The sequence below is a fragment of the Maylandia zebra genome, linkage group LG14 (assembly GCF_041146795.1).
Source record: "Maylandia zebra isolate NMK-2024a linkage group LG14, Mzebra_GT3a, whole genome shotgun sequence".
Classification (NCBI taxonomy): Eukaryota; Metazoa; Chordata; class Actinopteri; order Cichliformes; family Cichlidae; genus Maylandia; species Maylandia zebra.
In genome coordinates, this window is record NC_135180.1 from 20,284,598 (window position 1) to 20,356,686 (window position 72,089).

Below are 72,089 nucleotides of genomic sequence, written 5' to 3' on the forward strand. Positions count from 1 at the left end.
ATAGCAGTTGGGGTAGGTGTTCTGGAAAGTATATGAACAGAGTCAGCATTGGGATAACAGGAGGTGTTCCATTTTGTTTTTCTACTCCTTTAACTGACACTGCATGAAAATCCTTCTCACACCTCCCACCACACTGCTAGCTAACCGATATCCACAGCGTGAAACTATTGAGCGGACGAGAAGCAAACTGATATGAGCTCTTCATTAAACCTGTGCTAATGCCGCAAATATGTTTTGGCGTTATGACAATTCTCAAAGCAAAGTTGTTGCATGTGCTACGGCAATCAGTAGTTGTGATGTAACTTTTATTTTTTTTTATTTGTAATCATTGCTAATGGCTTTTCAGTAAAAACATTACTGCATTTAGAGGGAAATTTTAGACAAAAGTATGGTTGTGGAATACCATACTGAGTCACAAGGGTACAAAAATGCTCTTGTACCCTTATGTCATGTGTCCAAGTAAAATTACTGCTAAGCCACAAGCTTTTCTCCACATGTGTCTTTCTTCTGTCTAGCTGCATGTCTGGGCACATCACAGAAAGGCCTGACCCACCCAAGTCTGGATCTGACTGCCTACATGACTGCTTTCCTGAAGGGTGTGAAGGGGTAGAGAGGGGTTTGGGCTAATGGAGGGAAGAGGAGATGGAAGGCACAAGGGAGGGAGGGATCTGTGGAGGTAGGGAAAATGTGGGTCAACACAGTCAAAGCCCTTTCACATGTTCCAGTCAGCTGGAATCTCGCCTCCAGTCCAAACCAGAATGTTATGTAAGAGGTTATTGATCTGCGAGAGTGCATGTCGGAAAGCAGAGTGCCAGTCGGGGCTGAGGCAGCTCTTTGGTCTCTCCGCTGCAATGCTATGACATGGTGTCAGAGTATTGCTGGCACAAACTGATCCAGTGAATATCAGATTTGTAGCTAGTATGAAACAAGAGATTTGGCTGATATTTAACCTGCTCATGTGAAAGCGCAGGTCTTGTCACCGTGATACTGAGAAATAAAAAGTGCCTGAGAGCGGTCTGTCATCTCCAATAGCTACCACTCGTCGCTAACATGTCTTCACTCAAAGTCCCCCTTTCGGAGTGATGTCATCAGTTTCAGCAGCCACGGTTCTGCCAACCTGTCTCCATCTATTAGCTTCAGCAGTTCACATTTGGTCTTCTTTTTCTTTTTTTTAGAAAGCGAGGAGCGCCTTTTACTTACTATCATGGTTATTCATGCCAAGCATCAGATAAATAAGGCCGTTTGGAAAGAACAGAAGTTGGATCAGACTGTCTGAGGATAATGTGTTCCTTTTAAACCAGCAAGGCTAATCATATCAGTAAGTAGGCCTTGGCCCTGGATGTGGCAATCAAGATAAACCTTGTGGAAATGCTCTTCTCCAAGAATTCAGGCACGGCTGCACATTGCCATGGCTTTTTTGTCCTCACATGCAAAAGGATCAGAGTTCCCTGCATGCCGTGGGGAATAGTAGCTAATGAGTAGGAGAGTGACGTAACAAGTGACACATGGACCAACGTAACCTTTTACACTTAAAAAAAAAGTGTTATAATTGCTGCTGAGCGGTTACTGTCAGCTGTTATTGAGCATAAAAAAAATCCTCTGTGTAGTTTCCTGGTTGCAGTTACACGCATGAATGTGGCTGACATCACACCCTGAACCAGCTTATGAAACTGGAGGATGTGGATCACATGAATCAATAAGGAAACAGCTGATTCCTGTTTCTGGCTTGAGCTCCGAATAAAGTAGGTGATTCCGAAAAGGGTTCAGGGTTCAAGTGAGAACATTTCCTGGAACAAACAAGTTTAATGTGGAGAGGTGGAGAGGGCAGTGTTCACAGTACACTGACAGCACAGAGCACAACAACTAAAGATAGGGGTGCTCAAGGAACATGACACTTTGGTCCAATGTCTAATCTACTGGGAGAGGAATCGCTTTATCTACAGTTCTAATGATTTTAATGCAGAGACTGTATGTTCACCTGGTAGGATGAGTAAAAAATAAATATTCTGTGAATATAGGTATTACCCCTTTAGCATTACTTTAGCCTGCCCATTGTAAATCCACCAACCAACTATTTTGTGAGAAACAAAAAGCTATGACTTGCCTTTAGTGGGAATCACATTGTACTTATAAATATAGGATGACTGATGTGATTACTTCTTCCAACACACGGTCCTTCACACAGTCACTGAGATAGACATCACTGTTCTGCCTAATCACATTTTATGTATGTGACTAAAGACTGCCCACATACATAGCCAAGCGAACCCGTAGGTGTCATGTGCAATGGAGGCAAATTTTAATTCCTGTCTACAAGATATGACTCAAGAATGAAGTATCATATGTATGAAGAGCAGTCCTCTTCACCAAAGAACCGAAAAGGCATCTGATTAAAACTTCACCCTTTTCCTTCTCATCTCAAGCCTCATCTTCTGAACAGTTCTGTCTCTAATATACGAAAATATGTATAAACAGGCTGCCAACAGATTAGATATGCGACTCTCTCCTCTCTGGACAGCTCACAATGAGCCAGCTAAACAAAAGCAGCTGGTTATAAGCTAACCTTATGCCAGGTAATATTAACTTTCCCTGATAAACAGTTTGATTACATTCTTACATCCTATGAGAGTTTATTTGCTAAGTGTCCGCGTCCTACAGTTCAATTCAATTCAATTTTATTTATAAAACACCAAATCACAATAACAGTCGCCTCAAGGCACTTTATATTGTATGGTATACCCTACAATAATACATACAGAGAAAAACCCAAGAATCATATGACCCCCTGTTAGCAAGCACTTTGGTGACAGTGGGAAGGAAAAACTCCCTTTTAACAGGAAGAAACCTCCGGAAGAACCAGGCTCAGGGAGGGGTGGCCATCTGCCATGACCAGGGTGAGAGAAGAAAGACAGGAGAGAAGAGAGGCAGAGATTAATAACAAGTATGATTCAGTGCAGAGAAGTCTATTATCACACTTACAGTGTTAGAACATTTCATTAGCGCTGGGTAGTAGCAGCTAACAAAGGCTAACAATAGCAAACACAGCAGCTAACAGATGCAGCATAGCTTACTCGCAGAAAGGATATCCTCAATCCGCAACACCTAACCTCAGTAATGAGTTATCAGACAGAAGTGAACTTCACTCACTCATCATCTTGTGCTGGACTAATTTCACAAAAAATGTTGATCATACTGAATAAAAAATTTAGTCCGTTTTTAAAATCTTGGTTATACTTTGGTTCTAAACAGAGTATTATCTGGGTAAGAAACAGCGCATGATCACACTCCTCAGATAGGCTTTTTTTTTGCAACCAAACCGATGACCATTGAAATGTTCACCTCAAGACTTCAAAATGTTATTTTAGAAACCAATGAGTGATGTCACAGTATGCACCAACTTTTTACTATGAGTCACATCAAAAACAGCCATTCTGTCAGATGCTTCTGGAGCTGTAAGCACCAGCTGTCTTTTGGCAGCCTTTCCATGATGCACCTACTGCAATGGAAGGGTCGTCTTCTAAAGTTTCATTAGATGGATTTAATGCAAGTGGTGGTGGAGTGACAGCTGATTTAGACCTCTGCAGTGCCGTTTTGTAGAGCCCACAGCAAAACCTAACTGGCCAGTGCCATTACCAACATATTTGTCTCTAAAGTCTTTCTACTTCTTTATACATTCCCTCAAATTACCTACAGGAATTTACTGATTATTTTCTACAGTCAATGGTTTCACCTGGTAGAGCAGCGACATTGATCATTTTATTAAAGATGAAAGAATTTAGACAGTTTTTAATTCTCAGTGATGCTGCATTGTTTGTTTGGACCTGGAAATGGCTTAAAGACTTAAAGACCAGAATAGGTTTCAGAGGGGTTTGCAGTTACAGTCTACAGTGTAGATTTAACACAGAAGTATAAATTCCCTGTTAGTAAAAGGTTTGTCATCGTCACTTCTGTCCCATTTAAGAGTTTTGTGCTTTGAACTGCAAAAATGCTTTCTGATCTTAATTGTAATCTCTATCAGCAAAGGATTATGTCTCGTATTGTCAGAGTAAAACTATATAACATGAAGTTGTGAACTATGCCTTTTGCAGTTATAGCTGGGATACTGGAAGTAACTGCACTTACTGAATTACTGTTAGAAACTGTTCCACAGTTCACACATACACACACAAATATATATGAATTTGACCCCGTGTCTTGTCACTGAGGTGTGCCCTGCCACGACAACAAATACAGGCCTGATCAGAACAATACTCAGGAGTATTCTTCTCCTCTGGCCTAATGGAAGTTTCCACTCCTGCTCACTGATCTGAATACTGCACAATACTTCTCCCTGTTACAGAGCAGAGAGGAAGAAGGAACAGTGCCTGACTGAATCATAATGTGGGTCATTCAATCTATAACAGAGTTGAAAGAGCCAACTCATTATCAGCTGTGAATCTTTATGCGAGCGTGAGGATGACTTGCCTGGTCATATTTGAGGAAACAGATTATAGGGAAGCAGAGGGTGAATTAGATTCTTACTGCGGGAAATGAAAACCACCTTTAGAGAGTAATGCTCCAGAGAGTGACTTAAAATACAAACTAGGTCAAAACTAAATTAACAAATTTCATGACATGTGGTCCATTCGTAGGAATTATTGCTGCAAGTGTATCACACTGAAGATAGGTGAACAACAAGTTTATGCGCTAAAGTCTACTTCTTTATTCCTGCTTTAAAAGAAATACAACAATATAGATTTTTCTGACAATTTTTCAGACTGTTTACTTTTATAATTGATGACCATGTTATAGGTGCTGCCTTTTTAAAAAAAAAAAATCAAGGAATATTTGGTAATATATAAATCACATGTAAATATACAGTAGGCATTTTCCATAATTTAGTTTCATTAGTTGTGGATTCTGGTATTCGGTGCTTTTTCAGAAAGGTGGGTGTACGTCTCCAGTGCAATGTTTTTCTTTACTAACAACCTTGCAGAACAGCACGGGCCACATACTTTCAGGATCTGTACCAGAGGGAGTGAACACTTGGGCAGTATTTAAGTACATTTTTCACCTTCCTTTGGAGGGCCTGAAGTCTGCATGCTGGCCCTTTAAAGCACTGCAAAGTAACATCTCACACGCACCCAACTTTGCTGAGTCATTGGGTTCAGACTGCTTTTGTAACCTCCACCCAGCAGGGCTTCTCATTGGCTTCAGTCTCCACACGGCACTCCACGTGGTTGGCTGCCAGCACTACTAATCAGTTTCTTTTCGCCAGAAGCCTTTCTTAAAGCGGCAGAGGTACTCCCCTCGTTCCCCTGTGACTGATGCATAACTGACATCTGTTTGAGAGGAACAGATCCCAGAACTCCACAGTAATTTAGCTTTGGGAAGCTTGGGAAGAGGGAAGCTGTGTGGTAAAGATGAGGCATTAGGTGGTGAAGCACTGGGAGAAAAAAATCAGGGACTGGGGAGGAGTCAGCATCGCGGCATAAAGACAGATTAATACGTGACACCTTTGACATTTAACCAACCAACAGTGAGGTCAATGACCACTAAAATAGTTTTATTGAGTCATTATATATAATATAAAACTAAAAAAAAGGGATGCAACACCTGTAAAAGTGATACCTGGTGCTCCAGCTCTGCTGACACTTTGATTCAAAGAGTAAACTGTACTGCTGATATGGACGTGGAACAATTTTTTTTATAATTGTAACCAACTGATTTAAAATATGACAGTGTGTCACATTTTCATGACACCTTGCTGGCTCTAAGACAAATGATCTGTCAATGGGACCTTGAAAAGAGAAATGTACAGTAGGCCAGTGTAGTCATTTCTATGGGATTTAATGTGCAGAACATGCAAACCAACCTTTGAATCTACTGTCTACAACAGTATAACGACATGAGAAAGTATTAAACAAAGCCAAATGTATTAACAGTTAAACAGCATTTGGTTTGTTCACAACAGAACCTTTCACGTGCTAATGTTTGTACCGTATGCATGAAGAAATGCTGCCGTTTGGCAATACTGTAAAGCAGTAACCTCAAACTCAGCACTTAGGGCCCAGCTATACACACTCCAAGTTTTAAGTGGATCAAATGAATGGCTGACGAGACAGGTGAAGAACACAAAGGTACCATTTACCATTCTAACTCCATGTTCTCCACAGAGCGATACCTACTGATTACAGCAATCTCCTGTATTTTCATCTAGAGTCACTCTAATAGTGGTATTTTTGGTTTGCAACAGAGATCTGTTAGATCAGTTGCCATTAAATCGGTGGAGGAAATTCATGCTGGCCACATAAATTCTACCATATTTTAGCACCATCATCAAGTCACATATTTATTTGTACAAACCCAAAACCCAGCTAAGGTGATGCCATTTGCATTACATTTAGTTGCATGACTGAATGTTAGCATACTACCATGACTAGCACAGATGGCAAACATGGACAGCACTGTTCCTGCTAAAGGAACCGTCATTGTGACTTTAAAGTCTTCCATTGCAACTGACTTAAAGGATTTTAACATCAATCACACTATTATGTAACAACTGAGCAATAATACAAACACAAATCAGTGAAATAATAACATTATCATGCTATAGTTACCTGGATCATTCTGCTATATAACTGATGCACAGTTTTGTGAACAATAATGCTTTGATTCTGAATGAGAGCGATTGCTTGTTTCCCTGCAGTCTCTCTCTCTTTAAACCCTCTGACTCATAGATTCAGGCTCTCAATTTCATCTGGAAGACAGTCTTGCTCGCCCAAAGCAGAAAAGTCCCTCCCCTCCACCTGTTGATGTGAGTGACTATACGCAGTGTTCTGCTTTGAAAAGCTATTACTTGGCTTGAAGAGTCCCCAGATTGCCTCCTTGTCTGGCAGAGGTGCCTATTTCTTCTTGAAATCTGTTTAACACAGGTGTTTATGTACTTCCCTTGCAAGACCACAACTAAAGAAAAGAGGAGGCCGGTCAGAGACAGTAGACAGGAGGACGTAGATTATTCATATGAGAAAGGCGATAGCGTCACAGCAAATCACCGTAATGTTCTCACGTCTGTGCTGTGTGGTTCTGAGAAACAGGAAGTAGCAGCATTATTATTTTTTTCTTTTTTTGCTTAAAGACGTCAGAGGTTAGTCAGATGATGCAGGTCCTTCTTTCATTGTCACAAACAATGCTGATTCAGTCAAGCTCAAAATTCATAAAGTAACAGAGCATATGTTAGAGCTTGAGAGACAAATAGATTTTGTTTGTCATTGTTTGTCAAAAGTCATCAGAAAGAAATTACCTGGCTCAGAGTAGCGCAACAAAGGTACAGTATGTTGAGGTCATAAGAAATACAGAACACTGAATAAATAAGCAAGAAAAATATATGCAAATGTGTATAATTTATAAAAAATATAAGTTATAAAGTAGATAGACGACATTTATTTGATTTAGGTTACATGCAACAAGTTATTAAAGAATAGCAGGATGAAGGAAGGACATGACATAAAAATGACATAATGACATAAGTGTTCATATTCTTCTTCTTCTACTAATCACATAAAAGCACTTGCTTTTATGTGATTAGTATAAAGCTCAGCTCAGAAAAACAGTCATGATTGTTACCTGTGGTGTGGCTTTATGTGCAGTTCCGTGTTTACTTACCAGTAACGTTTTCACACCAGTTTCATGGCTTAGCAGCCAAGATGTGTTTGTGTGTCTGAATACAGACTCGAAGGCACAACCTGCCGTGATGGGTTTAAATAAACTGGCAAAATATGAAGAAAAGGCAAAAAGAAAAACTGTCAGTGTTTGCTACCAGAGGTAAGAGACACTTCACAGTGTGGACTGAGACCATGTGAAAAGACTGAGGGCAGGAAGGATTGGTTTCCTGAGTGATGTGTGGATGTGGAGCATTTCTGTCCAGCTTTGTGAATGCACCAACATAAATTCAGTCAAGGGATAAAAAGCTGTGTCACTGAAGCAGCACTGTGCTGCTCCACTGTTACAGCAAAAGGGTCGGCAGGTTGTTGCCTTCGATCTGTATAACCCCACTTCTCTGAGCCTCAGCACAAAGAAGATTTCTGACATGACTGTAAATGTGAGCATTCCTCTGTTTGTTCAGTGACAGGTAAAACCAGGTAAAGGCTCACTCCTAAAATCCATGATAACATAGAACGGGATGCCAGTGCAGCATGAGCACACAAGCCCCAGTGCATTAAAAAGTCAAGAGCGAATTCACTTAAGATTTGGTTCTTCTCATGCGTGCACTGCAGTGGCTTGAAAGACTTCAGGTATCTTCAATTATGCATGTCCACGGCTTGTTCGTATCAAAGACTCTCTATACCCTCTTTTGTATTTAAGGAACAAATAAGCCTTTCATACTGTACCCAGACAGTAGCTAAGGCTCTCAACAAACTTATGTAAATGACATCATCTGCATTTTAATTTCACCTTCAGCCCTCGAGAGAGAGAGTTGCTTCCACAGCTGCCACACAAATGTTTCTTTTTTTCTTTCTTTTTTTTTTTTATCCCATTTGAAGGGAAAATGTTGCACATTCCATTCTCTTTTCCAAATGTGGAATTGTGACTTCAACAAGCAAGCCTCCAATTGAGGTTTTTTGTCCACGAGAAGTGCAATCACTTATTTGGCAGTAGAGCCAGATTCCTGCTCAATTCAAAACCACAGGAATGCTGTGTTTGCTTAAAAAAAAGAGAACACTGGACAACATTTTCTTTGGAGGTTTCGTTTGTTTCAATGTCAGTTTTGCGTATTTTCTGTACAGAGACTTCTTATAGGACTGCCTGGATATGAAACATAAGGAAAGGGGTTGGGCAGTGGGGGGGGGGGGCGAGTACCATTTCACTGCCTCATTTATTTAAGGGACATTATATCAACACCGCAATAACTGCCAGAAGTTCAAGCCAATAAACTCAAGTGGTAATTCTGGTGTCTTATGGGAACACATAAAATAACACATTGCACAATAAAACCCCAAATCTAAAGGCATTTTAAATGCATATGCAAGTACAACGCTTTCAGTTGCAGAAACCAGCGTTAACTACATGGTGAAATTGTCATTCTCCACTCAAATCAGCTTGTCATTCTATAGTAATAAGTGTCTTCATGCAACAGACCTGATGCATGACCCTATTAACCTTGAATCGGACACGTGACAGCCTGAGAGTATGAGTATGCACATGTATATATACGAATAATGCTATATGATGGAAAGATATCTGACTTGTATAAACAACCGTGACTCTGGCACTTGGTGTGACACACATGCTGAAAATAACAGTAATTACCACTTGACTTTATGAAGTGCGGATTGGTAACCTGTCATCAGCTACAGTAAGAAGTAAGTGATAACATTTTGTTTCTCCGCTTGTCTATAATTTCAATTTCATCTATGGCTTAGTGGCGTAAAAAAAAGTTCCTCGCAGTTCACACATAATACTTACCAACACCTAATAGGTCCGAGGATAAAACGCCTCCCATGGGCGGCTGTAATGTCATTGGCCGCTGTCTCTAGCGCCCGCCTTAGTTCTCACAGAGATTTGTGTTGCTATTGGTCGAAGAGCCTGACCGTCATCGTACGTACACCGTGGTCATCAGAGGTGAGTTTTCCGGTTCTTGTCTGATTGGTCGCTGGCTGGTGTTGACGTCACGACCCTGCCAGCTGATCGGAGTGAGAAGCCGGTTTGAAGAACGGAGTTGGACCGGAGAGAGAGACCGGGGAGGAACCTCGAGGAGCAGCGAGAAGCATGGGGTGGGACCGGACAACCGGATACACAGATTGGATCGGGTTTTTGGTGTTTTATTTTTTTGTTACAGGTTTAAACGTTAACACAGGAGTGCAAAAAGCGACCGTTTTATCAGGTTAAAGTTGAGGGCTTTCGCGTCACGTCGAAACCTCTGGAAGTGTCACAAAATTGATTGAGAGTTAAGGTGTGGCTGATGGTTTCTGTAAGGCTTCTGCGCTGACAGAAAAGCAGAAAAACCGAGTGATTCCACTCGAGAGTACTCAGTCAGGAGGTGGGGAGGGCTGAGAGTACACATCTACCAGTCGTTTTCATTAAGGATTATATTACATAACAAATGTAATGCCATTTGATTTGCGCACCTTTTCGCTTAAATCTCCCACGGTGGCCGCGATTGATTTGAGACCGTTGCGCAGTTAAGGAGTTTTTTTGGAGGGTTTGGGTTTTTTTCCCCCGAGCGGGTCGTTCTGGTTTCATAAGTCTGAGAAACGTAACGGACGTGGCAACTTTACAGTAGCCAGCCCCGCTAAATGCCACAGGCGAACTGGGCGTGTGGGGAGGAGGATGAGGTGGAAGGGCGAGGAGGGGGTGAGGGAACAGTCCGAACAGAGTCTAATAATCCTCAAATCTCCCCCAAGCACGGCGCAAATTGCGCATATTTGTCACATTACCGCCACATTGACGCGCACCTCGGCGGAACCAGAGGATTGAGCTGAACTAAAGTAAGTGCGACTGTCAGATACGTTTTTTGCAAACTTTTTTTTTCAGGCGGAGGTGACATTTAGAGGCTACAACCATTAAAGGCATTTCATCGGGTTTCATTGTCTTGTCAGTAGGAAATGAAGACACGTAACCACGTAATTTCAAGCCACTGAAGGTGGTTTCTCGGTTGGTGACGCCTGTTTATATATATATATATATATATATATATATATATATATATATATATATATATATATATATATATATACACATATATACTGTAGTTGTTCGTGACACAGCCCAAGGATAGACTGCGATGGAGCGGGTGTGTCTTTGCCAAGCCTGACGTTTGTCCGCTGGATAGACAGATCTACTGCTGGAGAGGAGATGAAATATACGAGTTGCTCTTTATGTTACAGTAGTCTGTTTGACTTGTCAAAGACAACCGAGGAGTCATTCTTCGGTATTATAATGCGTTTATATCACAATAACGCGATCGTAATTGAGTGCACAGGCAGTCTGACCCCGTGTAGTCAAATTAAGATAAGCTTTAAGTCCAGGGGAAAGAGTGAATTCCTCAAGGCCCCACCCTTTGCAGCTCAACATGGATGTGAAGAGTAACCCCACCACCACCACCTCTCTCTCCCTCCCTCCTTCCCTGAGCGTCATTCATTTCCCCGTTCAAGCTTGTATTGTGCTGTTTTCCCCCCTCTTCAGTATCTCCAGGTGTCCACGGTAGATCTTCTTGTTTTAAATCGACTTTTTGAGCATCACGGTTGGTTCTTCTTCCAGGATTGTCCAGAGGTTTTAATAAATTGAGGTAAGACTGGACTGTTTGAGAGTCAACCTGTGGAATTCTCGAGTTTGTCATGAAGTCATGTAGCCTATCCATTGTGACATGTCTGGGCGTAAGGAGGTTTTTTATCTGTCAAGACTTTTTTCTTTCTTTCCTTCTTTCTTGTTGCTCGCTTCCCTTTTTTTCCTGGCATCTCTGACTCTCAACCTGTGACCATCAACCTGTTGCAAGTTTAGCCATTCTCTGTACTCTGACCTCCATTTTCAAAGAATTCTAGTGGCAGGGATTATGTAATCTTAAAGGCTGTCTTCACAGTCCTACTTTTGGTTAATCTAATCTCAAACATTTGAGCATTCAGGATGGCAGCGTGGTTAAAGAGCTGTCCTTTCAAACCTCATATTCTTCAGTGGAAAACTGTGGTGTCTGGTTATAATTTGATAAAGACTGGGTACTGAGCTGTAATCCATGAGCCAGTGGCTTTTTCCACCTGCATCCAATCTGTGCCGGCTACGCGACAGCTCAGACCTCGTCGTCCCTGATCTTTGCGAGGCTTAGAACTCCCGATGCATCACTTGACCTCGTGCAAATCACGGCCACTTCTGATGGCGGATGGCTTGCCTTTTTTTTTTTCGCTGCTTATGCTACACACAGCCTGCTCCAATGCTGACAACCTCATCTAGTCGAATTACATATTATAAGAATGTTATTCATCCAGTTATATACTGTGTCTTAGAGTAAATGTTTTTATCAGGGTGGAGATGCTCTGGAAATGCCTGTTAGTTGCGTCAGCCTGTCTTTTCCCCAGGAGTAGCCAGTCCTGCTGTAACTATCCTCCCTTTGCCTATGAACAGTGAATTATACATGAAGCTACAGGCAGGGCCAGAGTCCAGTGCCACTGGACACATCTTGATTTGAGGACGCAACCATTTGAATGCCAAGACTTGGGGCAAAATTTTACTTACTGTAATAGTTCCAGTGCATGTCGCACCCACACTTTGGGAAGGAAGTGCCGTGCTGGAACTAGTTTCACATATAGGAGCGTGATAATGTATTTACAAGGCCTCAATGACCTCAGTTACAATGACTCATTGTGAGTGTTTTTAACATTAGTACCCAAAAAGGATGTGAAAATGTTTTTATTGTTAGAAGAGTCACACTGAAGTCAGGAGACTGCATAAAGTATGGCCCAGACTCGAAGTTCACATGAAGTAGCTTACCTGACAGGCTCTGTAGTCAGTTAATAATCATTTTGGGGAATATTTGTGAAGAATTAAACTGTTGTTTCGATGACAACCTTGTTTTTTCTGCCCTCTTTCTCCCTTTTCTCCCCTTTGCCATCCTGTATGAATGTTTGCTTTGTCTGAGCTCTGATCGTTTAGCTGCTTTGGATTTACCTATGTCTGTGTGCCTTAGTGGTTAGCCAGCACAGTCATTATTTCCTAGATTTGATTAATACAGCCGTCCAGCCATGACGTCTGTTACTCCACTCCTCAGAAACGACACGTAACAGGGAGACAGACAGGATCTGATGTGTGTGCCAGTAATTTTTTTTTTTTTTTTTTTTTTACGATCTTTAATCTAGAGTCAAATGATAGGTCAATGTGAAAGTCAGTATTTTGGGCGCATATGAAAGCATTTATCTTTGCATATTTGTCATATTTTATGAAACTGTGTGTATGCTTGTGGTTTGGTAAACTGGGAGGGGTTTGCCTGACAAGCAGGCCTTTACTTTCCAAAATGCCCACAGACAGATCTATAAACGCTTTGCATCACCCGCGTTCTTGACGCGAAAACTAATAATAAAAAATGTTATTTGATGAGTCACTCGTCCTCTGCTTACTTATGAGTGACCGGCCCGTCAAGTGACTTGTGTAACTGGGCAGGTCTGACTTTTTTTGTCGCTGAAGGCCGATCAAAGAGGGGAGGATCTGCGGTGGACTTGTGGTAGCTGCAGTAAGGTTGCGCATTTTTATGGCCACGCCCAGACAACCTCAGCGGGCTAACTGTGACTAGCTCAGAGTAATTTATGACAGACCTTATGGTAAATGTCGCATATGCAATTTTAAGAGGGTAACAAGTGTAGAAATTGTAAGTGGGTTGAAAGAGTGAGTGTCTGGGGATGTTTAAGAGAACAGGTGTTGCCATGCTGTACGTAGGTGCGGATATGTATGGTCTGATTGAAGGACAGATGCACTCTCTTTCTCTGATTGCATGTGCACACATGCACTGCACCAGGATGTGTGGGTGTATGCAGCATGCTGAAGTCTGGCATAGAGTAGTTGATGATGCAGCTTTACCAGTATTCCAAACATGTCCCAGAATAATATTTTAACTGCCTCATATGGAGAGATGTCCACTGCTCTTCGGTGTGTGGTTTACCTGATGGGGCCTAGACTTACATGTACGACACAAACACAAGTACCTGCTCACTGGATCTCTACAAAATTCATAAAACTAGTAGTTTTGTCTGTGTGTGCAGAAATATGCGAACTTACTTTAGGTCACCTAGTAAGTTAGAAATACTAAGCTCAATCTTTTTAAGCTTAAGATGGATGCTCATCCATGATGTGTGTGTGTTTCTTCACATAGGGAATTCTTGCATAAATGGTTTCTAGATTCAGTTTGTCACTCTTTTCTGTAGGTGACCTAATTAAAGAATACGACCATTGTGCTATATAGCTTTAGCACACATAGAGGCGGATGTAGTAGCCCGAGGGATTAGATAAACTGCAAAAGAAACTACAGCCACCTTTGTGCAGAGAGCTAAACAAAACACCAGTGTGCGCTTGGGTTGGCCCATATATATCTCATATTTTGATTGAAGAGGTTTAATAAATTCCACCCTCATGCTAGCATAGGCTAGGCTAACCTAAAGCTGGGTTGAGATTATTTTAGGTTGAAGAAACGCAGTAGCACGCCTAGCTTTGGGCCCGTCTATGCAGGGCCAGCAATGAGGAGCAGTGGGCCTCTCAGCAGACCGGCTGGAATGTGAACCATATGTAAGAGGCATCCCAAGAATGTAACTCGGCCTCGCTGAACTGACCAACCTAAAGACGCTGTGGGAGCGCAGCAGGATAAGGAGGTAGAAAATGAGGAATGAGCAAGGAAAGCACGATAGAAATTGAAGCTCAGTAGATAGAAGATGAGAGGTGAAGGATGCGTAGAAGAAAAGCTTCAGGAAAAATGTGCTGCATGTTATTTATTAGACAAAAGGTTACTTTAAATCACATTCAATAAAAAAAAATTGGTGTGTATAAGATGGCACGGCAATGCATTTTAAAATTAGTCTACTTGCTGTGGTTGAAAAAAAAGAAGAAAACTAACTAGGAACAAACCATTTCTAAAGGTCATTATTTATTTTTTTGCCATTTTAGTTTATTTCTCAAATTTTGCATTTTGGTCAAACAAAACCATCTCAAGTTTTTGGATATGTAAATGGCTCTTTTGGCAATTTTGCTTTGCCTAATAACACATTTATCGACAGATAATTAATGAATATAGATTTTATTTATGTATAGAGTGTGACTATATTTAGAAATCTAATCACTTCTTTGCGTCTCAGTCACAGCCCATGTGTGCTGTCTTGTTTGTGGGGATTAAAGAAAACACTGTAAGGAACTTGTAACTTGTCAATTTTTGCTCTTTTTCATTTGAAATGTAGACAGGAGGAAGAATTGATAGGAGAGTCAGGGAGCTGGAAACGTAACAGTGTCTTGCTTATTAAATGCCTCAAAATGCCATGATGCATGTAACTTGGATAAAAACCAACCAGCCTGAAACTAAATGGTAGTTTTTGAGTAAATGTGTCAGTAATTACAGTCTAGCGAGGCAGCCTACCCCATTAGTAGAGGCCTCATTTAAGACTTAAAGCTGCTGAATACTAATGTCATGTCTAATGTCTGTAGTAAACACCTGTACAGAGCAATAGGGGATGGGTGACTCTTGCAAATGAAACGTGGATGGGTGTTATCATGCAGGTTCAGAGCTGTGGTTCCTTCTTTCTGTGGTGTCAGAGCACCGTGATCTTCCAGCTCACTAACCCAGGGTGAATGCTGCTTTCTAGTCTCTGTTAGCTTAGCACACTGTGCTCTTAGGCTATTTGGGTACAGCTGGGGCCAGAATGGCAGGAAACACACTCACACACAGATACACACACTTATACAAACATTCTCATTTTTTTGAGTCTGGCACACCCCGGTCATGCCCCCTCTCTCTCTCTCAAACACACACACACACTGTCACACATATGCACACACACCCTGCTTGATAGAGTGTGATGAGCTAGTAGTTAAATGGCTTTAATCTAATGGTTTTATCTATTTTCATCTAATGAAATATTAAAGTTATGATATCAGGACTTAGAGTTTTCCTTATGACATCTACCTTGTACAACATTAGTACTAAAACCCTTTGTTGCACTAATCTGTAGCTCAAGACAAAACATTAGACCGTTAGTACATTTTCATCTCTGCACAAATGCGAGCTGTAGGGTTAAAGGTCAAGCTATCATCACATGAGTGGCCAATCAAATTGACCCTGTGTCTTTTTAAAATGTATAAATGACTGAATAGAGAAGTGTCCACGTGAATGGCTTTTCCTTAATACTCCTTTAATAACCCTGTTGCACATCAACACATTAGAAACCATGTGAGCTAACGTAAAAAAAATCACGACATTAACGCCACTCGTTCCTTATGAGAATTAACAAATTAACGACAGGCTGCAAGCAATGCAGCTTGTTGGCATGGCTACTGCTAGCGGCGGTTAAGTCAACGCAGCACCCAGCAGTTCTGAATTAAACCACCCGGCCTGTCTTGGGAAATATCTGCAAGTAAATGATAACAAGAAGTCATTGCCAATCAGTAAGACAATGAGCCTCAAAAGTTACTAAAGTGCTGCTGTGTGTGACGGTACACAGCAATTCGTTTAGTTTATGAATCTGTGACAATTGATGATGGTAGGAGGATGTTCTCCTGAAAAAGAAAAGCTCCGAGCAGCATTTTTTTAAAAACACATGACAATTAAATGTAACCCAGTTCATTTTTAATTCTGTGAACCGATCTTACAGCTAACTACGGCAAATGTGAACTTGCACAAAACTTGGAAACCTTAGGTGGCAAGTCAGAAGCCCAGAACAGAAAGAATATCAGACTTACACCCAAAAGTTTACCATAAACAGTTCTCCAAATTAAAGCTACTGTCGCTCTATATTTAAATAATGATTTCCTTTTTCAGGCTACTTCATGTTTCAGAGTATAATCATGTGTAAATACTAATACCAGAACTTTATTTCCTTCTTTTCCTTATTTGTGTTCAACCCACCAATCTCCATGTTTGGTGCCTTTTACAACTTCAGCTTTTCATCTTCTTTTATCTTCTTAATAGATTATTTCTGCCTTTATTGTAAAGCTGCTGAAGAAGTGATCTTGAAATGTGAAACGTAAAAAAAAAAAAAGAGTCCCTCCTGCTCACAGCATTTTTGCCCATGTAGTTTAAACCCTATCCCCCTGAGCCATCGGGTCACCCCTGCTGTGTAGCTTCCTTATTAACTTGATGCAAGTTATAAATATCTTGTGATGCAAAGTTTTAGCTTGAAGGATGAAGCAATCACCTTGCATAAAAACCTAGTATTATAACACCGGTAAGTCTCGCAGGTTCAAGAGTGCAGGGTCACAGGTCTGACCATTTAATGTGACATTTTTGTAAGCTGCAGAGCGCCGTGTGTCTGCTTGTCAAAGTAAATCTCACAGAATCGTTACCGAGATGTTATATGGCATATTTCAGTCTTCCGAACCCTTTTCTGCTCCTCTTTAGAGAGGATGGTTGGGATGAAGCGATGATACTGAGGAGATTCTCTGGATTCACACCGCGCATGGGCAGCTGCCACTTCTTATTCATTTACCCGACAGGCATTTTCTGTCTTTCAGCATGCTAACTAAACTGCTAGTTAGAGGGGGAGGGTGATAAGGGATATATATGTATATACGGAGAGAGACACAGGGAAGGGGTGAATTCATGGGAACTACAGAGTAAAAGATGGGCACAAACCGAAACATAGGGAGAAACAATGTAGTCTTTGACATACTTCGTCCCAGTTGTAGGAAGCGAGATGACAGCCAGAGGAAGCACACAAATCTTTTCTTTATGTTGGCTGTCTTTGCCCAGTGTTCACACCCCGACTTCCACCCCTCTGTTTCTGTCTCACTGTGTGAGGATCTTTCACTCAACTCTGTGTCTCCCGTTCTATTTCTTTTTTTATTTATTTACTTTTTTCCCCCAAAGGGTGATTCGATTTGACCCTCGGTGTCCTTCACAGGGATCTTGCATCAGATGTGCGCACACAGATTTGAAGTCACGCTGCATCACCGTCTCTCCGCGCACGGTAGAGACGCCATATTCTGTGTATATATTCTGTGACGCATACCTCTGTTCTTGCTCGCAGACTGCCGTGTTCACATGCATTCCCGGCTCCAGATGCTCTCCATTAAACCCTGTAAGACACACAGCGGGACTTCACTGGAAGGGCTGCTTCCTCTTCCTCTTTCCCACCTGCGGACTTCCTGTCAGTTGACATCACCTCTTCCTTAAAAAAATACCATACTCCGTTTGGAGGAAGTCAGCGCATTTCCAAGCTGTGCTCACTGGATGAATGAGGGTGGCAAATTTTTACAGCCACGTGGATAATAACTGTGGTATAATTGCTGTCAGGTTGGTGAATCTGTGGGGTCTTTTTGGTCCTTTTAGTGTGTGTGTGTGTGTGTGCGTGCTTGTGCGTGTTACACCTATTGTTTCACGGGACATACTGTTAATGCTATGCAGCTGAACCAGATAGAACCTATGAGGAACATGTTAGCCTTTTATGGGGCTGTTTTCTACCAGCGGAAGGTGTTCCTCCACCCACAGCTGTAACTGGTTTCATTTTGAATCATTAATTCATATTCAGATAAACATCAGCCGTGGGCACAAAGAGTGATTACACAATATAGATCCACATGCACATGCAATTCACTCTCACACTGCAGTATCTAGTTGCATCTCATAATTTAAAGTCTGTGTGTGTTTCTGCACATAGGGAGAGTACTTCCATGGATCCCACCACACCCTCACCCACCTAGCCTCATGCATGTATTTGTTTACTTACTAAAATGCATTATACATATAAGTTATCCTCCTCCTGTACTCACCAAAGAAGATTCCAATCTTTCGTGGTGATTTTGATAACCCAGGAGCGCGAAGGAGAAAGGGCGCTAGTGTTAGCTTGCATCTCTTCCGGAATTACGCTTCAGTGGGATTTGTGTATGTGCGTGCTTGTTCATGGCTTTTGAAATTCTTTCCCCCTTCACTAATCCAATTCAGAGCTGTAGGAGGAAAGCACTGGCAAATATATTGATCCACTATTCACTTGAAAGCAATTTGTCATGGCCTTCAGAGAAGGATTAAGGGAGGTGGGGGTGCACATATGATCGAGTGCAGACCAGTCCAAACCGTGACAGTGATACAATAGGCCATCAGCGTGTGCACGTATAGGATGTTAGCGTGCACACTGGGGAATGCAAAATATCTTCAAACACCTTTTGTTCCTAATGGGTTGGCCTATTACCTTAAATGCACATTTTAAACTCTCAGATGACGGTTACAAACATGGACGTGTTTGAATGCCTGGGTGTAGTACGTGTGACTGACTGTATCTTACAAGAATGAGCTCAAGGTGGGCTGATTGAGAAATGCCAGACTGTGCATTACCTCTGCTGTTATTTATATGATAGATTATGAGGAAATTCTTCAACAGATACCAGTAAACACGTTTCAGATCATTTTTGTGGCCTACGCTGACATTTCCAATGTTTGCTGCAGTAGAAATGGTAACTTCTTCTTTCAAAGCAACCTGCAGAGCATTCCTCTCAAAACTATGGTTAATTGTAGAGGACTGGCTCCCTGTAATAAAGAGCACAAGCAGTATTGTGACTTTTTTTTCAAGTATTACATTGTTATTTGGAGAGGAAAAAAACTGGACTTGAATGTGTGCAATTGTTATACTGGCAATGAACTAATTGTTCTGGGGTGTGCCGTGAGTTTGCTGTAATAAAACTAGCATTAGGGTTTCTGCCAGGACTGCCGCTTTCAACAGAAAATATTTTGACTACGATACCAAAAAAGACGAGGGCTTGATCCTGCTTGTAAAATGGATATAGTTGATGCTTTTGGAGGACAGATAAGAGGCTTGCCAGAATCTGTTGCACAGCTGCTCATATCCTCAGCACAGGAAGCACCTGTATAAGATTCTCTTGCTTCATATAAAGAAAGCCTTCATGGTATACTTAGTTGTAGCATTAGGCTTCCACCTACATTGGACACAAAGTCTGCCTTAAATGCTTGTGTGGTGGTTTTTTGTATCCTATTTTAGCTTTTTTCTGTTTCGTCTTGCAGGAGAAACATTTAGCATCAATTCCCACTCGTACCCCTGACAGTAAAACTGTTCAAATACCACAATATGGACTGGATTCATTTTTTGCAATTCATTTTGGATAAGATATGGCATTTCTGGAATGATTCATGGGGCTTCCCATTCTTTGGTCTTGGCAGTATCATCATCCCGTATTGCCTTCTGGGATATGTTGTTGTTGGCTTGCTTTCATAGATTGAATCTAGTCTCTTTCCTCTTAGTCATACTTCCGCAATTAGATAGCATTCCAATTTACCAAAAAAAGACCATTATAGCCCAAACCATACCCACAGCCAAATCCAAATAAGTGGGATTGTCTGGAAACAAACGAGGGTGAGCGCACCCTTTAATATCAGGTCACTTTTGTAAGAGGATGTCTACTTGGCAGTCGGCTGTGAGTTATTTTTAAATGTTTTTACAGTGACTTTGCAATTTAAAGCGCGTTGGTTAATGTGTTACTTTTGTCGAGCCTCTGGACAGCTTCATATTTGCTCTAAGGCAAAGTTAACAATCGTGCCATCACTACTAAATACCCTTTTTGCCGAGTTTGTGTTCTCCATGGTTTTGTTTGCATTTTTAACCTAACAGGTATTTAGTCTGTCCATGTCTGTGCTGCCTCAGGAATAACCAAAAACACATGGGCTGGTTCGCTGCGCACGTCAACCTCAGAGTAATGTCACGATTTGGGGACAATGGGTCTTGATCTCAGAAGTTTAAGCTATCACTAGCTCACTGCCAACTCACTGCTTCTATCACTCGTGCACACATGCGCTGTGTGCCACTTGTGTGTATTTGCTTGTTTCTTCCTACACACTCCGAGGAGCCATTTTCACCCTGTTGCTTAGGCTTGCCGTAATTGTCCTGGGAATCGTCAGCTCTGGGTAATAAATCAGTCCTCTGGTACACTGTGTTCTCCACTCTGGTGTACGGGATGGCCTCTGCTTGCACGTGTAGTGCGCATACTTAGCATTTCATGAGTAGAGGGGAAAAAAACACAGCCGAGAAATAATGCGGTTTGAAAACTACACGAAGAACAAAGAAACTCCAGCTCTCTGTCACAACAGGCTCAACTTCATTTTCTTATTGCATGCAATTGATAAATAATGAGGATTTTTTTCTTCTCTTTCTTTTTTTGCACTTATTTTCTTCTTCCAGACTTCTTTCTTTCCTGTATGTTTCACATGTAGAAATATTAAACAGTGCTCTTTATCTTCCCCACTAAAGTGCTGCATTTAAAGCAAATGCTACAATTCTGGAAAAAAAAGTATTATTGCCATATATGCTTCTTTTGCACTTAATCCTTTGCACATTATGCTTATATCTGAACTGACAAGCTGCTAACGCCTAGTATATTGCCAGAGGGAGACTTGTTTCATTCTGTGTCACATCAGGGTTACTGCATGGTCACCAGTCTGATTTCTTGTAGCAGCGATGATCTCTGACCTTGTCGCCATTTGCTGCCATCTTTTCTCCATCCTGTTTTCATTATTTCATCTGTTTACATCTCCGTCCGTCCTTGCGTAAAACTCTAATCTTCTTACCAGTTCAAACACACTCCACAGGACACCAGGAGAAACTAATCTTCTCACTGTTAACAAAGTCCAGTGGTGGCATCAGGTGCCTTTTTGTAAATATGCTCACTGAGTACAAAAGAGGAAGCTTTTGCCCTGGATCTCATCTCCAATATTACGCACTCACAATGGATCCCTCTGGATTTAGTGCAAGTTCAAGGCCCACAGCAGATTCAGAATTCTCTCTCGATCTAGTCTCGGTGGAAGAGGACAATCTGGTCACACGGAGTGAGTGTGTGTGTTTTGTGTGTGAAGTCCAGAGCTTTCCAGTGTTGCTCAGAGCAGCGTGGGGTTCGCTGAGTTTCTATGGGTTGCTGGGTTCGCAGTGCCGCTGAGGGCTAGTTTGCCCAAAGTCCTGTCCTTGAACTGTGAAAGAATATGCTGCTAGGGAAAGGCTTTTCAGACTGACTGACTGCAATAGTTGAAGTCAGGCCAGCTGAATGGAAGCCAGGCAAGACAAATCCTGGGCTACTCCTAAGTATTACACTGTCGCCGGCTGAATGTGGATGTTTAAAGGGGAACATCCCATAAATGGTTTTCCTGTCACTTTAAATCTCTAACACTCAATAAAGTTTAACTTTAAAAAAATTACTTCATAGCAAAAACAAATAAAGGGGGGGGGAAGCCGGTTCAAATCAGCGCTGTGCAGTCAATTCATTCAATCCTAAACTCACGTTTTTGGATGAAAATTTGTGGGGAGATCTTAAGGTGAAATAACAACATACTTGACATGTTGGTGAAGCAGTCACACACCCAGGGGAGTAGAATTGCCTGAACTGCGAGGAAAAATTCCTTCGCTCAGCCCTGTACGGCTGCTGTAAACTGAACTGCCCCACAGGACGAGAGCTGTTTTCTATCAGGAGTTCCAGGCTGTAACCAGAGGCCGAGCTATCTAGCTAGCAAAGACTTCTGTACTCAATTATAGCAAAAAGCAGAGAGAAGGCTAAAACAGTAGGCTGGTACTCCTGATGCAGGATAGCTTCGGGCACTTACACACACAGCGCTGTCGTTTACGTGCGCATGGACATTTTAACTCACCGCACCGCAATATTCACCAAAAAACGAAGAAAACATGCCTTTTTTCTACTTCTTCTTCTTTCTCTCTGGCATCTTTCTCTCTACCTCTTCACCTTTCTCCCACAAGATCCTCTTGAAGCCAGCACAGAAAGAAGCAGTTGTGTGGTGGTGTGCCAAGCAGCAACCACCACGACTGAAAGCTAAAGCCAGCGTGGATGGGCCTTAAGATGGAGTACAAATAGAGGTTACTAGATGCAGGCACCTAAAAAAAAACCCTCTAAAAACAAAGTCATTATTGCATCTGGTTGACTGAGAGGTATTTCATACTGTTAGCCTTATTTTCTCTAAGTTGGCAGAAGATTGACAATAAGTGAAATTATTTTAGCTATTTTTTTAAAATTTAGGACAAGTCAAAGGCTTAAAATGTCTTTCAGAAGGAACTATAGCTGACTTCACTGATGCTCTGCATATATTTCCCTTCAGGTTATGCTGTGTATCCGAATGTTGGATATAAGGTGCTCACTGGCTGACCTACAGCAGTTCTTCACTGGCAAGCTTTATGTCCTCATGTACCAGCTAAAGCTGCCAGCTGAAGAACTGTTGTGGTTGGCTATTCCCTGCACCGAAGACACTTCCACCCCCCCTCCTAGGAGTGACATGAAGATAACGAGACTAAAAATCCAGGCTCTGACCATCATACACATTTTAAAAAAAAAAACAGGATAGTCACTCAGGGTCTGAAAATCCTGTTACTTATGCAGCACGTTCATGTGACTGGATTCACACCGTGACACCTGCTGTATCATGTAACAATAATATTGCATCATGGAAGTCATCTGTCACTCAGGGTTAGTCTTCGTGATGGCTCTGCAGCTCAGCGTTTGTTTTTAATGACATGTTATTGTAAAGTTGTTGTACAGTATTGGCACAGCTGTAAGTTTCTCCTGGCTTGCATCAGCCCAAAGACACATTTTAGACGAGTCATTTTCTTCCACTTATTTCAGTTTAACTTTGAGAGTTTAAACAAACTCCCGTGTGAAAAGCTCAGCAGCTGATGCTAATAAGACTGAAGGCTTGAGTATAATAAGCATTTACGCATCCTACTTTATGTCTTTGTATTGATATTGTAGTAAAAAATAATAATTTATTGATTTATTGATTAGCATTCAAATATATCAGTGAATACAGAACAAAGATTACCACAAAGAATTAGTTTGTAGTAGGCTAGTGAGAGGAAAACGGAAACTGCCAACACTAAAATGTATTAAAAAAGTGTGACAGCTAAAGTTTGCTGCTGTTAAGTGTTTCCTCTCTAACAGCCGTAAGTGTCGAGAAAAGAACCCACATTTAAACCGGCAGCCCGACATCTTGCCTGTGACCTTCAGCAGCGATAAATCAAACTACAAGAGAAAGGGCAATGCCCAGAGCAGGATGTAAGACCAAATGTGTCCCTTTAAAAGCTGCCAGCCGGAGTCGAACAGAGGAAAGGAATGTTCTGGGGCCTTAGCAGAACCAGATGCCCGAGCTTGCTCTCCCTTGCACACATGCTCAGTGCTGCCTTCTCTCACTCCTCGAGCTCTTAGTTAACACCACAGATGGAACCACGAGCTGGCCAGACTCATTCGTCAGCCTGTCTGAAGTGCATCTTCATCTCTATCAAATACCTTTAGAGTAGTCGGGCTTGTTCTTCCCAGTCTGTGCCCCAATCTCCTTATCTTCTTGTCCTTGTTCTTGGCAGACATTTTCTTCATCCCCACCACCCCCACAATCCTCCTTCACTTAAGTGACAGACACAAACCCAGGAAACACTAACACGGGATTATTCCACTCTCCCTTCTGTACATCCTCTTCAGGTAACACTGTCATTATCCTGCGTCATAACTCTGCCTATAAGAGCCACACCTTGACCTTCCGTGCTGTCTAGGTTTCTTTCAGGTCAACGGCCGCTTGAGCCACGCCCGGGAAATTGTCCTTTGAGTGCGTTATCACGTAATGGAGGAACAGCTGCTCTAAGATGAATCCACCTCGCCCATACAGGGTGTGACTTTATGCTATCTGGTACGGGTTTGATACTTGTACGTGTGTGAATCTTCCTCCTTCCTCTCTCCTTCTAATTCAGATGAATCTTAGCTGTGTCACAAGACTTGGGTGGCCTGGTACCTGAGCCAGCTGTTTTGCCAGCTGTGCAGGTCGAGAAAGCAGAAAAGCATTGCACAAAGAGATGAACAGACAGCTGCTGCAAACAGAGACATGGAAGAACATCATCCAAAGAGAACTGAATCAGTGCGGACAACATCAATAATATTATTTTATTAGCTCATAGTCATTTACAGCATGTAAGCCATTATGTTCTAAGTGAATTAAGGTTGTATAATTTGTGCACTGCAGGAAACCTGAGTGCAGAATTTGTGTGTCTTGTGTTTATCTGTGTTCAGGTTCAGAAAACCTTATTTATTCCACAGTGGGTAATTCAGTTTGACAGTCCACCATCATTATAAACAAAAAAAATAGAAACTCAAGTAAATAAATACTTTGCAAATCTAACATACCACATTCAGCTCGTCAGTGAGCAGCTCAGCGTTAAGGACCCCAAACGTGGAGTTTAACATAATCAGATGAAGATAGAGCAAACTGCTGCCCCTGACATTTAGCATTTTGCAGTTTGATTAAAGAACGTATGAAGGAATTCTGCTTGTTGTTTGTTTTTCTCAAGGATGCATAATAGTACAAATCTGAGGGAAATAAAAAAACAAAGCTCAAGTCGACAAGTAATACCACAAAAAGTAGTAGTTAAAAAAACCATCCACTAACACCCATTATTGACATTAAGGTTCTGGGTCTAACAATTCCCTGAAAAGTATCTTACAAGCTTCTCACTAAGATTTCTAACATTAAACTTTAATATTGTGTAAGTGCTTTGTTTTAACTTTATCTCTCACAAAGCCCGGGAGCCAGATTCACATGTTGGGAGCTGAACCACAGGACATTAGTGTTCCCGTCTCCAAGCTTATGGACTTAGCTAGCAGACTTCCTGCTGTAGACATACATTATACTGCCAGAGGGAACATAAACAATAATCTTCTTAAGGTGTGAGCTGCTCCATGAGCAGTAAAAGCAAGCCCTTACTCAAGCAATTTACTGTATCCGAGGACTGACTATCAATATAGCATAGTGTGGTCTCACAGTAGTGAAAAATGCTCAGTCAGCTGGCGCACGAGCTAAAATCAACAATAATTTGGTTCGGATTTCATTCTTTTGTCCACACCTGCACAGATTCCTCCACAGTACTGTCACTTAACTTCAACAGCATAAAGCAAGCTTAGCTTACTTTGACTGATAATATAGAAGAGCAGAAATGAAACTAATAGCATTAACACTGGCTTGATTTGATGTCACAGTGAGTTGAGTATCGATGATACCACACAATCTATTCAATCGACACCTCCACTGAATACAGCTAGAATTAATGTTATTGATCACATCTTTTTACTGGCCTCCAACTGACAGCGTAATCCATCTAAAACTACATTTTCATATATTTTATCTTACCATGTAATTACATTGTAATTATATTTACTTACAAATACTTAAATTAAATACACCAGAATAAAGGGCTAATAATTCAAGTTTTTAAAGGAACAAAGAAACATTTTAAGTAACTTCAGGTATTTTACAGGAAACGAGTCGCAAATTATACTGTAAGTAGTTTTAAATAGTGGGTAATCGCTTGTTATTTTAGCATAAAAACAAACAAAATTACATCTTGGATCGTAAAAACCCTGTACTTTTAGGAGAACAGGTCATATTATGTAGTGCCTTAACCTTTTTATTATGAGTTATGTGGGATGTTCCGCTAATCAGTTGTACTCTTGTTTTATATTATATGTACGGTAATTATGTTTAAACCCAAAACGGAATGTGACAGAATTAATGATAAATGGTTTATTAATACTTTTAATTTCTCTGTTTTGTGATGAATATGAAGGTGGAGTTTACGGTTTATTGGCTGTGAGGTTCCTCTTGTCTTACCCCTGTGTTACACACTACGTGAGTGTGTTGTGTCATTTGTGTTTATGTCTCCCTCACCTTCTGTGTGTCATAGTCCTGTCCTTGTGTTTCATTCTATGTTTTCTCAGTCATGTCTGTGTTTGGTCTCCCTCCGCGTCTCATCTCCTTTTAACTGTCCCCACGTTCCTGTTTGTCCCCATGTCTGTTTCTTTCTTCTGGCTCCCGTGTCAAGCCATGTGTCTTAGTCTGCATCTTAGCATGTTTCCTGTTTTATTTTGACAATCTCTCGTCCCGAGTTCAGTGTGTTTGGTTTTGCTTCCCCTGTGTCTTTTTGTCTATTCGCCTCAGATGTGTTTCCATGTGTTTCCTCTCTCCCCAGTCACCCTCGTGTGTTTATATTGTGTGAGTTTCCCTTTGTTCCTTCCCAGGTTTGTGCTCATCTTGTGCCATAGACCAGGTATTTATGTTCAGATTTTTCCTTTTCAAGTATTTCATGTCTGGGTCTGCGTTTAGTTTTTATTTTCCCAGTTTAATTTATTGTTAGCTCTGTCTTAGTTCCCTTCTGCCCTTTGTTTTGTATGTTTTTATTAGCCTCAAATAAATTACTTGCTTTACGTTAAGTCCTTTCTTGCCTCGAGCGTTTGCTTTTCGGTTCACACCATGCACTAGCCGCTCGGCCATGACAGTTTTGCTGTATAACCAGTGAATTTTGCTCCTTAGGCCTCAGTCATTAAGGCCTAGAAATTGACCGTGTCCTCCTGGCAACCTCCTGGTCTTGAGAACTTAGACTCAGGTGGAGCCTGATTTATCTAGTGAAAGGGGCTACATTGCAAACTCTTCTTCCATGTAAACCTGAAACAGCTCACACAAATACAATGTGTAGAAGATTACAAAACATTATTTACTGTCACATCCCAGCCATCACTGCTTCAGTGAAGATGCTGTTCCTATGCCATGTGCGTAAATCCATGAATCTCTTGGTTTTTTCTGCAGTGTGAAACTAAATTGGAATAATAGACTGGGTCTTTGCCTCACACCATACAGTTAAAAAGCCTTGCTGTAAGGGCGTCTCTGAAGAAATAATCCACACACGCTTTGCTGGCTTTGCAGCTGATGGTGCAGCATCTGTGATGGACTGATGGAGAGGAACAGCACCAGCCCTGACTGAAAAACTCAACCAGAACCTGACTGTCATTCATTGCATAACTCACAAAACCTGTCCATGATGCTGTAAAACACTTTACAGAGCCAAATCATTTTCACATATTTTCAACTCTTAGCACTAGCATGCCTCCTTCACTGTACAGATAATCACTATTTTTCATTATTTGATGGAGCAAATCAGAGTGACTGCAGTCAACCTGAGTCCAGTTAGGACAAGTTTCTTTCCACCAGGCGACCTGTGTAATTGCGTTGTGTGCATGAAAACAGAGGACTTCCTGAAATGTTTTGTTTTTCCTTCAAGCATGAAGGTAGCCCTGCACTTTGAGAGATGTATCCTTTTTGCAGAGCATGTATAGACTTCAGGGCATTGACTTTCACCCCTGGCTGTTTGCAGATTAACGTCAGTTCATCTGCTGCTAACAGAAAAGGTCACAGAAAATTCCGGAAACTGAAGAGTTCTCCGGGGATCAAATCTGATTCTGCTCTCTATCTTTTTGTAGAGATATCGCCTCTCAGGACATCTCTGTAAAATCTGATCTCTGTTCCTTATCACTTCTCATTGTAATGATGCCAGTGTAATGGCTAATGGAACGATGTGTTTTAGCAGACCTATATATAAAGTCTGGGTAAAAAGCATTAACAGAAAAGATGCTCATATGGATTCTTTTAGGTAAGTGAAGATAAGTCCCTGAAGTCCACGTGTATAAATTACAAATGAGCCAAGTATTTTTTACACTAAGTACTCTGTTGTAGTGTCTGCTGTGCAGTCTTGGATCACCTCTTAAGTCAAAGCAGGAAGAAGATCCAAGGCCAGGTCTGAAGAGGTTTACAAACCTCTCCTAAATTCTTCCCTGTGGGTGAAATCATATGAAAGCTGCTTAGGCAGATTATCCCTGCCTCGATGGCAGCTGGCAGTGAGATCCTTGGGAGTACACCTGACTCAATACTCGTGGTGACGCAACCACAGCCTGTGGCGCAGCGAGTTCCAACAATCCCCCATGACCTTTAGCCCCAAGGGAGAATCGTATCTTGTGGCAGAAAGCAGACTAATGCCATAATCAGCACACAAGTCATCTGATTATACAAAATCTAGCCATATTTAATCTGCCCCAAATAAAACAGGTCAATAATTTAATTTGATTGTATAGGAATATGCTCTAAGCAACTAGATTGCATGATTAGTAAAAAGAAGAAAAGGGGTTGAAATCTTGTCATCGAGTGGTGCCATGTAAAACATTTAACTTATATTAACTTAATATAAATGGTCAGGGATAGAATTCAAATTGTCTGGACTTTGAGTGAGCAGTAAAAACAGAAAAGTGCCATAAAAATGTCAGTCCAGTGCACCAGATGTTCTTCCAATCCAATTTTTTATGGAAATGAAGAAAGGCATTCATTTTCTGGCAAAAACCCAGTAACAGTTACAAGTATTCTATAAAGAAATTTTATTTTTTTAGCCGCTCTCATAAATCAGTCATGGTCAATACTCAGCAGGGTTCCCCGCTGATAAATGGCCCATTTGGTGTGTTTGGTGTTTTTGGTGTGGTTAGTTCAGATTGCAGGTGCACATTCACAAAGTCAGCAGTAACTACTGACTACTACATTAAACTTTAATATTACAACAACAAATGTTGTTGTCTTCTTAGTCACATTCAGTTGAGACTATGTAAATATGTATTATTAACAGAATATAATAGTCTTCAGCTCTGACAGTTTCTGTCACTTAATTTTTGATGCTGGCCATTGTTGTACAGCAAGACAGCAATACCCTATATTTAGTCTATAATGTTGGTATATGAAAACTTTTGATTGAGTTGGTATCTGCTTAAAGAGTGAAGCTTGTCTTGTGTGCTTATGTTTGTCAGGTACTGGAAAGTCATTTTTCTAAATTAGGTCTAGTAGAAGAATGGTCTCCCTCCAAGTATATTTTAATGAGGTCCCAGGTGCGCTGTCACCTCCTGCAAACACAATGCTCCAATAAAATCCACATCCTATCACACTCAGCCACCAAGGCAACTTTCGTTAACAGTGAAGGGACTTCAGTTTCTTGAGCTTCACACAGAAGCCTTTGTCTGGTTGAAGGCAACACAATGTCCAGCGGCAGAGCAATGCTAAACTGGAAAACACATTTTCGCTTTCAGCTGATTCAGAGGTAAACCATGGAGCTTGAAGCTGCTGAAATACTTTTAATTCTTGAAAAACGACAATTTCAGGGTCGATTACACAACCCGCAGCTAAATATACCATCAGGCTGTCTAGACCACAGCTGTAGTTTATGATTTGAAAACAAAAATATAGATTTTCTGCAGGGAATCACATAAAAGCGAAGAAATGGGAAGTCACTGGTTCATTCCTGCCAGATGAGATGATGGACAATAAAAAACACATCGTCATATCGTCTTTCCTTAAGATCACATTTTCAAATTTATAGTTTTAGATGTCAGCTGTACAAGTTCTCTGTATAGCGCTGTAAAGCATAACAATGCCTCAAGGCACTTTATATTCTAAGGCAATGACCCTACAACAATACAGAGAAATCCACAATATTCAGATAACCCTGTATGTGCTAACACTTGGCAACAGTGGGAAGGAAAAACTCCTATTCAATAGGAAGAAACCTCCAGCAGAACCAAGCTCAGGGTAGCGGCAGCAATCTACCACAAAACAGTTGGGGGTGAGGGAGGAAGACACTCAGTGGTGGGGTCAATTCTCAAGAAACGTATTAGATATCACTCGTTATTTTAAGTAATGAGGTAGGTTATGATATGACCTCATATGACCTCCGGTTCATCCAATAAATCCAGGTCCACATTGTTTTATGTCAACTATTTTTTAGATACCGAGATCCGTATTCTTACATCCAGCTAGCATACCGTACATGTTCATTACACATTTTTCTGATGCTGAGTATTTCAAAATAAAGGTCCCATATAAGGTAGTGACATTACAGGTTACTTAATAACTACCCTGGAGAAAGTAATTTGTTGTTGTACTTGCTGAATTACTTTGATGACCTGAAACACCTTGTCATATAATTACCAGTTAACAATATAAACCTTAGGCTATAGTCCCACAAAACAACACAAATCCCTATGCTAATGAGGATGCTCGTATATTTATGATTTTTATTTTATTAGTCCCCCAAAAAAGCAGATGAAAACCAGCCCCAGGAGACTGCCAAAGTGATTCTGCTGTAGAAACATCAACCAGTAGAAACCAAGGCTACAAGCCTGACTGCTCATCTCTGTTTTTTTAACCTGTTGAAGATCAGGCTCTGACTTCTGGGGTGGGGTCCAAATACAATTAGCTTTAAAATCATTCTGGGTTCTTTACTAGCTTTGCATTAGCATGCTGTCTGTGCAGAGGCTTGCAAAGAGCTGAAGTTAGCAGTATATTGCAGTTGTTCCTTTCCTGGATCCAGTTTGCACATTATCATTGTGCTTTTGTCCTTTTGTGCAATAAAAATAAAAGTCATGCCCCTGCTTCCACTCCTGTATTGCTGCATCGCTGTTTCTTTGATGTTTGTGGAACTGGGTCAGACATTAATAAATTACTCATTATTAACATTAAATATGAAATATGTGTGAAAGGACCTTGATTTTTTTTTGACACGGGTGGATTGCTCCCCATTTTTTTGCGTAATTTAATATGTAACATTTGCATGAAGTGATAACCACAGACTCTAGATCACAGGCTATATACTGCTAATAAAATGATAATTTTTAAAGTGTCAGTTGTCTACTTTAAAGCTATAAATTTATACTACTGATCATGCTCCAGAAATTACCTAATGTATCTGGGAGAAAATGCAGATATGAAATTACCACACTGTTTAAAAGATTTTCTAAACTGAGTCATGAAATTTTGGGTGAAATTTGTGATGTGTGCATAAACTGTCAGCCAAACACTGAAGAATTATTGTAGAAATGGCAGCAGCTGAAATGTGGCGAGGTCTGGTTTTACTCATGCTGTCTTTCTTCGGGGTCATCTTCTTTTGAATGCAGGGAATGTGGCGCAATGGCGCTCTGTTTTGTCTCAGACAGCTGTTTTATGGGGGAATACTTATTGAAACAGTCAGTCTTTAGAGCTTTTTTTGTCATCTTTTAGTACCAGTAAAGGAGATGGCCATAAATTATTGAAGCCCCTCAGAACAAGAAGAATACCACTAACGTCAATCTCAGCAAAACAGCTCACCTTTCATATAGACGTAAAAGCAGTTGTTTGATTTTTTTCTGTGAATGCTGTTAATGTTGAAGCAAACAGGTGTAAATCCAATCAGAGATAATTAAAAATGGAAGGATAGTGTAGAAAAAGTCAGATTTAAATCCTGCATTCGTCAATGATATTATAAGAGTAAATCAATCAAGTGCAGAGTGTATTAAATGTGTTGTAAAAAGGTGTAAGGTCAGGCATTCTGAAAGCATTGTGAGATATTAAAAAGTAGCCTCACTCACTCACTCATCACATAGCTCAAACTAGGACTCATCCTGTCTCAACAGGGCCCCTTTGCTTGTGATGTGTTCTACACATTGCAGCAGATACTTGGCTTGCACTGAGCTCTGAAAATAGATGGTAGTTCCAGATAGGTGGGCTGTGAGGGGGGAAAAAGAGAGAGAAAGTGGGAAAGGAAGTGAGACATAGGATATTTTAACAAAAGAAGAAAAGACCAGGATTGTGTGTCTCAAATCTGCTGCCCGCACTACTATTTCACCGTGTGTTAGTGTGTGTGTGAGTTTTAGTGTGCAGTGACGTAAGGAACGGTGCTCTTGTCAGTCTGGTGCTCTTCAGCGAAGCACCCATTATGTAATTCTTTGGAAAGTCTGACCAGTAGTGGCTAGACAATCTTATTAAATAGCTGTGATGTGCAGACACACACACACACACACACACACACACTGCCACAGCATGAGGCATGTAGATATAGTCCAACATACTTTAAACACACTCGCTAAAACGACCACTATGATGTATTACCCTCGAATCCACATAATTAGAGCTCAGACGCCCATACATGTCTATGCGCTGAAGTAGGCCGTGGAGAGCGGAGGCTTATCAGCAGAGTTATAAATAACTGGACGGCCTGCACCTTAAGACGGTTTTGTCTGGGTGGAGGGCGCTCAGAGTTCAATGTAACCTGACAACTTAATCCCTTGTAAGAGACAGGGAGACAGAGGAAGATTGGTGAACGTGGGGGCCGTCTAGGATTTCCAAGCTACTGTTACTTATTAGCACTCAGACAGGAACAGCAAAGTTTCGTTTTTTGTTTTTTTGGATACAGCTCAGCTTGTGTTACACGAGTGAAAACCACTGACACATTTACTTATGTGCAAGATGAACATAGTTCTGCTATATTTTTCCACTCACATTAATAGTTTTTTTATAGTATAGTTTGACATTTTGAAAAACGTGCTTATTATATTGGGGGGTTTTTGTTAAGTAAATAATATACGAGGTGCTGATGAGTGAATCGAGATGTACTCTTATATCATAAGATAGAGCCAAGCTATATGTGTCAGTGTATTTCCTGTGTTTATGCTAAGCCAGCTGTCTGCCTGTAGCTTCATTTTTTCCTCTCTTACTGTAAGTATTGAATATAAGCCACCTCCTTGCTTCCTCTACTTTTACGCAAGTAAAGTACCAGAACCTCTAGTGTCCTCTGGATGCGTGCACATTACCAGAGGAAGCTTTTAGGTGTTTGAAGTGAGCAAATTCAGCAGCCATGAAGAAGTAAAGCTAGCTAGCCAGCTTGCTAGATGCAGCATCCATTTTCAAGCAGGCTGAGCTTTTATTCTAGCCGCATGCAGCATCATCACTGAGATGGAAAACATTGTGCGTGTGTGTCAGGGAGTGCCCCTCTTTGTGTGCATCTCACGCATACTTGAGGAAATTGTCAATAGTTGCTCATAAAGACCAGGACCAGCTGAGAGCACATGGTCCACATTAAAGCCGGTCAGATGCTGCAGACTCCCACAAGGGCGTGCTTGCCATCAGGCTCTCCAGTCCAATGTCTGGCTATTTCAGTGGTCTTCCACGGTCAGGAAATGACTCTGGGTTTGAAACGGAGCTTCTGAGTGGATAATCTCTCCCGGCAGTGCAGACACTTCCAAGTTCACTGGGTTTGTGTTCAGTCATGCAGAGTGTACCAGTGAACTGTGATACTGTAAGGCTGGGATCGATGCATTATTCACATATCTTGGTTTAGCTCCAGAGCTCCAAAAGCAAGGCTCAATCTCCTTTTAAAGATATGTAGTAGGCCTGAAGCTGTTCAAACTAAAAATCAGTAGGAGTCAATCTACAGGTTGCACATTTCAAAACCTAATAGACTAGAGATTTCTCATTTGTAGCATTTGTCTGAATACAACAGGTTAAAGTTGTTGTTGTTTTTTTAATAAAGAGGTTTACTTTCACCTGTTATTTGTCCATACAGTACAATAATATTATACACATTTCAAGACCTTTTAATCAAATTTAGGTGTGTTACAAACACCCACTTATTGCCTGTTTTTTAATTTGTTTGGTTGATTTGTTTGTTTTTAACAACACACTTTTCTATTGGATAGTAAGACAGACTTTTTGTCGTAAGGACTGGGCCAGGTTAAGTTTGTTAAGATCAGATAGGTTGGCCACCGGACAGCAACCATTTAATCCCTTGACCTGGTCTAACCAACAGATTAGACCAGCTTGTTGAGGGAAAATACTCAGGTCGATCCTGTCGCTCTCTGTTGGATTCACTTCAATCGCATTCAATATTCTGCTTTTCTCTCCCATGTTCTCACTGACCCAGAAGGAAAGGTCATGACGGCATAGCTTGATCACAGCAGAGAACTCTCAGAACAGGCAGGGCTTGGTAACCGGATGACTTCATGGCATTAAGTAATTTAAACCAGAAAAGGGCAGACAATACCTTACACAGACAACACAAAGATATAATAAAACACAAGCCAGAACAAAACAATAATGCTACAGCAAGAGGCTGCATCACAAATATAAGCCATATATTTTTTTATTGATTTCAAATTTACTATAGTTTCTATTTGGATAGACTGCAGAAGGAGACTAACTGATGTTAGTCACAAGATTAAAAAAAAAAAAAAAAGCTCTAAAGTTAGCTTTGCCTTTTTTAATATTATAAAGATTGCTAATATTAGCAGTTCCAAACTTGATGTTATAGCAATTATAACAACTACAGTGCTTTGAAAAAGTATTTATCCCCCTTCTTAAGTTTTGCATATTTTTCATGAGCAAATACAATATATAGTTTTTAAATCGTGATTTAATTAACTGAGGGGGAAACGTAATCCAAACCTACCTGGCCCAATGTGAAAAAAGTAATTACCTGCCCCAATTAATTAATTAAGTATTAACCACATTCTTTGGAGTTCTTCGAGTATGATTACTCCCAGACCTGTCGAAATTACTGAAGTAGAACCTGTCTGACAAAGTGAAGCAGGCTAAAAGATTGCAAAAAGCAACACATGATGCCACAATCTATAGAAGAAGCTGAAAACCAAAGTCATTGACATCTATTAATCTGGAAAGGGTTAAAAAGCCATTTCTGAGGCTCTGGGACTCCAGTGAACCACAGTAAGAGACATTCTCCACAAACGGAAAAAACTTGGTCATACCAGCAGTCAAACGTGGTGGTGGTAGTGTGATGGCCTGGGCCTGTTTTGCTGCTTCAGGACCTGGATGACTTGCTGTAATTGGTGGAACCATGAGTTCTGATCTCTACGAGAAAATCCTGAAACACACTCAAACACACAGGTAATGCAACAGGACAATGATCCAAAACACACCAGAAAATCAATCTGTGTGTGTGAAAAGTGTGGCTGAAATAAAACAATTCTGAAGAGTGGGCCAAAAGTCCAAAAACAAAAATTCCTCTCCAGCAACTAAAAGACTCGTTTCAGTTATCACAAGCAGCTGATTGCGGTTTTTGCTGCAAAGCTGTCGCAGCCAGTTATATTAGGTTTAGGGGGATACTATTTTTCAGACAGAGCCAAGTAAGTGTTTTTTTTTTTCCTTAATAAATGAAATTTATCATTTAAAAACTGGTTGCCCTCGTCTAAGATTAAAATTTTCTTCTATGATCTGAAACATATGCAAAGAAAGAGACAAAGTATTGTGCATAAGTACCATTGATATAGTTTTCTGTAGAAAACAAATTATCTGTTGTTTTGTATTTGTTTGTAGCCGTTAATAGCATCAAAAATGTTTGTACCATAAGTGAAAAAGTAGGAAAGTAACATCATGCATCTAGCATGTGCCTCATTTGGAGAACTCTGTTTATAGCAAAGAATTTTGTTGTTAAATTAAAAAATGTGTTTTATTGCCTTTAATGTTTCTGCCCTTGCGTGCTCTTAAATGAAAAACAGTCAGTGAAATCAGGGTTTGTTGCCATGCTACTGTAGCAACAGGCGAAGCCAGAACTTCAGTTTTGCTGACGCACTTCACACATATATGGTATGGACAAAATTTTTAATGTTCTGACCTGTTTGTTCTTTTGTTCTGTCACAAGAAACATCCTGTAATTACTGTTTTTTTCTCTTATATGTCTCTGTGTACGGGATTCTTTTTCCATTTTGTATGTCATGCAGGTAGAGAAAGCGATCTGCGTGGCTTATCTTAATAGTCGAATAAGCTGTTGTTGAAAGTAAGCAATAGGATTAGGTCTGTATAGATCTGTCGGGTCAATTAGCTCTATTAGCTCGCAGCATGGCACAAGAGGATTTTCCATGTCTTTGTGTTTGTCTCATCAAAACTGTACTGCCAGTTACCTTTGACAATTTACAATCATGAGTTATTATGAGTTGTTAAAGGTACAGATGTGTGATCTACAAGTTACCCACTTGATTTACAAACTTTCAGTAAAACCATTATAAATAATAATAGATAAATGAGTATTTTAAAGCTCGTTTAAGTTTAAAGATGATGCTTAAACTTCATTTTACCAAGCACTAATCTCAAGGATATGTTCATTATAGGATTTCATAACAGGGCTCATTTAATCTGCTTTGTTCTTAAATTAAAACTCCACTGAGTTGAATGTTAAAGTTACTAGTCAGAAAAGAGTAGCCTATTCAGTTGTGTAAAGTCTTTGCTGACTTTGGAGGAGCTTTGTAAAGAAAGGAAGAAATAACCCATTGGCAGAATCTGGGTTTGCACTAAGACACTTTGGTTAATTAATGGAAATCCTATGACTGGAGCTTAAAAATTCCATGTGCTAGTAGAAATAATCAAGTTGTGTCAAAAGAAACTGCAGGGTCCAGTGTTTTTTGAGGACTTTTCAGATAACTAATTAAGATGAAGGGAGATAGGAAATTAGATTAAAAGAGCCTTTGATGCATTAATTTATTTATTTTTTGCTATAGTTCTATCTCAATCCCACAATTCTTCCAAATCATTGTCAGTTTTAACATGCTCTGCAAAGAATCACTTAAACCTAAATAATAAGGAAAAGGTAAAATGCATTTACACTTAATTTATATTTCTGCAGTGAATCTATGGAGCAACTATGACGTAGCCTACGTGAAGGGTTTGCTGTTATGACCTACCTGTGGCATAGATTTTGCATAGAAGTATAAATTCTTTGTTTACTGGGGAAAAAGGGTCAAACTTTTATATTTAAACATCAAAAACATAACTAATAGATAATTTTCAATATGCCTAGGGGTTTGTTGTACTGATATTTACCAGATTTAGCATGCTAATCAGCTAGCATAGGTTCACATCATCTGGTAATATCACTTTGTCCCTCAAGGGCAATTCTGAATCACTGTTGTGTCCAATCGTTGTCTCCAACCAGGCCCGCAGCAGGGACAGTCTTTTTTTATGGTGTACAATTCTAACACTCTTGTCATCCAGGTTAGAGGATATCCCACAATGCTTACAGTTATAGTGGCTAGACAGAGTTGGGGAGAAACAGAATACATGTACCAGCGTTATGTATTACCACTTAAATGGGTGATCATTAGAATACAATTACTTTGTTGAAATAAATGGATTACGCGGTGGTCTTTTCCTGTTTCATGTTAGGCTATCCCCTCTCTAATTTTAGTAATTCCACATATTGCTGGAAACCCAAACAAAACAAAACAAAAAAAGTGGCTCTAATGTAAGCACCCTTTTAATGTTGGTGGCGTCAGTTACACAATGGACTCAAAGCCAGCACAACAGAGCCAGCAGTGCAAGGGCAGGAATGCATTTCTTACTTGGAAATTCCAACACTACTTCACATTTAAAGAAGAAAGGAATGGGCGAAATCTGATCTGATCGTCCAACGCAAACTCTGTTTGCCAGCAACCAAGCTGCTCTCAGTGTCAAAAGACTGCAACATAAAGAAACATCTGTAAGTAACTTCTTTTTAAAAAACTAACATTAGCCTACTGCAACTACCTTGTTTTAGTGGTAGCTACCTGGGTTATGTGCCACTTCAGTATCTTCAATGTACTATTGCTGTGTTATTTATTACTATTACTGAAGGCTGCATTACAAGCAGCTAGCTACAAATAATCATGTGCAGTTCTGAAAGTAGACATAAAGAAAATATATTACTGATACAGAAATAGTTTTCTATACAAGATCACTGCAACAAACTGTTACTCATTTTTATTAAGATTTTAAAATCTAGCTGGTATTGCTTTCAGAACTGCACATGATTATTTGCAGCTAGCAGATTGTTGATGCTATCCATCAAGTCTAAAAGTCTGCAGTCTATGAACTACCTTCAGCTAACAATGTTAGCTCGGTGGTGAGTAACCTTCAGTAATAGTAATAAATCACACAGCAATAGTACATTGATGCAGTTGTAAAAAGCATGACAATATATCAAGTAATCCAAAGTATTCAGAATACATTACTCAACATTGAGTAACTTCATGGAATAAGTTACAAACTACATTATGGGCCATGTATTCTGTAATCTGCAGTGAAATGCAATTTAAAAGTAATCTTCCCAACACTGTGGTTAGACTAGCATATGCCACTATGGAAGACTGGAAGCACTGGCGTAAGCTAAAAACAAAATGGCAGCTGTTCCATACTTTCTTCTATATTTAGTTCAGTACCCTTCTAGGCTATGTACACACAAACTGAAAAAGGGAAAAACAGTGTCATGTGCAATCCATAGCATGCCAAAGCAGCAGCTAGTAATACAACTCAAGCCTTAGAAAGGCAGGTCAGTTTGAAGCCTATTAAGGTTGCCAACTGTCCCGTTTTATACGGGACATCCTTAAATGTCCCGTATATTGACCATTACCTGCACTTTTTGACGTTACGCTCACCAGATTTATTTATTTGTTTATTCATATATAAGGAACCCCATTAGCTTCCACAATAGTCTTCCTGGGGCCCAAGCCATCAAGTATAATCTAATAACATATTACACAATAAAGTAGTCGTAAAAATAAGGGGCTGTTTGGTCTGTGTAGGTTAATAAACTGGGTAATTGAAGCCCATATTTACAGTATTTGCTTATTTTACAAAGGAAATGCCCATGTGATTTCAGTTATCATTTACTGTAGTTTTCTTTCTTTTAGATGAGGTATTGATTAAACTGAATCCCAACACATTGCTGCATTTTTATTATAAGAATATGAACATACAGTGCATATTTACACTATGCCCAGCTGGTTGTAAACTGTGCCACTGGCACGCCAGAGTGTCCTGTATTTGATAGCTAAAAAGTTGGCAACCCTAAAGCCTATGAACAATAACACAGGACACCTCTGATGTTGCAAGGCAAAATATTTGTTTTCCGTATCCACACGTAAAAGCTTTCTACAAAAGCTCTAGTGCCTTTAGTGGCTTAAAACATAGTAAACGTGTGGACAAAATGCCCAAAAAACAATGAAAAACACAGAAATACCAAATTATTAAGTCTTAGTGTCTGACTAAGGCCCTGGATTGGCAGGTAGTGCATGTGGCATTTTGAAAGTGCTTTTCACTTGGGGACTTCTCCGGGTACTCCAGCTTCCTCCCACAGTCCAAAGACATCAATCTTTGGTTTACTAGTGATTATAAATTGGCCGCAGGTATTAATGTGCGCGTGAAAGGTGTCTGTCTCTATGTGTTAGGCCTGTGGTAGACATGTTACCTGCCCAAGGGTGTACCTGGCCTTGTACCCACATGGCAGCTGGGATGGGCACCAGGCCCCCTCCCCCTCATTGGTGAATTAGATCAGCAGACGAGGATGGATAGATAAAGGGATGGAATTAAATTGCATGTATTATTTATTATATATGTGTGTGTTTATTTTTATCATAGATTCTAATCACAGACTCTGATATCCAATATTTCCTGTGCCACATAGTCACCTTTGCATTATAGAAGAAAGCAAGAGCCTGCATGTACTGTAAGAGTGTATTTATGTGTCATGTGCATTTGCCCTTTGTCCTTGCTGCTATGTGTTCTGGTATGTAGCTAAAGGTCGGGGCCAGGCAGCAAGCAGGACAGCAGGGGCCCTCTCAGGGGGAGCTGAGGCTGGGAAGAGCTGCAGGGCCGAAGTCCAGCTGCACTGACGAGAGCAGAGATTAGGATGGAGCCGTGAATATCAGAGCAAAACAATACACACATTTATGTACAAAATATAGCTCGTGTGAGGAAATAATCAGTTAGTGAGCACTGTGTATTTAATTTCCTCCAAGACTCCAGTGCAGGCTGTTCCTGAGAAATTTGCAAGTCAAGACAGCTACTGCACAAAATGTACACACATGCAAACACACACACAGCCAGCAACCTAGAAGTCCTCCTGTTGGTCGGAAAAGGTACTGCAGGGCCAAAAGTCCTCTGTCTCAGTGGTTTAGAAAGCAGTCACCTCTGATTTTGTCTTCTCTGCATGACAAGACGCCACAGTCACAAGAATCTTCTGCTCCATGAGTGGATTTAAACAAGAGACAAAAACGTATCTCTCATATAATTTCCTTATTCGTTAAATATGGAAAAACAAATATTACTTTTGGCTTTTGTTTTGTTTTTGTTTCCCCTTCTTATTGACTCAAAGCTACATTTTGTAAGGCTAGTTGGAAGTTACACAGTCTTTTTAGATTTGTGACAATCCTTTTAAAACACTTGGAGTTTAGAAATATGTGGAAAAATATATGGAAGTAAGGACTGGAAGCAATTTATCTTTAGTCCTGAACATGATTGCTTGAATTCCACAGTCATCTGTAATCTATGAATGTCATTTTTGTCCACAGCTTTCCTCCATTTGGTAAATATAGTATACACGCAGTTTTAAAAACACATTCAATATGAGATCCAAATATGAAATCCCTTGTGGCTGAAGGATTTGACTGGCTTGGTTGAACTGCTGCCATCTTACTTATCCTTTTGAAATCTTTAGAGGAAATATGAGCGATGCATTGGGAATCTTAACAGTTCTAATCTAAGGAAATATGCCATTATTTTTAACAGCAGTTTTGAATTCACACACAAGAAAGCCCGCACATTTATTCTGCTTAAGTAGCACTTGAGTGATTAGTAACCTTACACAGACTAAAATGTACCATTGTAGATTCACGTGCACCATCATCTGCTAGCACAAAGCAAAGGCACTAAAAAGGCTGCAAATGGTAGGAACCTAAAAGGGTATTAAAGCACATAATTGCCCCTATTTTTTTATGCTAACTTTTTGCACCACATATTTGGATGATCTAATGCAACATATGGGCGACCGTGGCTCAGGGGGTTGGGAATCGCATCTGTAACCGGAAGGTCGCCGGTTCGATCCCCGGGCTCTCTGTCCTGGTCGTTGTGTCCTTGGGCAAGACACTTTACCCTACTTGCCTACTGGTGTTGGCCAGAGGGGCCGATGGCGCGATATGGCAGCCTCGCTTCTGTCAGTCTGCCCCAGGGCAGCTGTGGCTACAACTGTAGCCGCCTCCACCAGTGTATGAATGTGTGAGTGAATGAATAGTGGTATTGTAAAGCGCTTTGGGTGCCTAGAAAAGCGCTATATAAATCCAATCCATTATTATTATGTGCTTTTGACCTAAGGTGTTATTGTGGATTGTGGTGCAAACACTATTATTCCATCAGTTATTCAGACATTTGCCTCTTTACCTGTTCAGGCAACACATTGACTTACACTGTATGGACAGATGTATTCTCCTCTCTCCTCCTCTTAATCATTGTTTTTGCTGGGGTTGGCCAATGCACTGGCCTGAACAAAGTCATTCTTTACATAAGTATTTGGCAGGTCTCAAATTATCATTAATCTAAACAAAAAGGTTGAGGTTCTCTAACCTAGATTCTAAATGTAAGACATCTCTTATGCAATTAGCTTTCCAAAAGAAATAATGAAATAATAAAAAAAACATTCATCTATTCAACTAAGTAGGAAAAAGGGTAGGTTGAAAGTTTTCCTTTCAAAGTCAAAGCAGATCAAACCTCAAAACACTAGTGTGCATGAGCCTTCGCATTTGTGTATGATCAAGACTTCCAGTTGAGGTTACTGACTCTGGGCTGAACGGGACGCTTGCATGTGCTTTGCAGAGAGGTTTACACTCGATCAGTTTTTCTCTGGCGATTCGAGGAAGCATTTCTGTGGAAGTGACCAGGGAGGCTGTGATTCGCCACGTAACCATCGATTCTGTCACTTCTCCTAAACCTGAGAGATGTGCACATGCATAAACACAGAAGCGATAGACGGTTTGTGACGCAGTCCCATGAACCCGCTCTGTATTGTCAGCAGTGGGAGAACTATTTCGATCCTTCACCAAAAAGTACAAGCTTTGCATGCATACAGTGTATGGCTGCTTTTGCTGTATGTCGTTAAATCTTAAAGCATAGCAAAATATTTTTAAATATATTTTTTTCAAGAAGTCTCAGATATTTCCTTCAGATAACTCCTTCAGTAATATAATATAACAGAATTAAAATAACTGAATACTGAACTGACTCTGAGGTGAAAATACACCTGACTAAATAACTTCTAATGCTTCATGTCTGCTGTGCCAAAGGCCAGCAGAGGCCATTCTACCTTCTCCCTGTGCGTTCTCCGGCTGTATTGACCATGGGTGTGAATGTGAGCCTCAGTGGTTGTCTGTGTCTCTGTGTTAGCCCTCCGACAGACTGACAACCTGTCTAGGCTGTGCCTCACCTCTCAACCCATGGCAGCTGGGATAGTCTCCAGCCCCCCCAAGACCACCATCCTGAATTGGGTAAGCAGGAGAAAATGGGAGGATGATAGGTTTCAGTAAAATGAGACAATCTTTTGGTGGCAAAATCAAACCATTGTTTCAAAAGTGAAAGCACTTATCAGGTAAACGAGGATGTCTGACATTAAAATTACTATTAAATTTGTAAAGTAGGTCAGTTTACTTAAAGATTTGTTTTTTATCACAGTCCATCCTTGACCCAGCATGCATATCATTGTTTCATTGTTATGCAGATGACTCACTGATTTACCAGCTACTGAAACGTAAATCCATGACTCCTCCAAGGGCCTCAGTGGACTGTGTAAAGCAGGGGTGTCAAATTTACAGCCTGGGGGCCAGAATTGGCCTGGCAAAGACTCCAATCCAGCCCACTGGACACCTTTGGAAAATGTGAACAACTGCATAAATTTTTACCTGCGTTTTCACAGTTTTAAAGCTGTTTCTATTGATAAAGACCAACCCTGCCATTGCCATTCATACTACACCAAAGTAATAGATAAACAATTACATTTTCTGTGAATTAAGAAAAACGTTATATTTCATAATTACAGTACGATGTGAGCAATGAACTAAGAGAACGTTTTATGTAATCACATAGTTCGTTCCAGCCCACTTAGGATCAAAGTTGGTTGTTGTGGCCCATGATGTTAACACATAATTTTGTTAATCATTGTGACTGGAACTCCTAACCTCCACAATCTCTGCCTTTTGAGGATTTATATTTTTTTAAATAAACACGTAAATAAATACATAAATGCTCTCGTTAAAGTTAGCTTTTTTCAGCTACCTGCAAAAGTAAAGCCATTTCTGAGCTTCAGAGACTTTCAGATGGTAATCCATTCCTCAGTTTCATCTCGACTTCATTTTTTGTAACAGTTGTCCAGGTGTCATTGCTTACATAGTCAACTTTAACTAGATCCAAAACCCAGAGGCATGGCTGTTAATTGGCACATACAAACAAGCCCTCATGTCCCCCATATTTGCTTCCTTACACTTCCTTACACTGGGTGTCATTTGGTTTTATTTTTACTCACTTTGTCCATCCATCCATCCATCTTCATCCGCTTATCCGAGGTCGGGTCGCGGGGGTAGCAGCCTAAGCAAAGAGGTCCAGACCTCCCTCTCCCCAGCCACCTCCTCCAGCTTGTCCGGGGGAATACCAAGGCGTTCCCAGGCCAGCCGAGAGATATAATCTCTCCAGCGTGTCCTGGGTCTGCCCCGGGGCCTCCTCCCGGTGGGACATGCCTGGAACACCTCGCCCAGGAGGCGCCCAGGGGGCATCCTTGCCAGATGCCCGAACCACCTCAGCTGGCTCCTTTCGATGTGGAGCAGCAGCTGCTCTACTCTAAGCCCCTCCCGGATGGCCGAACTTCTCACCCTATCTCTAAGGGAGAGGCCAGCCACCCTTCGGAGGAAGCTCATTTCCGCCGCTTGTATCCGCGATCTCGTTCTTTCGGTCACTACCCACAGCTCGTGGCCATAGGTGAGGGTAGGGACGTAGATCGACCGGTAAATTGAGAGCTTCGCTTTTACACTCAGCTCCCTCTTCACCACGACGGACCGGTGCAGCGTCCGCATTACTGCAGCCGCAGCCCCAATCCGTCTGTCGATCTCCAGCTCCCTTCTCCCATCACTCGCGAACAAGACCCCGAGATACTTGAACTCCTCCACTTGGGGCAGGAACTCATCCCCGACCCGGAGTGGGCACTCCACCCTTTTCCGGCTGAGAACCATGGCCTCAGATTTGGAGGTGCTGATCCTCATTCCCGCTGCGTTACACTCGGCTGCGAACCGCTCCAGTGCGAGCTGGAGGCCCTCACCCGATGAAGCCAACAGAACCACATCATCCGCAAAAATCAGAGATGAGATTCTGAGGCCACCAAAGCGAAAGCCCTCCGCCACTTGGCTGCGCCTAGAAATCCTGTCCATAAAAATTATGAACAGAACTCACTTTGTGTTTTATTTTTTATTTAAACCCTTTCTTTTTGTTCTGTGTTTCAGCACTTCGGTGCACTTTCAAAGTGACCATTCTATAAAACATATGTGTATGTGCATGCATGTGTTTGATGTCTCCTGCTCTTGTGTGCTGGCTCCAAACCTCCCCTCAGTGTCTGTTCCTCCTCCTTTTGCATCTGCCTGATGAGCTCTAAGTGTCAATCTCAAAGAGAAAGAAAGGGTAATCGAGCTATCGCTCGTCTGTCTCCTGTTTACTCTTTGTGCTTTGTTCCCAGCAGCAGCAGAAGCACAAATGGTGTACACATCCATAAACATTATTCTATGTGCGTATATAGTGTGCGTCATGGAGGAAGTCCTCCCACGTGTGTTATGTATATGAATGAAAGGCTTTTTACAAAGTGAACAGCTCCACCCCAGGAAATCCATGACTGTGCTTTCCAGAAATAGAGTATTACTTACTTAAGGTGGAACTACTGCATCACCAATTAGTTTCCAGAAGAATCCAAATATGGCAGAGACTGGGTTGTGCTGCCTGTTGGAAGGACTACTTGTAGATGAACCCATTCTCAAAGCTATGCAAGCATGTGGTTCATCAAAGTGGCGCATTCAATTTCCCACGCTACAATGTACATGCAGAAAATTCTGACGTGCTTGCACGCACACACATACACACACACACACACAAATGGACCATAGGCAGAGCAATAGAACAAGGTGTAGGCGTTGTGACGCAAGAAATATGAGTCACTCTGACACAAAGCGGTTATAACAGAAACTGCTGTGATAGTATTACCTCTCCAGCAGGTCAGATGTTTTTTGTTGTTGTTGTTTTTTGTTTTGTTTTTTTTATTTAAGAAATGACCAGAAATGGTGATACACATGACTTTAAATCTGAAACCTTTCTTGGGACATGCTATCAGGTTTATGAGTAATTATAGGACTCTAGCGATAGATTGTTCCTCTAAACTCAGAGATATGATGATGCAAAAGGCTGTAACTATAGCAACACAAATCTGCCATCCGAGGGAGGCACTCTGCCATGTACCCATGTTGCATTTTCAGCATTTCACTTTCGAAAAGGAGAGAAGACAGGGCAGGGAGAATGTAGAAGAAGGAGAAATTTATTTATTTATTTTTTTGTAACTGGCATTTAAATGTGTTTGTGAAGGTTTTAGTTAACATAAGCACCTCTGTGCCACAAGACTGTGTAAATAGTTTGTTTGTAAAGGCCAGCTTTACACGTGATTCCCTCTAAGAGCTTTACTTTCAAATCAGAGGCAATACGATCTAGAAGCAGGCAAACTCCTGCTGCACTGCCCAGCTCTTCCACAAGAGGGGGTGAACTCTGCCTTTACCTTGAGCAGCTGCCAAGTACATACCGAACTATTGCCCAATCCTGTTTGTCACATCAGTTGGGGGGGGGAAAGGCAAACCTGATAGAAGGTTGCAGCATTTTCCAGGGATATAGAGGTCTTATTTGAACAGAGATTAGACAGCTGTCTCGCTTGATAATTCAATGCGAAACACTAACTTTTCCATGTTGTTGCACAGAGGAAACACAAGCCTATAAAGTTACACAATTGTGAGCGTTGCCAAGGTGCAGTTATTGGGTTTTCTATTTGTGCCATTAGTATGGAATAAGACATTAACACTGGGTAATGCTTGGGAATAATTGCCCCCTCAAACTGCTTGCAGACTTTGTTAGCAAACAGTACGGGGCACTTGGATAACACACCCGCACACATGCACACAGGCACTGCACAGATGGGAGACAGATGTTTCATAGACAAGGTCAAGGAGTCCATAGAGTAATTGTCTGCTCCACCATTTCTCAGTATTCTCTGCATTGTTTGGATCACCACATCCACATAAATCCTGGAAATTTCCTCTGGAATGGAAACCATTCCAGTTTTGCTCTTGTAGACCTGTACAGAGTTTTCTTTTCATGTTTTATCTCTAGCACAAACACACACACAAACATGCACATTAGGACTTTTCATCCAGGCAAATGTTGACATTAAATCTAAAGAAACTTAAATCCATCCCAATTAAATCTAGTCCTGGATTGTTGTTTCATTTGTTATCGTCCTCTTTGTGTTTAGAGAAAGTGCTGGGGATGAGTGCTACAGAGGGATGATGGGACATAAGGAGAGGAGGAGAAGTTTCTAATCTCATTATCTCTGCCTAAACTAATCCACCACAATCGATACCGCCAAATCATCAACAAGCTTTTACATATATTGTACCCATCACAACACAGACACAAACCTCTGTGTGAGATATATGCTTTGTAATTTAAGGTGAGGTAAAGATGTCGGATATGAAAGACGCACTCCTGCTGGGATCAGAAGGAATTAAGAAAACCATCCTGCATGGAGGGAGTGGAGACATTCCAAAGTTTGTCACAGGAGTGAAGGTACTGTAGGCCGACTTCATTTAAACTTTTGGATTATTCTACCACGGATAGGCATAAAAAAACATTTGACTTCATATTGTCTCCGGAGCCCAAAATTAATCGTATTTGACCATTTTTCATGTGATAGGTTAAATTAAAACTATAACTCACAAAGCGAGAAATATAACTCATACTAAAACTGCAGTTTTAATATGTGCACTTAATTATCATAATGTCATCAGCATCACAAGACCATGCAGAAGAAGAAAGGCAGCGACTCTGTGTTATAACACTGTTGTCTGTGGCTAATTTTGATTTTAAGCAGAGCAGATGTACCTTTTTTTAATTACAAAGGAACAGAATGACTGTCTGCACAATGAGCTCAGGAGCTAACTGTGTGTTGCACTTCCTTGAAGTAGTATTTTAATATACACAAAATTAACAATAAGGGAACACAGTTCAGAAAGTTGAACAACAGAGTACAGAAGTTCATATATTTAGCTTTTTAAATATTTGTGGATTTTATCTCCATACTGTGTGCTTATTATTTAATAATTTGCCGCAGGAGGGGCAAAGAGGGATGAGCATGCTCAAGTTACTGTAGTTCCCAAGTTATTGCCAGTAGAGGTCGATAGAAGATGTAGCGGTTTATAACATTTTAATGAGATTTTAATTTTATTTTATGACAATATAAATTATAAGAACATTCTTCAAATGAGAACTGAATTTGAAAAAATGGCTTGGACGTTAAAGACGTATGAAGTTCTCCTTATCTCAGTTACATTATGTGTCACTACTGATCGAGGCTAACTGACTGTCTCATACCCTGTTCTTGTGTTTTCCTAATAATGTTTACTACTCGTTTCTCATGTGCCACTGAAGCCTTTCACAAGGGTCATGAACTCATTGATGAATTTTACTGGTGCTGCGCATTAAAGAACTGGTTTTTCTTTGTTACTACAGCTTGCACACAGTTCTTTTAAAAGGTTTCCATTCCTTGGATATTACAGAACCAGACAACCTTGGCATGTGTGACCTTCCTCCTGTCTGTCTCCTTTGTTGAGTAACTGAGCTGTGTGAAGCTCGTGACGTAACATTTTTGCTGAGATGCTCAAATTTCACTGTTATTCAGACCCATATTTCACCATAATATCTTTTCCCATCACTGAGGTTTGAATACGTTTGCACTTCCTCTTCCACTTTATTCTTCTGGTATTTACACTCATGCTATCGCTATGTTATGTAAACTAACCTGTTTGGGGAGGTACTGCCATCGTTTTCTCCAGTTTGTCCATTCTGTAGAGTACTGTGTAAAAATCTTGATCCATCCATTCGCTTCCGCTTATCCTTTTCAGGGTCGCGGGGGGCGCTGGAGCCTATCCCAGCTGTCATAGGGCGAAAGGCGGGGTACACCCTGGACAGGTCGCCAGTCTGTCGCAAATCTTGAGTCAACCTTAATTTCTTTATCTTTTGCTTCCAAGGAGTCAGACTTTTTTGTCATTTTTAAAGTGGTCTTGAAGCTTTCTGAAGCTCTTTTAAAACTGTTCCTTTGGACATCGGCTGCTTTTACATTTTCAGCCCAGTCCTCATCATATAAAAAGGCACCTAAGTCAAGAGATCAACCAGTGTTGTGGCTACACACAACAGTCAACATAGCAAAGAGACTATTTTAAATTGTGTCTTTAGGCACTTTTTTACCAGCAGCCGGATGCAAAAGCAAATGATTTGTTCCCATTTCTTTTGTTGAATCTATGGAAAATGCCAAAGATAACACAGTTTGACAGACATAAAATTTTATTTTTGCACCAACAGGTGATTGCCAAAGAGCTGTTAGCTGAAAACTTGGTATATCTCCTCGTGGTATACAATGTGTCCCTGAAAGACTTTAAAGACACCGGATAACATAAACAGTCTTTAAGAATAGGAGAAAATCTGAAGCCTCATCTGAAATCAGTGGAAGGGTGGCTGTTAATAAGCTATTCTTATAGAAAGGAAAGAGGTGGGGAAAAGGCTGAGGGGTGCAAAACTGCACAAGAACTGGACTGAAAATCAGGTCCAACAGGTTTGATGGAGTGATGAATTCAAATTTGACATTTTTGGTTCAGCTCAGGAGAACACAGAGGCTCTTTAGTGGTTTAAGGGTGTTGGGGATCTTGTTAAAATTGGTGAAATTATGAATGCAGATGAGTTCAGGCAGATTTTGATCCATCATGCAGCACCATCAGGAAAGCATTTGATTGACAGTGGTTTCATTTTTGTACAAACCTTCTATATTGTGTTTTTCCATTACGTTTTCAATAAAACACTTAACTATTTCCTATTTTCCTAGCAAATATGAAAAAATAACAGGCGACTCTACTGTATGTAGCAGATTCACACAGCATGGGCCTTTTTCTCCTTACTATTTATCCAGGTGACCTTCCACTTCCGCACGCAGCTGTGTGACGACGAGCGCACGGTGATAGATGACAGCAAAGCGGTTGGAACACCCATGGAGATAGTGATTGGCAACATGTTTAAGCTGGACATCTGGGAGACCCTGTTGTCCTCTATGAGGATCGGTGAAGTGGCGGAGTTCTGGTGTGACACCGTTGTAAGTGCTAATAAAAGCTTTGGTTTTGTATTTATTTGATTGCACGCTCCCTAATTTTCTCACTCGTCTAACTCAAAGTGGATTACATCCTGTTGATCCAAACTTAGTCTGAAAAGTGTGTCCGTGCAGACAGAATGACATCATGCTGCAGATGTGTGAGTTATAAACAATGCTTTAAATAACAAGGAAACAAACTAACACAGGATGAGATGTGTTCCAGATATAGAGGTTGAAGGTTAAGGTATATATGGGACACACAAGTCTTCATAACTTTTGGGTTAGAAGAAAAACTAAATCATCATTTTGTGGTTTTAAACAAACATTCATGCAGCAATAATAACAAGTCGGGTACCGGCTAAAGTTTTACTTTTAATTCACTGAATATATGATTGTTTTTATGAATAATTGTCATCTCATACAGATAAACAAAGACAGATAAAAACTAACAGATAAACAGATCGATCCCTGCAACAGGCTTTATAATATAGACATGCTACCTCAGAATATGTTGTCACATGTTATGTAATCCATAACTTTTTAACTTTTTATGCTAGCGTGTGTGTGTGTGTGTGTGTGTGTGTGTGTGTGTGTGTGTGTGTGTGTGTGTGTGTGTGTGTAAGAGACAGATGGATCGAGGCATACTGTCATTAATCCGCAGCAGCCTCACTTTTCCCTAATCGGCTCTGACTCCTGCTGAATCAGCACTACTGACTCCCCTCCACTCTGATTAGATTTGATGGGGCTTAGAGCTTTTATTCACTCCGAACAACACGTCTGCACGACATAGCCTGCTCCACTGGCTGTGTCGTGCGCTGCCACTCTTCACCCAGCAGAGGGCAAACATAACTTGTTAAGAAAACAAGCTCCAGGGAATGCTGAGTAACTCAATGTAAAATGTTTAGTGCAAAGCTTCAAGATTCTTTATTGTAATTATGCAGTCACATAATGAAATTCTTTGTGTTTAAGTGTCAGCTTAAAACAGGCAAGATTTAAAACAGAAACACACATTAAATAGGCAAACATCCTGGAGCTCATTCCAGCTACCACAGGGCGAGAGGCGGGGCACACCCTGGACAGATCAATAGGGAAACAATTAAAAGTAATATGTATGGAATGTTGCAAAGGGTTGTCCTGTTACTTTTCAAGCAATAAAATTATATCTCTGTGCTGGATTATTAGAGCAGAATTAATAGTGTCACAATTAATATCAGTGTGATCACAGTTCAGCTTCTAAGCATCTTTAAACCTGTTCATTTGGTGTAAATTATGTAATGAATGAGCAATGTTCAGTCAGCACGATAACAGTGTTTTTTTTAGTTGCTGAGTGATGCCATATCGCCATAAAACATATAAATATTTAACAGACAGCCATTTCAAAGACACCAAACTCATGAGGCACAGACTAAAAGTCATGGACTGTTTCGTGATCCACCTCAGTCACTTTAAGTCTTGTATCACCTTGTGATCCTCCTTTCCAGCACACTGGTGTCTATCCACTGGTGTCCAAAAGCATGCGACGCATCGCTGAGGGCAAAGACCCAGTCGACTGGCACATCCATACATGCGGCATGGCCAACATGTTTGCCTACCACAGCCTTGGCTATGAAGACCTGGATGAGCTGATGAAGGAACCGAAGCCGCTCTACTTCGTCCTGGAGCTGCTCAAGGTGAGAAAGAAGAAAGACAACCTGCAAGCTCGCCTACCAAATAAATGCTTTTTAAATTAGGAATATATTTGCATTAAAGGGGTTTAGCATATCTAGACGGGGATGTCAAACTCACTGTACACTTTAATCATAAATGGGCTGTCAGTATAAAGAAGTTTCATTTCACACTTAATCCCTGAGATGTCTGAGTATTAGAAAAAGATTTCAAAGTATATCTCAGTTTTTCTGCATAACAAAGAAACACTGCTGTAGTAAATGAAAGAAATCTGTCAGTATGACTCTTGTGAGTTGTGAGAAATAAATATTTAAAATTAGGGAACAAGTTCTGGTAGCCGGGATTGGAGCCTTTGTCAGGTCTATTTTGGCCCTCAGGCCTTATGTTTGACATCCCGGCTCTGTAGTATAATTGATGGAAAACTGAAGTCCGTGTATGTGCATGTGTGGCTGACAGGTGCAGCAGCCCAGAGAGTACGACAGGGAGACGTGGGCTCTGAGTGATGAGGAGAGGCTGAAGGCCGTTCCTGTGCTGCACGGCCAGGGAAACAAACTCTACAAACAGGGACGTTACCAAGAAGCCACACAGAAATACAAGGAGGCCATCATCTGCATTAAAAATGTTCAGACCAAGGTTAATACTTGAAAAAATTGATCCAAGGCAGAAATTCCTTTACAAAGCACTGATTTGCCATTATATATAGGCATGACTTTGAACCTCTTCCTCCCATATCAGGAGAAAGCATGGGATGTCCCATGGATGAAGCTGGAGAAGATGGCCAACACTTTAACACTTAACTACTGCCAATGTTTGCTCCGCATGGAGGAGTACTACGAGGTCATTGAGCACACAACCGACATTATCAATCAGCACCCAGGTTTGTCACTCATCACAAGCTTTTTAACTCGAGCAAGCGAGGGATCTTAAAGCAGGGGGAGAATTCTCTGCCAAGAGTATTATCACACTTTCCAGCCAGTTGTGAAAGACTGTCACATGGTTTACAGTTTATTCAGGCTTTTTTATATGCCGGGCATGTTTTCATACTGTGAGAATGAGCGTGTGAATTTTTTTATGACGCTTGTAATTGCAGGTTGCATAGTCCCGTTAAAGTCTGATCCTGGTGCCTGTGCGTGTTTTTATCATTCATAGACCTAAACGGTTATGTCAGTTATGTCTTCTCTCACTGCAGAGCTGCATATTTCTATCGCATGACTGCCTGCTTGCAAATGCATAAACAAACAAGCTTATATTTGTCCTGCAGGCATAGTTAAGGCCTACTACCTGCGAGGGAAGGCCCACGTGGAGGTGTGGAACGAGGCGGAGGCCCGGCAGGATTTCAGCAGGGTGCTGGACCTGAACCCGGGCATGAAAAAGGCTGTTAAGAAGGAACTGGCCATACTTAACATGCGTATGGAAGAGAAGAACGAAGAAGACAAGCTCAAATACAAAGGCATGTTTTGACCTGATGAGACTGAGAGCTGATCGACTAAAGAAGAATTCAGCTGTTAAATATCAAACCTCTGCACAGGATACTCACCTACATGAGAGTATCTGATAAAATGATCCATCTTATAAACTGCAAGGTTGTATCAAACTCCAAATTATAGCTGACAACGTGTGTAAAAATGAAACGAAGAACTTTTCATTGTTAAAACCTGACTTATTGTGGTTTATATGTTGTGGATGTGCATTATGATTAAATTGTAATTAATATTTGTTTGTATTTTGACTCCATTATTAAGCATGGCCAAAATATGTACCCAAATGCTATAAGTCAGATTAAAGTCTGAAAGTCTGTACTTTAGTCATATCTTGATTATTTGATTTAAACTCCATTGTGTTGGTGTACAAAATTACAAAACCTTGTGGACCAAACTGTATATCCCTGAAGCCAGAAGCCATTTAGCATAAAGCCTGGGAAGGAAGAGACATCTTCCAGCAAAACGGAAAAACTTTGGTTATAATTTGTGACCTTTGGACTAACCTGGTTGTTTTTTAACCATTTTCCTGTCATTTATATTCCAACCATTTGCTGGTTATAATAACTTGGCATTTGCTCTATACTATGGAGACACGGTTGTGGTTATCTTAGTTTTTAAAGGCCACAAAGAAAGGGAGTACATTTATTTTCCACAAATTAAAATATTTTTAAAACTACTGTTCCGGTTTGCGACGTTGTTGACTCATCGAACTTATTTTTCCATTAACTGACTCGATTCGGGACCAGATGCTCATTATGAATGTGCCAGTAATTTAACTAAGAGGCAATGACCTGAGTTGTGTGAATGTTGTGGAAAATTTTAAATATTATCAAGTCGTCCTGTCAAAAACTGAGAAATTACTTTCTTAGTCTTGCAGAAACGCTGAACGTCCACAAGATGGAGCTCTAACTGTAGCTATACCTCTGCAGCAACCTGATCCCTGATGGGAAAATTACTCTGTCTCAGCAGCATTCACATCTGTCACAGGAGTGTGGGCACTGAAAACTACTCCTTAGTCCCTTCATATATTTACAAATGTGCTGTAAGCTGAACATAAACTGAATAGGAGAGAAACACTCGTGAACGACACAACTGATTTTAAGTAAATTCTTTAAGAAGAAAATACACTGAAAGCAGACGTGCCTCTGCGTGTACACTGAGATAATATACTAGCTCAATAGCATGACATCATACTGAGAGCTGGGTTTAATTCAGGGAATCCCCGTTTATCAGTGCTTTCCACCCAGCATCCCTATAACAGGTCACCGCTGAATGCTAATGCACCATCAAATGATGATGAAAATCAATAGAAATGTATTAAGAAACACACACACACACATGACATTCAACACAGGCCATTATCACCCCCTTTATGCATTTGTTTTTCGGGAGGTTTGCCTGGTTTAACGCAAGTAAACAAGTAGAATAACATGGTGGTTTAATAGAGAGCCCATTAGAAACCGGATGCTGTCTATCTCAAGAGGATCCTCTTCACACATCTAACAACGTATTTTCCAAATAAATAAATAATATATGTATCTAAATCTGTTCGCAAACTTTGATTTATAAAGATTTGATTTATGGTGAATTGTGTCACTGAACTGCTGCCCAAACATGCCACAACAGCAAATTCTGCATAGCAGCACAACTCGCCATTGGCTCTCGTCCATAAAGCGCTGGTGCTGATGTTGGGAGCGGGGCAGGGAAGGGAGGAGGAGGAGTGGAAGGAGGTAGAAGGGAGGGGGCTCGACAGCCCTGCTTCGCCCGCTTTCAACAGTGCAATGCGCCAAGTTAGCCACAGAGAGCTAGTTACACGGCGGAAGTACAGCGATCATGTAGGCAAAATAAAACGCTGCGAATGTCACATTATAGGAGAAGTACATGAAAGCATGATTTCTGAGATTTTTGTATTTATTTTACTTTATTTTAGAACGTAGGCTGCTTCGTACTGTGTAGCTAACGTATCCAAAAAAGTTGTTGTCTCTTATTTTTTATACTTATGTTGCAGTAACTTGGTAAAGGCATGTGTTCATGAGTTTGGGGTTGTGCCAAAGGACATTAGTATGGCCCATTATAATTTATCATGAGTTACACAGATCTGTGCAAAAGTCTTTAGCCAGACTTTTTTGAAATGGTCTTGCTTGTTTGTTAAGTCACTTAATGATGAGTCATTCGAACTCAACCGATGAATCAGTGTTGACACTTACCAGACAACTTATCAAAGAATCCATTTCAAATATTATCTTTAGGCAATGTGTTACTAGCAAGTGCTCACAAAAACACACAAACTGTTAAGAAGTAGGAAAAAATCCAGCAAACATCCAACACAGGACCTGAGAGATGCATCTGGCCCTTCAGGGCCTCTCTTTAATGAGAGAGGTACAACAGTGAACGTGAACAGCCATTGACCAGTGGTGTTGGTGATCTTGTCAGAATTGGTATTCTCAGACTTTTGATTCAACATGCAATGCTATCTAAGCGTGTGATTGATGACAGCTTTATTTCTCAGCATGGCAGTGATCACAAACACACTACCAGTGCATTCAAAGCATACCTGGACCTAATAACACACACACACTATCAATCATGAATTTTTGCCTCCACCTAGAAAAGAACAAAAGCCATCCAGGATTCAAAGGAGAGCTCTGAATGACCTTCGAGAAGCCTGGAGAACTGTTCCTGAAGACTACTTAAAGATATTATAAGAAAGCTTTCCAGAAAGAGTTCAGGCTGTGTTGAAGGATGAAGGTGATCATGCCAAATATTGACTTTCATTTTCATTAGGTTGTGTAAACTATATTTTTTCCTTATCTACTGTTCTTTCATTTATGTTTTCAGGTTTCAGTAAATCGCTGCACCTGTTTTCTATTTTTCCACAGATACGTGGGCTAATGAAAGTCATAGGGGTGGCTCAAGACTTTTGCACAGTACTGTGTGTGTGTGTGTGCAAAAAACAAAAGACAAAAAAGGGGGGGGGGGGGTTGTCTGTTACTGACGTAGAAAAAAAAACCTACATGATGCCAGTACAACCAGTTAGGATGAACTCGTTTATTTTCCCTTACTGGCTTTTTGTTGAGAACGCTCGAGTTTTATTTGTGCATCGTCGCCGGAAGTGCCCTGTTTAAATGCGTTAACATGACACTGGTCCCAAGTAGAGTGCAGTGGCTGTGTTCCTGGAGACAGAGGAGGAGAAAGTGTCCGATTTTGGGGGGGTCTGCTTCGAAAATCACGTCTGACTTTGATCTTTCTTTTTTATGAAAGGAGAAGGAAACCCTTGAAGCTACTTCTGCAAGAACAAACAGACACAGGCTCAAGTGGTGGGACTGGATCTAGATCTGCATGGGTGACAGAAGCTCCTCTCACTGATCTGGATGTGTCAAAGAGGAGGGACGGTTTGTGCTGTGAGCTCCTTTTGAAATGACTCAAGTGTCGGGTGTGAACACAAGACAAGTGATCGAAGGAGGAAAATGATGTTTACAGGAGTCAGGCTGCTTTCATCTGATTTTATTCGTTGCTTTTAGGAAGTTTTTCCATCAAATCTCTCCGCCTTTCAGATAATCTAATTTGAAGCCGTCCACCGCACCTCGGCGTGTCAGCTTCTTCGTTATCAAAGTTGATCTCAGCTTTAGAGATTTGTTGTAAAAACGAAAATTTGACTAGTCAAAGTGCCGTCATTCACTGTTTTGTAATCAATCTTAAGACATTTTTAACAGATATTTATTTTCACAAATTTATAAATATATAAATATATCTTTCTAACTGAGAGGTGAACATGGCGATCAACACGGATGCCAACTTCCAGAGATCCAGTTTGGGTGAGGGCGGAGGAGGCGCTCCGCCGCCAGACTTCCAGGAAACTGAGAAACTACTTGCAGTGACCACTGAGCCTGGAGGGAACCAGATGAACATGTCCACCTCCTTCACGGTCAACGTGGGCAGCGACAAGGGTCTGGAAGCCGAGGAGAACGGCCACAGCGTCTCCGTGAGATCGGGCTCCACCGGGCAGCTGGCCGCCTCCGCCCCTCTCTCCCCTTCCAAGGCGAGTCTGAGCCGCTCCTCCACCGGCAACGCAGTCCAGGAGACCCCGAAGCCCCGGGATTACCTCATCCTGGTCATCATCTCCTGCATTTGCCCCGTTTGGCCCATCAGCATCGTGGCACTGGTGTACTCCATCATGGTGAGCATCTTGTTGCCTCGTCAAAAGTGTTAAAACCCCTAAATATGTTATTGCTGGTGCACATGATGGGACAGTGCTATTAGGCTAAGTAAATTAAGATCTTGGAACAAAAGAGGACTGGGCTCTTGAGATTCCATCACTGCTTCTTGCAGTTAAGGCTCACTTTATATTTGAGAATGCCCTTTACCTTTACAGCCTTTTGATATATGAAGGAAGCTTTTTTTTTTAAAGTATGGCTATTATCCCTAACTAAGAACCACATTTGCGTTTGGGTGAATGGTCATATTAATTTTAGACAGAAAGACCATTTAGCAGAGCTTGGATGACAATTTAAAAGAGTTTCTGACACTTTTACACTTAAAGGTTTTAAATTTTTGAATATATATATAAATAACAGAAGTGCAAATATATGTGAAAAACTGACTTATACACACAGAACACTCAGTGCCTCATTATCTTTCACTATTGCTGAGGCTTTAAATGATCTCACGCTGGCTGCTTCCACTCAGCTGCCAGATGGTCTGCTTCAGAGGGGCTGATACTTGATGTATCCCTTCACAGGAAATTTAAGGGTGCAGCTAAGACACTAAAGCTACTTCAGTCAGATATGGCATTACAGAATTGTAAATAAAATGTTGTGTTTTTGCAGATAGACCTTTGTATGGGCTGCATTCCAAAACGCAGCACATGTAACTGATCTGTGATGCTGAGGATGCACTTTCCTGCTGTCTCCCTCTGCAGTGAGGTCTGGAGCGAAGATGGTGGAGCTGTTGTTTGAGGCTCTGCTTTTTAGTATTGTTTTTTTACACAATACTATGCCTATATCTCTCAAAGATACATCAGTACCAGTGTGTGCTGCACATATGAGCTTATAAAAGTGCATAATGCATAATGCAAAGAAAGATGCTTGTGTTTATTTAAAAATGGCATCATTCACATAATTTGTCTGGCAATCAGCAGGAAGTCCAGTGTTTACACACATTTCAAAAAGCTTGGTATATTTAAATCACGTATGTAAATTTGCCTCCATGTGATATACACACACAACTTTTGAAATAAAGTAATTCATAAACAGAACATAGTGTGAAGGTCAAAAATTTTATGTATGTATATATTCTTCCCTACCAATATGTTGAAACTGTATCAAATTCCTGCCTAAATTACCACAGCTATATTTACTATATTTTTACTCTTTTCCACATTTACAATAAAACATCTAAAATAAGAAAAAAGGCTTGTAAACTACAAATCGTATGTATATAGGCTCTTCAAGCTCTGTAACAGCCACAATAGAGCTTAGCAAAGTGTGTTGTTAGCCATAATATCTAATGTGTTCTGCACTGTAAGTGTAGAGAAAGGCAAACTGCTGTTCTTGAGCAGTACAGACACAAACAGCCTATGACGGACCTTTGCAGTAAGTATCTGGAACCATTCTAGCAGAACTCTTTTAGCGCCATCAGTCATAACTTCCCTGTGTCACGATTTTAACTCCTGGTGGCTGACGGCTCCTTAGTTTCAAGCCATTTGTGTTTTTCAGCGCACTTTACTTCTGACACTGTCCAGTAGCCAATTCTCAGATCTACAGAGAAACAAAGCAGAGGAAATGCAGTAAGCCATTAGTTCTGTAATATCACTCTTGCGGGGACTACACACCAAGGGGAATATCAGACGGTATCCACAAGACAGCCTGTACTTCCCTGAGCCATCATCACGAACCCACTGACATTCACAAGTCGGTTGCTGGCTAATGGCATTGAGAGAGAGAGAGAGAGAGAAAGAGAGAGAGAGTGAGAGTGTGTGTGTGTGTGTGTGTGTGTGTGTGTGTGTGTGTGTGTGTGTGTGTGTGTGTGTGTGTGTGTGTGAGAGAGAGAGACAGAGAGAGAGACAGAGAGAAAGTGTGGCAGAGGGAGGTTTTCACAGAGGGCAGAAGAGAGAAAAGCGAAGGAGGAAGAAACTGGAGCTGGCCACTAACTCAATAGAAGACGAGAGAAGTCAATTTAGTTTCTCTGCAGAGGGCAGATTGCAGCAGTTAGCCAGCTCAGTAGCAGCGATCAACATCCTCTCTCTTTCCTGGGGGGTAAGGAAAGGGGATATGGGCCTCCCAAAGAAGATCAAAACATCATTCGCTGCAAGGGCAGATGGGCATGAGAGAGACAGCAAATAGCCATAAAGTAGTTCCTATCACTTGATTAGAAGAAGCTAAATCAGATAGCACAGTCAGATAAGTGCGAGTGAGTCAGAACAGGAAAAACAGAGGTGTACAACGCTCACTTGTGAGCAGATGAATCAAAAGTAATGTGGTTGATACCACACGATACAGCTTTGGAGTGCCAGATTAGTGCTAAGTGCCAGTATTCGCTACTCATCATCCACTGTGAAATGGATATTGCTGGAAAGTCAGATAAAAAAAAAGAGCAACTTTTAAAATGGTATCAATGGGGAGGTGTCAGAGGAAGCTGAACAGACTTTAGAAATTCATTCACAGAAAGACAGAAAGATCAAAAAAGACCATCTTAAGGGGTAGCCTGATATGAAATGCCACAGTTGGTGGTCACTTGCATTATTGATGAGCCTTTAGCTTCCAGTGATCTGGATTCAGACTTCATTTCATGCCAAGAGGGTTTGTGCTTAACAGTCGTGCTATTATGTAACATTAACTGTGCTGTGTGCTGTGTATTCAATTAAAACCTGATGTAAACCATATAGCTTTTGTTTTATAAGTATAGTACGCAATCAACATTTGTAGCTAAGCAATGGCTCAAAAATGGCTGTGTAATGTGATCAGAGTGATAAGCAGCAGTATCTGTGGCACTGTCCCGTAGCTCTAAGTGGCATTTAAGCCTGTTTCAGCTCATTGCTTTAGTTCTTCAGAAATACAGCTGTTTTTAGCAGCAGATTCAAGCAACAAAGCTTTGACAAATCCACAGTATTCCAGCCTGTTCGACACAAAACTGAGCTGCAACAGACCCAAATATTTACCCCAGGAATCTTTCAAACCTCAAACAGAGCTGGAAAGAAACGCAAATATAGGAGTGGATACAAATATATCCAGGTGTTTTGTTTTTAGATCACACACCTGTCTCCAGCTCCAGCTTTAAATACAATCAAAACTCGTGTAATTGTCTGTGTCTAACTGTAAATGCAGACTTCAGTAGATTCTGCTATTATGCAAAACATAAACTATATCACAGAATTTAAGAAAATACACATTTTTGTGTATGTAGACAGTGCAAACATTAAGTAAGATGTATATCCATCTTTTAATCGCTTAAACAGGTAAAAGTATCCATCTGTGTTGGTCCCATTTACCCTTGTAAAAGCGTCAGCATCTTTCCACACTGTAGATGGTGCATTGCTAACAGCAGGAACAGTTACATCCATCATCATCTCCCACTACTTTCAGCAGTAGGAGCACATAAAAGCCAACTTCCAGCTGGCTGCCGCCAAAGATCTCTGACAGATGCTTGGTGGGAAGGACTTGCGGCTGGCAAACGTTGAAGATACGCAGTCAATTATGGTTACTGGAGAGGTTGGGGTAATAGGTTTTTACAGTGCGCACTAGCCTATCCCAGTAATGGGAATGCCCAAACTGCAGGAGCATTACTGCATGTGCTGCAGATTTGCCTGTAAAATATGGTCTCACAATGCTGCACTGGCGGGATGGCTTTGTTTGTGTGTGTATGTGTGTGTGTGTGTGTAGGTAAATGAGATCTTATTAGCAGTCAAGTGCTGCAGTCACCATCAGAGAGCATTTAACACTGTTCTTACCCAATGTGAGCTCATCAGAGTGTTACAGAGAAAAAAGAAAAGCCGTGTGCTACAACTCATTTATCATTTTAAATCAATGAATGCTACAATGTGATCATCCACTGAATAATACAACTGAATGCATAGAAAGTCATGTTTTGAGTACAAGTATAGTACAGAGCACTTACCAGCATAAGGGCCACTAGCTATATGAGTGGCTTATTTGATAATATAGGAGCTTTTAAAATCTTCAAATCCCACTACTCGATGATTTAATATTAAAAATGAATGCATCTTCACTTGTTTTAATTATAATATTGGGACATTTTATTTACAATATTGTACAGAAATCTTGAGCCACCCCTCTTTTCTTTCTATTTTGCCTCCAAAGAACAAGACTTTCTCGTATGATAGTTCTCCAGCCTTCCAGAAGGTCCAGAAGTTTCTTTAGCTGTTTTTCCATTCATTTTCATTCCAGTGCTTCTACCTCACTATATTGAGAGGAATGTTTTTGTTAGGCCACTTAACACTGACCTATGACTCATTCAAACATAAAAAGACATGATAAGTTAGGGGATGAATCAGTGTTGTCTCTACGCAAAGAACTGTATCTTCAGGCACTTTGTTACTAGCAGCCTGCGACAACACACATAAATTGTATTTTGAAGTGGAGAACAAAAGAATAAGAATCTTCAGAAGATAAAGTTATCTGAATGCCATGTCCTTAATAGGGGAAAAGATCCAGCCTGACAGGACCTGAGAGATGCATCTGGCCCTCCAGTTGATCTGAAGGCCCAGATGTTCACTGAAGACTCACGAGATGGTCTCAGTGGAAGGGACTGTCTTCTTCTGGCAAGAAGGCATTGTTGATGAAGGGATACTGGGACAAAGGGCTGAGGTATGCCAAATTGTACAAAAACTGTACTGAAAAATCAGTGGCAACAGTGGAGTGGAGTGGTGAATCCAAATGTGAAATCAGGATGTGCAGAAGAGGTCAGGAGAGAGATACGACAGTGAGTGTCTACAGCCATCTGTAAAACATGGTGGAGGTTCTGTCATGGTTTGGAGCTGCCTATCAGCCAGTGGTGTTGGAAATCTTGACAAAATTGATTACATTTATTTTTATTTATATAAATGACAACAACTGTTGCCTCAAGGTGCTTAATTGATACAATTGTAAACACAGAGAAGTGCCATCAGATGTTAATACCTAATGCAATACCATCTGCAAATCATCTGATTGGTGATAGCTTCAATTTTCAGCATGACAATGGTCGCAAACACTTCCAGTGCAGTAAAATCATACCTGGATAGAAAAACACACATTGGAACTCTATCAGTCATGGACTAACCTTCCCCTAGAGTCCCAACTGCAACACTACTGAAGCAGTGTGGGATCATCTCGACAGACAATGGAATAAAAGGCAGCCAACACCCAAATATTTTCAATGGACCTTCATATTGTCCTTATATATCGTATTTGCATGTGAGCTTACAAATGTTTCAGTAAAACCTATTCTTCATTTTATTAGCAAAATCTGGACAAATGCAACAGAAATCGCTTCAGCACATTAATTTGTGATTAACTACCTGCAAAAAAAAAGTTGTAATAATGGCATTTGCACCAGCTTAAGCTGTGCATTCCAATTGCTAAGTAACAGATGCTAAACTTACTTTTCATTGTGTGATTTGCATCACATTAGATAATGACAGCGGTGTAACTAGACAACTCTTTGCTTTAGAAATCTCACCTGTGGTGAAAGCGTTTCTTAGTGTTTGCCCTTTTTTAGTACAAATAGCCCATTTCTGTTTTGTTTTTGTAGTTGAATTGTATATCGATAAACTGTGTTTGGTTTAACAAACAGATTGCTAATAATAGCATACATTATCCCGATGATAGTGCACTGTGCTATGAACTAAACGATGAAACCTGACTCTGAGTTATTTAAATATGCCTGGCAGTGGTTCACTTATAAATGATCTGCCAATGGATAAAGGTTTATACTATGATGGTCTAGTCTTTAAAAGCATTAGCACTCTGTTAGTTTGTTTGAATTCACAAGCAAATATATAAACACAAGTAAAATCGTATGTAACCATCAGCTACAATGCATTTTATAGCTAGAATAGGTATTGTGCCATCATAGCTCTGGAAGGTTTGATCATTTGGTCGCATGGGTGGTTTGAAATTTTAATGGGCATTTTCTGTAAAAAGTCTAAAAGCCTTGCTAGCCGCTTCCGAGAGACTGCGATGTTCTTTATCCCTCACCGGACCAATGTGATTTAACTTAACATACCAAAACAAAAAACCCTGCAAAAGCCTCGTACAAATTCATTTGGGGATTATAATCTAAAAGTTTTGAAAGACATAATGTATAAACCTGGAAAACGACAGATTTGCTCATAGAAGAAAACATCCTCTCACTGTACACTTCTGCGTTCCACCATGGCTGCTGTTGGTTCTCCATTATTAATGGCAAGTGAGAAAAGAAGCACTTACTGACTTACTACCACCCACACTTGTCTGCTGAACATTTGAACACATTAGAGAGAACGAGTGTGCGTGTGTGTGTGTACAAAGGTAGCACAATGAACACTACAATTAGGGTAGAATTTCCCATTCTGAAAACAAATATGACCCGTAGTCGTGCTGTGAATCAATACAGGCGTGATTCAGTGAAGCAAAGGGTGCCTCCCTTTCACTACACACAGATATTCACAAACACAAATGAAAACCTCTCGCAGGTCTCAAAGGTAACATCCAACAAGACTAGGTCCAAATGAGAGTGCTGACATTGCCTTCCTTTGTTTCTTTTTACTTTCTTATTATCATTATGCAAGTAAAATATCATCTTTTTAAATCACCTCCATTCTCCATTGATGGTTTCTCTCCAAGCTGGCCAAATAGGCTGTGTTTTCTGAAAGGGACTTCCATTGATTTAAGGTGCTGATGCTGCTTTTCTCTATGAGAAAAGATCAATACAGGCTCCAGCGGGACTTTGCACCATAGCTTCACATTGCAGTCCTCAGAGCAAGAAGATGGAGTGTGTCCCTGTGAAAGAGTGAGTGAGTGAGAGTTAAAAAAAAAAAAAAGTAATGTTTTTGTTTTACTGTCATGAGCCTGGATTGTGGGATGAGACATTGCATGTAGTAGATATTTAGATTTGATCAAATTTAAATAAATCCTAGAAATAATCGTCCAGTTAAATAGTTTTTGTGATTACGTTTCTTACCATGCAGGATATAGGAGTACATTATATTAGGTGACTGTTTTAAAGCAATTGCATTATATTGAAATATCTTTGTTTTAATTGCGATGCAGCATCTGTCAAAAGTTGAGTTTGAGCCTTTTAGAATTAAAAATTGGGAGGCGTTTGTGAAGCTGCGATAAACTGTGTGAGCAAATCAGTCAGTAATTTAACCCCATAACAGACTAGTGTATTATATTTGATACATACAGTTTTTGAGACTTCAACATTTCAGTGTGATTTTTTTTTCCCCTAAAAAATACAAATATATTGGATAATACACTTTTAAGAAGTAATTCTTTGCCAGGTGTAGCTATCATATTTGCTAAACTTTGTTTTTTGCAAATTATTGCAAATTTCATCTTTTTATAAATGTCAGGAGATTTAATAAATTCTCCATTTATTGGCAATTATTTAACGGTTCAAGTTTGAAGGGGTAAGAAGAATATTTGTCGATGTAAAATTCTGACAAATGTACATTTTTCATCACATGGTCCCAAGGTCCTCCTTAAAAGCAGACGTGAGCTTTTCTCAGAAAGATCTCAAAAAACTACCATCAGTGCATTTCATCTTTGCATCTACAACTAAGAAAAACATAATTTTCATAATTACCAGAGCTGTTAACTTAGAGCAGCTGTTTTGGCCTAATAAATTTGTTAAGCGCTGTGTATTTAATTTATTTCTCCTTTTTTTCCTGCATCTTTAATAATCCAAAACATTCATATTTCACCCATGCCTAGTACCACTTCCTCATCTTCTTAATATTGAGTTCATTATGCACTGGGCAGCTGAAATCCTTTATCATGCAAGAATGTGAAGACATTCTGCTTTGAAAGTATATCATGAGCTCGGTTGTTGTTATTATTTCCCAAACATCAGGCATTATTAAAAGAAGAGATGAATGCCATATTTAAAAGTAGTTTTCCACTCTATCCTAAGGTTGCACTGTCCCAAACCCACGTGTACTAGTGCACAGTAGTATCTTACTACCAGACAGCCTGGAGGCAGAGCATCTCACGGGAGTGAGACGATGGAGTAACAAGTTAGTAATCAGGGGAACTACTCTGTAATTCAATCTGAATTTGAGGCAGTTCCCACCTAACCCCCAACACTCTATTTCTTCAGTATTCAGTGACTGAATGAAGCAAGAAAACAGAGACACCATAGCATGATTTCAAACTAAATTGTGAGGGTAATGTGAAATTAAGAATAGTGGATTACTTCCTGAAATTCTCTTATGAAGCATGAAGTTCTCAATCGCTGCTAAACTCAGGTGTAGGCAGGTTTCATTGCTGCAGTCACACATGGACTGAGTCATGATCCTTCTTCTACCTGCAAATCACCTCTTACTTTTAATTCTGATGAAAATGCTTTTAATTTCAGTCAGTGTTAATTATATTTGTTTTATTAACACTTTCATACACACAGTGCCGTTTATATTTAAAGCATTTGAACTTTCATATGTAAAATGGGGAAAAATCTTTTGAGGAATACGATAGTGTAGTTAAACTGTCAAACTGATGAATTTCTTTGTTTTGTTTTTGTTTTTTAACTTTTCATATTTTTATATCTGTAACTCCAACCTGTGTAGAGCTTATATGTATTTTAGTCTTAGGACAGTAGGGCAGCACTTTCTTTCTTCTAATACCAGATAAGTTTTGGTGAGAGTTCCAATTTCTGTTTTATCACCTCTGCTTTGAAAAGACTCATCCTGGACACCTGCTGAAGTATTTAAACGCCATCTCCATTCAGGTTGATCAGGTTGTTTAGTTGCTCTAGTACTCAAGTGAAACTTGTTAAGTTATAGAGCAAATACTTGGAGTGATATATGTAAACTATAGGCAAAACACACACATGATGAAATTTTGTTTTATGACTAAATAAATGAAAAACAGCAACATAAGATTTTTTATCTGATGTATGCATGTACATGCTGCAATACCGTGAAGAGCAGTGTTCCTTTGTGTGGATTCCCTTTCACAAAATAAAAACATACACTGTTAAAAAACCCTGCCAATCCAATGAAAAGCCTGAGACATCAGTAACGGGAGATTTGATCTTTGGGGTGACTCACATAAAAGCAATGCAGAAGGCTGAGAATTCCCATCCATCACACCTTTCACACATACGCATGAATCACTCTGTCTCCGTATCTGCAGTGTACAAGCAAAGCAATATACGTTCAGCATTAAAATGATATACAACCCCTTCATACTGCTGCACTCACCGACTCCATCCAATTGGCTCTGCAAGTCACATTCTTCCATCAGTCCCAATCTGCCGGCATGAGATTTGCCCGTTTACAGTTGAAATAAATTACTCTCTGCATTTCACAAGTCAACATTACTGTGCTGCATGTTTATCAATTTCTTTTTAAAATAAGTATTGATTAACTATATGATAAATATTTTAAAGTGTAACTCTTGAAGAGCTGCTTCAGTATTTTCCTCCGGCCAGGAACTTCATCATTTGTCCAGTAAAGCCACGATCCCTTCTCTGCACATGTCAAAACCATCACAGCTTTGCCTCTAACATTGTTTCCAAAGCACTGTGAGATGTCACTCTGACATAATCATTTCTAACCCTGTCCATCATGGTCTCTTTGTCAGTGCCACAGCAGGTCTCACTACCATCTTGTAAACTTTCCCTTTGACTTTGATACTCTTTACATTTTCATCTTTCCACCTGCCACTCTCTCATTCACACACACGTATTCTGTTTGCTACTACTGACTTTCATTCCTTTTCTCTCCAGAGCATACCTCCACCTGTCCAGGCTCCACAGAGTCCACAGAGACCCCTGCCTGCTTTCCTTTGGCTTTGCCACCTCTCTTTTTTATATTATTAGCCTCCAGTACTCTGTGCACTTCATTCATCTTCCTGACTATCCCACTGTTTCTTCACTAACCTTTGAGTGTTTTCTTGCACTTCCTCTTTCCACCACCAAGTCTCTTTGTCCTGTGTCGTCTGCCCAGAAGATACCCCAAACACCAGTAACTTTTCCCCACCACCCAGAGCTTGTCTCAACTCACTTCTACTTGTTCTTGGTGTCCAAAGTCATTCTACAGACTACCATCTGATGCTGCCTAACTACATTGTCCCCATGAAAACTTTTGAGGGTTAGACTTTTCAAAGAGCCACAGGTTAGAGTGTGAATAATTATTGGTACACCTCAGCGCTTCAGTGTATATGCCGAAAGAAAAACCAGCTCTGGAGAACATACGGGTGTTTTATGTTTTCAGTGTAAAATATGTACTAATCTGGACATTTTTCAAGAACTTTTCACATTTGTTTCACCCATAAATGGGAAAAGCATTGCACTTTAGTACATAAGCTCAGTGAGCAATGGTTTATATGTATCTTGAATTTCACACCTTACACTCAATGTGTGTGAAGACTTGTGTATGTTCGTGAGTTAATAAAGGTTTTTTTTAATCACCTATTTCTTTTTTTAAATGTTAAATCACATTACACCAGATCAGCAAAATCCATCGATGAGCCTGACTGATCCAGGATGATTAGTTCAGTAGTTTCAGGGTGTTCAAAATTGATAATAATCAAACAATTTGGAGTTCTTCAGGTGCAGGTGCAATAACTCAGGTTTTGGGGCAGTCACAAAGTCTTAGTGCTGCTTGGTCTTATTAGTTTTTCCTACACAAACTGGAAAAATAAAGAAATTAGAGGAAGAACTGGATTAATTACAAATAATACTTTATAGGGTTCCTGCTACATCACTGTTTGCATCTCTAGCTTTATCCAAGAACTCATAAATATGTAGATGAAAATCTCCACCCTAAGTGTATCCTTGGTTTGGCTGGTTCGACAGATCTTCCTAAAAATGTTTGGTCTACTACCTAATATATTAAATTTGTTTAATAGTCTTGCTGCTTTTGTGTGTCCTCAGTCCAGAAACAGTCTCCAGGCGGGGGACATAGACGGGGCCAAGAGGCTGGGTAAACTGGCTCGTCTGCTCAGTATCGTCTCCATTGTCTTGGGCGTGGTCATGATCACAGTCTACGTCTCAGTTACAGGTACATTCATTGAATCAAGCAGGACAAATTTTTGAGGACAGTGATGTTATCATGATGGTGTCCAGTGTGCTGCACCGAGATTTAGATTGAGGTTTAAAGTGTAGCTGTAGGAGGAACTATCTACTCAGAGGGGTAGTCCAAGAAACATCTGCCAAGGCAGCTCACTCTCTCGGCAGAATGTTCCTGGTAACTCATTTTGTTTACTTTCTTCTTTTTAAACATACGTTAAGAAGTTTGTAGTGCAGTAAAAATGAGATAAGAGTAGCATGACAGATGTTTACATTGATTACATTATTGTCATTTTGACTTTTATATCAATCTTGAAGGAGAGGTCAGAGGTCAAACGCTAAAACTTTTAAATTCTTATAAGGCTTTTTGTCAATTTTCAACCAATAAATCATTAAGTTGACCTTGAAGATAAGGCCCCTCTACACTCAAAGTTTTATCGAAATCAGAATCCAAAATTTTTCAAGCGATCTTGTTTACAGACAGAAAGAATGACATGCTTCAGATGTGTTTCCTGTTTTCAACTTTGCCAACATCTGTGTGTGTGTTACATTTACTTTTGCTGCAATCATAAGTGTGTAACATACTTCTTCTCTTTCCCTTTATTACAGCTTCCAAATGAACTCGCGAGAGATGATCTTTCAGCAAGTAAACAAATGAAAAACACCATTCAGAGATGCATGTATTAGAATCTGGTTAGCATTTGCTTGACAAAAATAATGAAAATCCTGATGTAAATCTGTCAGGTTAAAACAGAGGAGGAAGAAAATGCAGATTTGTTTGTGGTCAGAAGGAACCCCGTGTGTTTCCCAGTGTGGAACATGGACTTCTCTCAATGAAGACAATAATCTGTGTATGAGGAGAGAGCGACTTTCTCTGTATGAGATGGAGCTTCTTTCGAAAAATGGATTTGGGGTTTGGTCGCCAAACTTTGGACAGCTGCATATAATCCTCATATATTCCTCATCGAATCTTTTGCATTCAAAGCATATACAGTTACAAATATATTTGAAATGTGGATAGAAAAAAATTACATATATACATTGTATATGTACATTTTATATAATGTTTGTATGCCAAGCGGTGCTGGGTTTGCTAAGGCTGTCATAGTGGCTGCTTTGTCAGTACCTGGATGCTCAGTGGAAACTCAAAGGTTTGTGAAAGTGGGCAGGGGACATAATTGTTTTTATTTATTATAATTTTTCATTGAAAACAAAAAAAAACAAGACCAAGTGCATGCCTGAATGTAGATCACCGAACCTCTGCCTTCATTTTGACTGTTATTTCCATGTTTCTTACCTTTTCCAGGAGTCTGAGAGACTAGCAGGTTTGCACATGTGAGACTGTTTTGTGTACATCTAATTATTTACCACAAACATGACTTAGTCTCAGCTACACCTTCAGGTGTTGTTTCTCCTCACCATATTCCCTTATAATTAATTTTACGTGTGTGCGTGCACGCGTGCGTGTGCACGTGTGTTTGCTGCCTTTCTACACCATTGGCATTGTTATACAATGACTGTTAAATGTCACTGATTATTTCACTGAATGTTTTTTCCAGCTTGTTGTATTGGTATAAAATGTATTTATATAGGAAAATATATATGCAATATGTACGCATGCTTCTTTTTTTTTAAACAACGAGCGGGTCTATAAGTTTAACTTAGTAACAATGAAAAGCATTTAAACAAAAAACACAAGCATTCTGTAAAGTTCAAGCCTGACAAATTGTCTGTATTCATAATTTTATCGAAGAGATGCAGTTTATTGTTCTGCCTGTGGATACATATAACAAGTATGTTACAGTGACATGTACCAGGCTTGTGAGCAGAGATAAAATTCAGTAACACTATGTTGCATTATTCAGATCATTTGGATAGATTTTGGGGGCAATAATGTTATTTGGATGGCGGGGTTAATTTACATTTTGTATCATTTTCATTTTGATAAGTTGCAGTGCTTGTTTTCACTTGCTCATACAGTTCAAACAAGTGAAACCTTATAGCTATATTATGCTGCTAAAGTGATACTACCAAGTCCTCATCATCATCAGTGAAAGGATGTACAACTGCTAACTGTCGAGTTAACAGACTTTCAAGTCCCCGTTCATACTCGTGGTTGTACAAAAAGTCACTTTAGCAAAACATCCGAAAGCAGCAAAATCCAAAGATGCCCTACTGTTTACGTAGTGCAGGCGACAGCCCTACTGTTTTTCTTACATCTACATTTTTCATCTGGAACAATTGGCGAGCAGAAGCCAACTGTCAGTAAAACAGTTCAAACTTTTCCACTTCATTTCCGTGTATTAATGTGTTTCCTTTCCAGTATATTGTATGTGCCAGTTCACCTCTCTGTGGTGTACATTTTGCATGTCAGGAATAAACATTACCATGCATGGTCCAAGTTGTGCCTTCTCATGGTAACTTCCAATTCACAAGGAATTGTGTTGACCACAGCCATGCTAGCAACTTTCTGAGTCTGTAGTCTATAGATAGCATGTTGTTTCAAATAAATGTAAATATTCCAATAATTATATCAATAAAAACACCAACATGTTGATCGCAACGGCGATCGTGGCTCAAGAGTTGGCAGTTCGTCTTGTAATCGGAAGGTTGCCGGTTCGAGCCCCGGTTCGGACAATCTCGGTCGTTGTGTCCTTGGGCAAGACACTTCACCCGTTGCCTACTGGAGGTGGTCAGAGGACCCGGTGGCGCCAGTGTCCGTTAGCCTCGCCCTGTCAGTGCACCCCAGGGCAGCTGTGGCTACAATGTAGCTTGCCATCACCAGTGTGTGAATGACTGAATGTAGTGTAAAGCACTTTGGGGTCCTTAGGGACTAAGTAAAGCGCTATACAAATACAGGCCATTTGTCACTTAGACCTTTATGGGTCAGACCCCAGTTTGCCTACATGGTGAGGACCACAGGAGGTGTCGAGCTCACACACGTTTTTGGAAGGAGTTGTGTTTCGGTCACACAAACACTACACACATGCATGTCATCACTGCGGTAGGGCAGCAAGACTTTGTATGCAGAGACTTCAGCAGATCCAACTTCCCAAACCCTTTCACAATCATCCTACTGTCTGTCAATGTGAACAGATTCACTATTGATGTATATATACACACACACACACACAGACACGTACAGTGTGAAACTGATGACAACTGAATGAAGATAAAAGAGCTCAAGTTCAGATTTTCCTTGTCTGCCTGCGTTTGTTAAATAACTGCTTAAATAAGCAGTTATTTCGTTAACTCTGTTTTCCTGGGTCTTTTCACGTGTGCTATGAATAAATCTTCTTTTTTTCGGTACCGGTACTAGTTTTGTTGTATTCATCCGCGACACCTTAAAGGCCGGTACGTGAAAATATTGTCGGGCACAAACCGGTTCGTGGCGCAAAAAAGGTTGGGGTTGATCTAAAAAGGTTGATCTACACGCTTCTCACATCGCCTAGATTTAAAATCAATGTTACAACAATAAAAAGAAAAACATTGCAGAATTTCACAGAGTTGCGAAAGCATCATGAAGCATATGAATCAGAAAAAAAGTACAAATAGAACCAAAGTGTGAAATCCACAAGCTGCTTCAGAACACACAGTATGCGCCACAGATTGTACATAATTGTTGGCCAACACTGCTCAAGATGCTGCAGGTTAACCTGCAGTCCAAAACAAAGAAAAACCACCCATTCAGCACATAAAAGCCTCTGATCCTTCCTGCTTTCTCTCTCAGTGAGTGTAAATACACTGTCAACAAGCAAACACACACTCATTACCCCCTACAAAGACAAACACAGCCTATGTCTGGTACCGTTGTTATTATGGACGCTCACATGTTGAAACACTCAGACAACTATTCCTGTGTGTTTGTTTCTCTCTCTCTGTGTGTGTGTGTGTGTGTGTGTGTGTGTGTGTGTGTGTGTGTGTGTGTGTGTTTTGTTGTTTGCAGTGCTCTGTCTTTTCCTGCTGGTGGTGGAAGTGATTTGGAAAGAATGCAGTGGAAAGGGAGAGGCGTCGTGGCCATTAAACCAGCGGGATTGGGCCTCAAATGAAAGCGCGGTGCTAACGAGGGCGGATGCTAATTGAAGGGCCTCCTGCTGTGGGGGTCTCACACACACACACACACACACACACACACACACACACACACACACACACAGCATTCCTTTCTACAGAATTCACAATATACATA

The 72,089-nt window shown here is 40.5% G+C and overlaps 2 protein-coding genes and 1 long non-coding RNA gene across 4 annotated transcripts; all 3 read left to right on the forward strand.

Moving 5' to 3' along the window:
* Positions 1-10,723: 10,723 nt before the first annotated feature.
* On the forward strand, positions 10,724-26,901 carry LOC143412460 (uncharacterized). The gene is made up of 2 exons (XR_013092951.1): positions 10,724-11,266; positions 17,685-26,901. It is a non-coding gene; the product is annotated as an uncharacterized LOC143412460 (long non-coding RNA).
* Positions 26,902-46,762: 19,861 nt separating this feature from the next.
* aipl1 (aryl hydrocarbon receptor interacting protein-like 1) lies at positions 46,763-53,006 on the forward strand. The gene is made up of 6 exons (XM_004543820.3): positions 46,763-46,975; positions 49,368-49,547; positions 51,026-51,214; positions 51,666-51,842; positions 51,945-52,086; positions 52,471-53,006. The coding sequence occupies exons 1-6, from the start codon at positions 46,871-46,873 to the stop codon at positions 52,668-52,670; spliced, it is 993 nt and encodes a 330-aa protein (XP_004543877.2). The 5' UTR covers positions 46,763-46,870; the 3' UTR covers positions 52,671-53,006.
* Positions 53,007-55,835: 2,829 nt separating this feature from the next.
* On the forward strand, positions 55,836-70,469 carry trarg1a (trafficking regulator of GLUT4 (SLC2A4) 1a). 2 transcript variants are annotated; one of them, XM_076873172.1, is made up of 4 exons: positions 55,836-56,091; positions 56,455-56,867; positions 67,766-67,892; positions 68,510-70,469. In XM_076873172.1, the coding sequence occupies exons 2-4, from the start codon at positions 56,463-56,465 to the stop codon at positions 68,518-68,520; spliced, it is 543 nt and encodes a 180-aa protein (XP_076729287.1). In that variant the 5' UTR covers positions 55,836-56,091; positions 56,455-56,462; the 3' UTR covers positions 68,521-70,469. The 2 variants fall into 2 exon arrangements, with proteins under 2 accessions (XP_076729287.1, XP_076729288.1); XM_076873173.1 differs by lacking the exons at positions 67,766-67,892; positions 68,510-70,469 and adding an exon at positions 57,517-57,903 and having other exon boundaries at positions 56,457-56,867.
* The last annotated feature ends 1,620 nt before the right edge of the window (positions 70,470-72,089 follow it).

Bases quoted from the DNA above. Each gene is read 5' to 3' on its own strand.
- aipl1 (XM_004543820.3), top strand. From the start codon at position 46,871: ATGTCGGATATGAAAGACGCACTCCTGCTGGGATCAGAAGGAATTAAG. The intron at 49,548-51,025 runs GTAAGTGCTAAT...CCTCCTTTCCAG, and splicing joins AGTTCTGGTGTGACACCGTT to CACACTGGTGTCTATCCACT. The intron at 52,087-52,470 runs GTTTGTCACTCA...TTTGTCCTGCAG, and splicing joins CATTATCAATCAGCACCCAG to GCATAGTTAAGGCCTACTAC.
- trarg1a (XM_076873172.1), top strand. From the start codon at position 56,463: ATGGCGATCAACACGGATGCCAACTTCCAGAGATCCAGTTTGGGTGAG. The intron at 56,868-67,765 runs GTGAGCATCTTG...GTGTGTCCTCAG, and splicing joins CACTGGTGTACTCCATCATG to TCCAGAAACAGTCTCCAGGC.